Below are 65170 nucleotides of genomic sequence, written 5' to 3' on the forward strand. Positions count from 1 at the left end.
CTTCCAAAGTCATGCATGTCCTTCTAAAGTCATGTAAAGGAATGTCGTGCCTCTGTGAATTAATGATATTCAGAGCTAACACTTACTGAGTGCTAACTCTGTGCCAGACAGTCACATGTGCTTTATATGTTTTACTAACTTAATCCCCACAACAATTGTGTGAGGTAGGTGGTATTTGTAAACTTACTTTATGAGGCTCAGAGTAATTAAGTGTATTCTCCAATATTACATAACTAGTAAGCAGTCATAGTGGGATTTGTACCCAAGAAGTCTAGCTCTAAAGCTTATGCTTGGGAACTGCTCTAGAATGTTGCCCCTTTACATGAAAAGAACTATGCAGAATATTCCTGATGCCAAATGCAAAGCAATAGTTGTATCTTGAAATTTTTATAGGTCATTTCAAACTGGGGATGCAGTCTTAGGTCATTGCTGCCACGATTCACCTGACAACTTAGGCTTCACAGACACATAATTTCCATGCAGAATGATTACTCTGCCATAGCGAAGGCTATTTTTGCATAAGCGTGGGCATATACAAATCAACGCAAGTGGTTCCGGGCTAAAGTATCTAAGCCACAAAGCAGGATTAAAAGAGCTGAGTTTTCTGGATTAATTTTTTGGATGAGAGAAAACATTTGAAAAGAGTTCAGGGAAAACACATTTTTTTTTTTTTTTTTTTAACATGAGAAAAGAAATGGTCTAACAGACTGAGGATATTAAAACACAATGAAATGAAGTTTTAATGAGGAACCTAAACATTAGTTGACAGTACTGTATACATAATTGTAAGTCTAAATGATAAACTCATTTGGAGGCAAAATGAAATTAATAAGAGATCTACTATAATCTGTTGAGTTCACATTAGTTCAATTATTTTTAGAGGAGGTTGGTGGATGTGTTGAAATGGGATAAAAGAAAAAATAAAACCATAAGCAGCTTAATTCAGTGAAGGTTTTCTTCCTTTGAAAAGACATATCCTCAAATTCTACTCACTAAGAGTTTGCACTGATAAGGGAAAAGCAGCCATGATGTCATAAACGGAGACATTTTAAGCATTAACCTGATATTAATCTCTGAAATATGCTCTGTATAATTCATGCCAGTCAGAAATAATTACTTTTTAAAAATTATAGCTGCAAAGACAGTGCTTCATAAACATCAGGTTGCATTTGGAATTTTTCTATGTGCATTTTGGAGCATTTTACGGCCCTAAGAGAACAATTTGTATGTTTTGTCTATTACTGTCAACCCTGCAATACATAGGGCTATTTTTCTTCTTCAAGAGACACGAGTTCAAAGGAAAATATTCAAAAAAGAGTATTCATAACCTTGGCATCTAAAAAAAATCATGAGCCTGTTATTGTAGCTTGAGGGTTGTGGCTGGAAGAGAAAAGACAGATCCTTCAAAATGGAGAAATGTTTTAGATGGCAAAGCAATTGTCGTTAAGAATAAAGCCCATGTTTTCAGCTCCAACTTCAAATGCTTAAGCAGTTTATTTCATGAAGCTTCTTTCTTCCATCAAAGAAATACATTCATTATGGTGCTGCAGCAAAATCATGTGAAAACTGAACGTTTCCTCAATCAACTTGGCCCAGCTGGAGGTGATTACTTTGTGTAAAGGAGGGACGATGGACACGATTCAAGACGCTTCCATTTCATTAATGTACAGACAGCCCTGCAGGAGGCTTGGTCACAGTATATTCTACGGAAAATCAAGGCTCAGTTTCTGTGCAAGACCTGAATCTGAGGAACGAAGGTGGGAGAGGGGAATAGAAGAAATAAAGAGAAGATGAGGGAGACTATTCAGGACAGCTGCAGTAATTTAAAGCAAAGCTAATGTAGAAAATTTGGGGAAAATTATTTAAATTTGCTATTCATCTTAAGTCATGGGGCTGTGCTTTCAGGGCCAGCCTCCCCCTAACTTTTGGCTTCAAAGATGAATGAACGAAAGATTGAGGTTTCACTCTCAGTTTCAGGGCCACTTTTTACGCAGCCTGAAATTCTAAAAGTGGTTTTGAAGTGGTTTAACTGCCTCCCCTTACTTCCCTTTCGTCTATTGCTTGTGTGTCTTTTATGGTACATCTTTTCCATCCCTCAAATAGTTACTGCTTTGTTGCAAGGGGCAGATAGCATAGTGTAAAGCTACTGCTGTGTTTCAAGGGGCTGAGGTGGAGAGAAAACGTTGTTAGCTGGCTGAGCCAGTAGGGTGGCATAGGATACCCCTCAAATGCTCGTACACATGAACATTGGCCCCAGGCTCTTGGCAATACATCCAGCAGCAATAATTTATGACAGTTTTATAGAGAGCTGGGATGAAAGGACTGGCTTGTGTCATGGCTGTATTCCTCAGCCGGAATTTGGTTGGCGTACACACGCAATGTGAAGTCATCTTATTGTGCTCATATTTCAAAGGCAACACATGGAACAGCGCCCACTCTCCTGACATATCTGAATCTGCCAGTGAAGAGTTTAGACCATTTGTTTGAGAATTAACATTAAGAGCACAAAATTGCCAAGAAGGGAAAATAGCATGGCTTAAAGCAAAAAAGCAAAAACAAAACAAAACAAAAACCCCAAATTCACAAAGGTTACAAAGGTAATATGAAAATAGATTTAAAAACTCATAAATTATAAACAGCACTGGAAACTTTATTCTCTTACATTTACTGAGCACTGTGTGGTACAGGAGGTCCTTGGCACTCATGGACTTAACATTTGTGGTTTTGGCTAACAAAGAACGACATGTAGTAAGTTACACGAGCTAAGAGATTGGCGTGGAGAAGTAAATGAGCATAGCTGACTACCAGCCATCAATTTCACTGTTGTTCTCTAGTCATCCTTGCAGTAACACTTGGGAAGTGATAAACCCCGTTTCTTTGTAAAAATGAACCCCTTCTCCAAGCCAACTGCTCTTGATGGAGATGTTATTGAGAGGTCTAGAAAAATGCTGGCTACAGTGAGTAGCTTTATAAGTGATTTTAATCCTTTACGAATAGATGAATTAATGTTAGGAAAAGATCACTTTAAAATTTCAGTTTTAAAACTTTATTTAATGAGGAAAATTATAAGCAACAATGGTATTCAAAAGCACTTAGGATATTTTCCTTGAGAATGTTAAAGCTCCATTTTAGGTTATGTTAGAATGATTCCATATCAAGTAACTGGTTGTGATCATCCTTTCACAGGTTTACCCATAGAGCTGTATATTAGTGTCCTCATTTTACAAATAAGTGAACACAGACTTTCAATTATTCTCAGCTGATGCTTAGACTAGACTCTAGGGAACTTAATTTTTGATACATGACATGGCTAATTTCAGCTCGATTAGAAGGGACCTTAGAGATTTTCTACTTCACTGGCTTACTGGTTTTCAGCTACCCCCTAGGGGGCATTTGAAAATATGTGTGTGTGTGTGTTTGTGTGTGTGTGTGCATTTCTGTGCTTATGTAGTGGAATGGGTGGTGAATGTTTGTCATGAAGACTGAGGGGTGCTTCAGGAATTTAGTTGTCAGGGGCAAAAAATGAATGTTCAGGACAGTTTGCACACTAGAGAATTGTCTCACCCCAAATGCCAATGGTGCCTCCACAGCACTGACTAGTTTTCAACATTCTCATTTTAAAGGTTTAGCTATCAAGATCCAGAGACGATGGATCACTTAAGATTCCCTTGGTTTGCAAGTGACAGAAAATTCAAAGTTACCTGAGCAAAAAATGAAATTTATTTCATGTCTCTGACTTCAGACACAGTTGACCCCAGAACCCTGTCTCTTATCTATTTGCTCTGCCCTCCTCTGGGTATGCATTAAACTTAGGTAAGTGCTTCCTTCTGGGGGAAGATGGCTGTTAGTAGCCCCAGGTTCATACCCCCATAACTCCAGTTTCAGTGCAAGAAGAGTACCTGTCCTCTGAGCAACAGTTCCACAAAGTCCTTGACCTGACTGCCATTGGCCCAAGTGGGGCTCTGGGACCTTTGCTGACTCAGTCTCTGGGCTGGTGGATGGAATGCATTGATTGACTTTGGCCTGTGGGCTCATGCCCCTCCCTAAAGCTGGGAGAAGTGTCAGCTTCACCAAACCACAGGAATGAAGGCAGGGAGGAGGTGGTTGTCCAAAGGAAGATCTAGAAAAAGAGTGCTGTACAAGCGAGAGCAACAAATGTCCATTACAGTAGGTAAGCGAGATGGGTGACTTATGTAAGATCCTAAGTCATGGTACCACATTGCCTTTCTTTTTTTATTTTTATTGTTTTTGAGATGGAGTCTCACTCTGTTGCCCAGGCTGGAGTGCAGTGGCGTGATCTCGGTTCTCTGCAACCTCTGCCTCCCAGGTTCAAGTGATTCTCCTGCCTCAGCCTCCCAAGTAGCTGGAATTACAGGCATGTGCCACCACCACCTGGCTAATTTTTATATTTTTGGTAGAGATGGGGTTTCACCATGTCGGCCAGGCTGGTCTTGAACTCCTGGCCTCAAGTGATCCCCCCACCTTGGCCTCTGAAAGTGCTGGATTTACAGGTGTGAGCCTTCATGACCGGCTTGCTTTTCTTTTATTTATATATTGTGTGGACATTATAATGTGCTGTTAGAATGGAGATGTACTTGGTCCTTCATCGCAGTTCATAAACTACAGGGTAAAGGTTTTGGAAGAAGAGCATAGGAGTTATAAGGTAGACTATGCTTCCTGCTTAAAAATATGAATTAGGCTGGGAATGGTGGCTTATGCCTATAATTCCAGCACTTTGGGAAGCCAAGGTGGGAGGATCGTTTAGGCCAGGAGTTGGAGACCAGTCTGGGCAACATAGCAAGATCCCATCTTAACAAAAATTTAAAAAGTAGCTGGGCATGGTGACTCTTGCCTGTAGTCCCAGCTACTTGGGAGGCTGAGGTGGGAGGATCACTTGAGACCAGGAGTTCGAGGCTGCAGTGAGCTATAATCACACCATTGCACTCCAGCCTGGGCCACAGGACAAGACTTTGTCTCAAAAACAAAAATAAAAAAATCAGAATTAGAAGATTTGTAAATTCAGCTGTTTATGCTTCATTTCCTTGCAGTTCGATTCTGGTGTTGGAAATGGGAGTTTGTCAAAGGAAAACAAAGTTGCTTCACATAAGCTCAGGTTTTCTTCAGGATCATTGTATTTCCCCAGACCTATAAACAAGTTGATAGAGCTTAGAAAGTTTCATCCAAGGAAGGAAGAGCATCTTCGGATATTTAAACTTGTTAACACTTCACCTTGATAGAAGGCAGGGGGATTACAATATGTAGGAAACCAAGAAAAATGTAGGTTACTTAGGAATTGACCAGGACAAGTAAGCTTCTCTGTTACCAGAGGCTGGCAGTCATGGACAAGACCTTGTCCAGACACGGCCTGAGGCCAGGCCCACCTTGAAGCGGATGAAGATGAGGTCGGCAGAAGGAAGGAAGGGTTTGTTGACTCACCGTGAACATTTCAGTCCAGCAGTTCTCTTCAAAGTCAGAGTTCAAGGCAGCACTTTGATCAAATATAAGCTTCTTACACCATTCCTCAGAGGCCGATAAATGTTATCAGGCCAATGTGACCTGATAAATGTTATCAGGCCAATATGACCTGCCAGGTCACTGGTCTCCATCAAGGTCATTATCAGACCACACCGTGGGGTGGAGTCTGAACTGAGATGGTTGTTCAGCGGCTGGGACCAAGAGAGTAGAATCCAAGTATTTTAAGGTTGAAACAGACCTTATAAACAATCTACTCCAGGGAAGTCCAATCTTTTGGCTTCCCTGGGCCACAATGGAAGATGAAGAGTTGTGTTGGGCCACACCTAAAATATGCAAATGCTAATGATAGCTGATGAACTTAAAGGAATTGCAAAAATGTCCCATGGTGTGTCTGTGTGTATGTGTTTTTTTTTTAAGATGTGGTCTTCCTCTGTTGCCTGTTGCTGAGGCAGGAGTGCAGTGGCACAATCTCAGCACACTGCAACCTCTGCCTCCCTGGTTCAAGTGATTCTCTTGCCTCAGCCTCCCGAGTAGCTGGGATTACAGGCGTGCACCACCCAGCTAATTTTTATATTTTTAGTAGAGATAGGATTTCGCCATATTGGCCATGCTGGTCTTGAAATCCTGACCTCAGGTGATCCGCCCATCTCAGCCTTCCAAAGTACTGGGATTACAGGTGTGAGCCACTGCAGCCAGCCCATTATGTTTTTTTTTTTTTTTTTTTTGATACGGAGTCTCGCTGTGTCCCCCAGGCTGGAGTGCAATGGCGTGATCTCGGCTCACTGCAAGCTCCGCCTCCCGGGATCCCGCCATTCTCCTGCCTCAGCCTCCTGAGTAGCTGGGACTACAGGCGCCCGCCATCGCGCCCGGCTAATTTTTTTTGTATTTTTAGTAGAGACGGGGTTTCACCGTGTTAGCCAGGATGGTCTCGATCTCCTGACCTTGTGATCCGCCCACCTCGGCCTCCCAAAGTGCTGGGATTACAGGCGTGAGCCACCGCGCCTGGCGCCCATTATGTTTTAAGAAAGTTCATGGTCTTGTGTTGGACGGTTTCAAAGCCGTCCTGGGTCGCATGCCACCTGTGGGCTGTGGGTTGGACAAGCTTGATCTACTCTATGGTTTTCACCCTCGGTTTTAGATTTTCCTTGGGGCTGCACTGCACAGATGGTCCCTGTCCACGTTTTTGTCTCTTTCCCAGTGGTAGAATGTACTCCAACAGTTTTCAAAGTTTTTGTATTTTAAGTAGTAGAGTCCTTTCTTTGAAGGATATCTCACATGAAAACTCCAAAGATAAAAGCAGTGCAGATCTGGTTGAAGAAAGGAGAGTGGCCTGGAACTTCATTGGCGAAACCTGATCCAAACCCCCAGCACACTCACCCTGACCCACTGCAGCTGGGACTCTTCAGCACCTCCCTGTAACCTGGTGCTCTGCAGACCTTAGCTTGGAGCTCCGATCTAATCTCCAGTCTCTTTTTACTCAGTTCTCAGAGGCAGTGACTTGGTGGATCACTCACTCCTTGGGTTCTAGGTTACCACTTTCAGCTGGTTCTCCTACTTTACAAGTCTCTCCTTCTGTCTCCCTTGCTGTGTCTTTTTTTGTCTTTCCGACTCTTAAAAATCAGAATATTCTGGGGTTTAGTTCTTGGACCTCTTCTCCAGCTGTACTCACTTCCCAGCTGATCGCATCCAGCCTCATGGTTCGAAGATTACTTGCAGGTAACTTCCAAATTAGTATCTCCAGTCTCAATCTCTCCCCAAACTCCAAACATCTCCACTGGGGTGTCCCGAAGACACCTTGAATGATGAAATGCAAAACTGAACTCACAGTTCCATGCATCCTCCCAAATCTTATTCTTCCTACATTAGTACATGGACACTTTTTAAGCCAGGTACTGACTCTTCTTTCTCAGCTCAGGACATTATCAAGTTCTATAGGCTCTCCTTTGTACCCTGAATCTGTCCCCTTTGAGCAATGCTCCCACTCTGGGTCAAGCCACCATCATATCTTCCTGGGTTCCCCTGCTCCACCTTGCTTCTGCAGTCTCCTCTCACAGGGGCTAGAACAATCCTTTAAAATTGGAATCAGGGGCTGGGTGTGGTGGCTCATGCCTGTAATCCCAGCACTTTGGGATGCATAGGTGGGCTGATCACCTGAGGTCAGGAGTTTGAGACCAGCTTGGCCAACATGGCAAAACGTTGTCTCTACTAATAATACAAAAATTAGCTGGGCATGGTGGTGCCACCTGTAATCCCAGCTACTCGGGAGGCTGAGGCAGGAGAATTGCTTGAACCCAGGAGGTGGAGGTTGCAGTGAGCTGAGATCACACCACTGTACTCCAGCCTGGGCAACACAGCAAGACTCTGTCTCAAAAAAACAAAATTGCAATCAGGTCATATTACAGCTCTGAAATGGCTTTTCTTTTCTCTCAGAATAGGATTCAGTGTCATTCCTATGGCTGACAAGGTCCCATGTGACCAGGCTCCTCCATCTTTCTGGTCCCACCTCCTATGGCTCTCTTCCTACGTCACTTCTCCTGGCCACACTGGCCTCCTGGCTTTTCCCAAACAAGCTGAGCACAGTCCTGAATCAGTGCCTTTCTATGCGCTGTTCCTCTGCCTGGAAGGCTTTCTCCTAGATATTTGCGTGGGATGTGCCCACATTCCATCTGAGGCTTTGCTCAACTAATACGTCATTGGAGGGGCCTTCCCTCATCCCCTTCATCCTGTCCCCTGGGCTTGCCCATTTTCCATCCTGGAGAGATCTTAGTGACAACTTATGCCGTAAAGCCACCACTGTCAATCACTTCATCCATACTGCCACAGATTGCTGCTTCTTCCCCCAGAAAGGAGGGTTAGACTTATCTTTGGTCGGAGCTGCAGGAGCTGCAGCACTGAGGTCTGACTCGACAAAGCTCTGCTTTCCCCAGCAGCTGTCCTGCAGCCAGTGGCACAACCCAGAAATACATACAGTTAATGTCCTGCACAGTAGACAAATCAATGAAAAGAGGGAGATAGGAAGAGACCGAGGGTTAATCGCTTACCTTTCCTCCCTCCAGTGGATTGTTTTGAGATGCAGTGATTTTATTTGACCTCTCTGGAAGAGATGGAGATGGAGAAACAAGTTGTATTTGTTGCAAAGCTAGCCATCTTGGTAACATACCCCTTTTATTTGCTATTCTTCCTTTCCTGTCTCACTTCCTACTTTCCTTCACTTTTACTCCCCCTAAATTGCACCTTCTCTCATAAAGTCTTAGCCATGAGCTTTTGTTTCAGGCTCTGATTTCTAGGGCACTGTTATCTGTTTGCTTATTTGTGTGTTATCTCTCTCTCCTCTCTAGAATGTGAGCCCAGAAGAAGAGTAGGGACATGGTTTCATCTACGGTTGTATCCTCAATGACCAGCCTAGTACTTGGAACATAGTAGATGCGTGTTAAATACTTGTCGAATAAACTTCGCGATGAGGAAGCTTGTCTTTCCTAATCCTGGACCTTAAGCCAGGATGATTCACTGAAGCCAGGATGATTCACTTGTAAGTCACCTGGTAAGTCCCACCCATCTGTGGCAATCCTTTGACACCTTGCTTTGAGTCTGCTCTTGATCTTGCTTCTGCTTCCTCCTCTCTCACCTGTGATATGCAACAGCCTCCCAATTGGACTCCCTGCAGCATTCCACCCTGCTCCATTCTAGACTTCATGCAATAGTCAGAGAAATGTTTTAAACACATTAATCAGGTCTCATTGCTATGCTGCGTAAAACACTCTGATGGTTTTTCACTGCAATGAGAGTTAATATGAAGTCCTTACTATGGCTTACTATGGCCTACAAGGCCCTTCCCACTCAGAAACTCAACAATTTTCTTCTTTTTTTTCTTTTTGAGACGGAGTCTCACCCTGTTGCCCAGACTGGGGTGCAGTGGCACGATCTCGGCTCACTGCAACCTCCACCACCCAGGTTCAAGCAATTCTCCTGTCTTAGCCTGCTGAATAGCTGGGATTACAGGTGTCAACCATCATGACCGGCTAATTTTTTCTAATTTTAGTAGAGACGGGGTTTCACCATGTTGGCCAGGCTGGTCTCAAACTTCTGACCTTGGTGATCCACCTGCCTCGGCCTCCCAAACTGCTGGGATTATAGGCGTGAGCCACCATACCTGGCCCAGAAACTCAACATTTCACCACTCTTTCCCTCCCTCTATGGGCTGCAACCCCATGGCCCTCTTTTGTTCCTTGAACTTACTAAGCTCTCCCCTGCCATAGGGAGGCTTCTGGACATCCTTATTCTCCACATGGGATTCTCCTTTAGTTCCGATGTTCATTGCTGTCTCTTTCTTGGCCTTCTCACAGAGGTTGTTCCTCACATCCCCTTATCCAAAATAGGTCCTTCCTGTATATTTCTATCTCAGCACTCTGCTCATTTCTTTCTTTATCCTTGTCACGACTTGTCATTATAATATTATTTTACTATGGGAGGGGCGGCCTGTTTTCATGATCAAATTGTAGGTTTCATGAGGGCAAGGACTATGTCTATGTTTTTCATCATTGTATTCCCAGCATCTTGGAGAGATATTTGCGTGTGGCAGAGGTTTAATACATATTTGGTGATTAAACAGATATTCAAGAATTGATCCAGCTTCTATTTCTTTGGCTTCAGGAGTTGCCTCAAATATCCCTTTGTCACAGGCCTTCTCCAACCACCCTATATAAAATATAACAGTGTATCTCCTGGCTTTTACTCATGCTTTTGGTGAGAGATTTGTTATCCTTGGTCTGGGCCTTTGTTGTTCTCTAAGAACCTGGTTTGCCCTCTGCCTCTTGGCTCTACTGGCTGCCATGAGCATCTATGCCTCCCAGCTCCAGCTCTCAGGGCCCCTGTCCTCATTCAAAGCCTGCCCTGCTTCATCCTGGAGGAGATGGGGCAAACTCAGATACAGAGAGCTTCAGCAACTTGTTCAAGTTTATACAATAATGAAGATTGGGCCAGAAGTCAGGATTTTGGATTTGCACCCAGTCTGACGTCTTTTCACTCTATTATGCTAATCCTGTATCTCTGTTTCAAATCAAAGTGACTTATTTTGAGTTTTCAGATGAGCACTTCAAGTGTTACGGAGTACCTGGTTATTTGAAGTAAAAAAAACAACAGGTATTGAAGCTTCTAGCTACACAAAGCTTGAAGCACCAGACAACTCTGAAGGACTAAATCTACCCACAGGACTGGAATTAGGCACCAAGGGAACAGATGCAGGGAGAGATCCAAGGTCACAGCCAGGAGCCAGATCCTGGGTGTAAGCTGTCTGTGCCTGTCCTTCTTTCCCAGGGCCCACCAAAGGAAGGCTCTGAGCTTCAGGATGGGGATCTAGACTTCAGTTATCAGTAGGTTCTGAAAGTGCTGCCCTCAGGGACATGGTGACTTAGAAACAGAACTTCAACAAGGTTCAGTTGAAGTCCAGGGAATTCCCTAGGTATGCCTCTTGCCTCCTCTCATCTCTCCCCTTCAAAAGAAGAACATTTGAGGAAGTCCCAGGGAAGAGAGATGAGAAATATGGATATGAAATAAAGTGAAATGAAGAACCACAGTATAGAGTACTTTTCTGCATTGGGTAAGACTTGTGGGTGAGACAGAGAATTGGGTGGAGGGCAGAAGGCCAGAAGGAGTAGGCAGAGGAAGGAGGGGGTGTTGAGCCTCCTTCAGGCATCGAGCGAGAAACCTGCCCTCGGAATAGTCACACTTGATCTCCTTTTGGCTTCTGTGTACCAGCAAAGCCTTTAGGTTTAGTCTATTTCCTCTGTGGCAGAAAAGGAAGCCCAAGGCAATTTGCATAGGCAGCTCTCAAGCAAAGCCTCCCTCAAAGAGTTTCTGACTCATCCCCATGACTTCCTCCCCCATCTGTCAACAGGGGAAACTCCAGGTGGGAGGTTACATTTCCTGCCTCCCTGTTATGGACTAGTTTCCTTCTTGGGAGGTGAGGCAGAAGTGGAGGGGACTTTCTCCCTCCTCATCATCCCATGCCTTCTCTCTTCTCCCCGCTCCTCTCTATCAAACTCTATGTTCCCATTTTGAGCTGAGAATAAGGAACAGCAGAGTTTATTAAAAACATTTTAAAATCAAGTGATTAAACTCTGATAATGGCAGAATTTCAAACATGAGTCAGTATGTAAATCCAACCGTAAAGATGAAGCTTTGAAGATATTTCTGTGTTCTCAGAACCTCAGAAGTTAATTCCTAGACATTGCTTCCTTCTAAGGGCAACTTCAGCACATGGTCCACAAGGATATAGGGCAGGATCCTCATAGAGGTAGTAGGCTACATGTCTCAAGTTGTAGGATGCTCTGGGCCCTCAAGTCTATCTATCCTCTTCCCCGAGTTCCACACATCATCTACGTGCTGCTGGACTCCTGAAAGTGGCACAACACCCTGACAGGGAGCTTGAGCATTCATTTTTGCTGCGTTTTGATAGTGTTTTCTAGGCTACCATCTGTGGGCTCTGTTTTGATCCACAGTTCTCCCTCTGGACATGGGATGTATCAAAGCAGGAAACAGCCTGCCCATCTGAGCTTTTCATGATGTCACGGCTACTGCTCTGGCTGTTACCAGAGCTACATGGGAACCCCAGGGAGACAGCTTGAAATGGTTGGGCATCAGGTATACAGAAAAAAGCCCTCAGAAGTATGGAATTTGTTTACATTGGTTCAGGGAACCAAAGAAAAAAGATTCGAGAATAGAATGTTCTGGCCTGTGTGCCCACTGAAATTAGAATTGTATGGGATTTTCCTCCAACACCGTGGTGGCTATTTTCCAGCCTCTTTTGCTGATTTCTCTTCATCTTCACACTTGTCAAGGTTGAAAGTCTCTAGGACTCAGTTCTTAGTTCTCTTCATTTCTCCATCTCAGTCCATTGTTGATCTCATCCAGCTTCAAGTCTTTAAATACCACGTGTATGTTGGCAACTCCTGGAGCTCTCAAATATTTTCTAGACTTGTATGTTCAACTGCCTACTGAACAGTTCTACTTGAAGGTCAGATTCAGCAAGTTCCCACTGAACTCCTGGTCTTCTCCCCACAAATCTGCTTCAGACATGGTTGGATGGCAGTAGCTCCAATCTTCCTGTAGCCCAAAACATTGGAGTCATGCTTTTTATTGAGACAGAATCTTGCTCTGTTGCTCAGACTGGAGTGCAGTGGCACCACTGCAGCTCACTGCAACCTCCGCTCCCTGTGTTCAAGCAATTCTCCTGTCTCAGCCTTCCCAGTAGCTGGGATTACAGGGGTGCGCCACCAAGCCCAGCTAATTTTTGCATGTTTAGTAGAGACAGAGTTTTGCCATGTTGGCAAGGCTGGTCTCGAACTTCTGACTTCAAGTGATCCACCGACCTCGGCCTCCCAAAGTCCTGGGATTATAGGCGTGAGCCACCGCGCCTGGCCTTGGAGTCATTCTTGACTCTTCTATTTCACATCCCACACCCAATCAGTCAGAAGATAGCCTGGCCAGGTCTATCTTCCAAATACATCCAGAATCCAATCGCCTTTTACCACCCCCATTGCGGCTGCACTGGTCCAAGCCACCATTTTCTCTTGCCTTGATTACTTTAACAGCCTCTTATCAAGCCTTCCTGGTTCTACCCTTGCCCCCTTCAGTCTATTCTTAATGCAGCAGGAAGAGTGGTTTTTTTAAGGAATTAGGTCGTATCACGTCACTCCTCTACTCAAAGGCCTGCAATAATTCCTTATCTTATTCAGCATAAATGCCCTTACAGTGGTCTGATTGGTCCTCTGTGATCTGTCCTTGAACACTATACTGACTTCATCTTTGACTAGTCTCCATTTCTCACTGTTCCCTAGCCACAGTGGCCTACTTGCTGTTTCTTGAACATGTTAGTCTTAATCCTATCTCAGGACCTTTGCACAGGCTGTTCTCTCTGCCTGGAATATTTTCTCCCCACGAACCTCCATGGCTATTTAAAAAATATATATTATTCCAGTCCTTGCTGAAGTGTAATTTTTCAATGATGTCTTCCTTGATCCCTCAGTTTACAGTTTTAATCTTGAGCTCTTTTACTCTGTTCTACTTATTTCTGTATCACCCTCTAACATATGGTAAAATTTACCTATTTAATATGTTTGCTTTTTGGCTGGGCTTGTTGGCTTACACCTGTCATCTCAGCACTTTGAGAGGCTGAGGTGGGGGGATCACTTGAGCCCAGGAGTTCAAGACCAGCCAGGGCAACATAGCGAGATCTCATCTCTACTAAATCAATAAATAAAGCCAGGTGTGGTAGTGTGTACCTGTAGTCCCAGCTACTCAGGAGACTGAGCCGAGAGGATTGCTTGAGCCCAGGAGTTCGAGGCTACAGCGAGTTATGATCATGCCACTGCACTCCAGTCTGGGCAACAGAGTGAGACCCTGTTTCCCCAAAAATATTTGTTTTTTATTATTTGCCTTCCCCTATTGAAATATAAGTGCCTTTGTTTTGTTTATTTGAACAGAGGCTGGCTATGATGAGTTTGTTAAATGAGTAGATAAATAGCAATGGAATCAGGGATAGTCTCACAAGAGAGGGCAAATGAAAGGTGGGCAAGCGTCCACAGAGCACCAGAGTTTAAGTTGTGGCTAGTTATGGTTGAGGACCAGAGAGATTCTAGGTTGCAACTGGAGGTGACACTGTGGGCCAGAAAATTGTCAATCCACATGTCCTCTGGGGTCTGTTTCACGGTCATTGAGAATAAGCCAGTCTGATTAAAAGAAAAATCAGGTATCCTATTAGTTAGACCCCATGAATAGGCATGACCTCTAGATTATTTTCTTTTACCTTGCCTTGGTTATTGGGAGGCTACATCATATTTCATGATCAAACGGGAATGGATACTTGATTCTGTTTTTCTTCTTTTATCCAGACATACAAAATGATAGGAAAAGTGAAAGGTTTCAGGGGGAAATGCTTTCTTCATAGAATTGCAGCTGGAGTGAGACGAGAGCTGGAGTGAGCTAAATAGAGAACATTTTTGTAGTGAATCTTATATCTATGCATACTCACTGGGTATGCTGACTTTTAAATTGTTTGTGATATTGGCATATACTAAAGCCACTGCTATCACTACCTGTGCTAAGGCACAGCACCAGAGAAGTGACACCTTGGTACTGATGAAAAGCGAATCATCTGACTGTTTCAGGACCACAACCTGAGGGATGCTCAAATCCAGCTTCATCGTTCTGCCTCTGGTCTCATAACCTTTGACTTAGGTTCTGGTACCTCTGTTTCTTGCTAGTTTCTCCTTCAAGGTGGTGCTTCTGACAAGAGCACCTTATGGAGATGGTGACTGTAATGATTAGTAGCATCCCCTTTCACTCTTAAGAGTTCAAGTTAAGATGATAAAATGTGGGGGGCACCCTATATCTAGGGCTTAGCTTGACTGGTGACCTTGGACTCCTCCAACTTGTGGGCTTTCTGCCTCCCACCCCTCTGCTCCCTCCCACTGACTTTGATGATGGTGAAAACTTGATTGTGTGGAAGTTCACTTTCCACAGAAGTTCAAAGCTTCGCCCAGTGCAGTTCCGAATATGTAATTTGACCATTGAATGACGGGGGATTCAAAAGTTTCTGGTTACCAGCAAGGGAGAAGTGGTGCTAAATGAGAACAGAAACCCCAGGCCACTCCCTGAGGTTTGAGTGACCAGGAACTACATTGACAGGAAGACAATGCCATGGATCTTAGTGTCCTGTGAAGAGACATTTGTGGTGTTTCTTGTTAATTGTAACAGCAAGTCATGTTCTCCTTCTGGGCCCTAGTGTCCCCATCTGTAAACTACAGGGATTCAGCCTAATGAGTTTTCGGGTCCCTTTGAGCTCTAAGAGTCTATGGAGCAGTACAGCATGTTATTTAAGAGCCTTCCTGTTGGAGATAGAACTGAATTCAAATCCTAGCTCTGTGATGTAAAACCTGTTCAATTTTGATCGGGTTGTAAGTTCAACTTTCTCATGTGTAAAATGGAGATTATATTCACTCATAGGCTTTTTATGGTGATTAAATGAAATAATATGTAAGAAAACACCTTGTAAAGTGGCTGGCACCTAATCACTCAGTGAAAGATATTGGCTACTATGACCCTGCATGTGATTCCCATCATATATAACCCTAATATGATTTCAAAGCATATTATTTCATGTTAAGATTGCAACTGTGGGAGGTCAGTTGGGTGGCTATGAGAAATTTGAAAATTGAGAAAATCTCAAATTTCAATGAGAAAATTGAAGCTCAGAGAAGTCAAGTGATTTCCCTTTGGTTTCAGAGTTGGTGTGTGACAGAGCCAGGGCCTCGCCCGATGCTGTGGGAGAAATAAGAGGTACATCAATCAGACATTCATTGAAGAAACGGAAATGGTTGTATGCACTTAGCCAGCAGGGAAGACCTTTTAATCACAATAATTTATGTATGAAAATTCTCTAGAGATAAAAAGAGAGGCTATTGTAAGAGTCTGATGATTAGGCCAGGGAAAATAAAAAACTTTCTGCCTTTTAGATAATGACGCAGGTTTGCATTTTTGTTCTTTTGTTCCACTGTCCTGCAAAGTAGCCGTATCTGATTCTGCTAACGTCATCGCATAGATCAGACTGTTTCTCATTGCCCTCTCTGATCGTAGCCCTGAGATCTGAGTCTTTACTGTTCACCTCTGATATTCACCACTACACTGTCAGTGTCTGTTTTGGGGTTCTGGTTCTGCCTTACAATGTCATTGAAATTCTTTTTCTTTATTAAGAATTTAGTTTTTATTCTTTTGCTTTATATTCCCTATACATGTCTATTGCAGAAGCATTGAAAAATACTGTAATGTGTAAAGAAAACACTAATCTTACAGATGATCACTTTCTACATTTCATTCTAGATTTCTATCAGCATATATATACAACTATTTTACTTAATGATTATCTTATTTGTGTTGTTCTATAACCTGCTTTTTGCCCTTATTTTAATATGAATATTTCTTCATGTTATTACAATGATTTAAAAACAAGCTTTTAATGGTTGCTTGTGTACATCCATTGTATGAATGTACTAAAATTTATTTAACCTGTTTCCTACTGTTGAACACTAAAGATTCTTTCCAATATTTCACTTTGATAAATAACACTTGATGTAAACTTTTTGCTTGTAAAGTTTTGCTAGGTCTCTGCTTGTTTCCTTACTGATAGCATTTTGCCTGTGAGGGCAGCGAGATGAGTACTTCGAGGATTAATCCCCACTGAGGCGACTGAGCAACAGGAAGGTCTCTGCAGGGCCCTTGCGCTGCCAGTAGGTGTCACCTTCGCCTCATGATTTCTCCTACTTTTTTTTTTGTTTGTCTTTTTCCAGGATCTTTTTTGAAGACCAAGAATAGAATACATTTGTGAGTCAGTAAGATTCAGCTCCAAATATTAAAAGTCTCTTACAAGGGATACAAATTGGCAGTGCCTGGGGGCTGTGGGCCTGGTTATTTTGCTTTTTGTGTTGGTTTGATTTCTTCCAGCCCAGCAGTGTTTGCAGCTGAGCTGATTCTGAGAAAAAGCAGTCAATCTGGACTGCTGGCAAAACTCCATTCTCTCAGGCTGTCTAGGAAACACACACACACACACACACACATACAGACATGTAAAAAAAGCTACTGCGTACTGAGGGCTTTCTCAAAGCATCTAGTAATAAACAATTCACAGCAATTTTAAAAGATAGTTATTATCAACACTCTTTTCTAGATAAGGGGATTAAGGCTCAGAGACACTAAATACTAAAGTGCCAATGGCTTAAGGCAGTATTCCGACTTGAGTACACTGATCAGTGAAGCCTGTGATTTTAACTGTTTTCCTATGTTTGTTAAAAATGCTGATTCTGGCAGGGCATGGTGGCTCACACCTGTAATCCCAGCACTTCGGGAGGCTGAGGTGGGAGGATGGCTGAGCTCAGGAGTTCCAGACCAGCCTGGGCAACATGGTAAACCCCATCTCTACCAAAAATACAAAAAGTTAGCCGGGCATGGTGGTGCATGCCCGTGGTCCCAGCTACTTGGGAGGCTGAGGTGAAAGGATCGTTTGAGCCTGGGAGACAGAGGTTGCAGTGAGCTGTGATTGCACCACTGCACTCCAGCCTGAGTGACAGAGTGAGACCCTCTCTCAATTAAAAAAAAAAAAAGCCAGTTCTGAGGCTCCACTCCAGGCCTACTGGACCAGAATATCTCAGCATGGGACCCTAGAATTTCCATTTAAATGGTCATCTTAGGAGATTTGTATTTGCACTAAACAAAGGTACCCATTTCATTTGTTCTGCGACCAGCCGAACCAACCAGAAATCATGGCTGGGAGAGGCTGAGTAGACTTTGGGTGGTCTGAGTCTTTAAGTCACTTGTCCAGTTTTCATTTTAGGTCAGCAACAAAGGTCTTGAAATAAATCATCTAGAACTGGCTTTGAGAGAGCATGTGATATGTTTTGAAATAAGGAGTTTTGTGGCCTCAGTAACCACTCTTCTTTCTTTCGCTAAAAAAAGATTCTTTGAAACCCTTTTCACTCCTTAGCAGAGCAGCAGTGTGGCTTAGGGAATAGGCCTGTGCTTTAAAGTCAGACAGGCCTGAGTTTGAATTCTAGCCCTGCTACTTACCATCTCTCTGATCCTGGCCAGGTTGCCAAAGCTCTAAGGCTCAGTAACTTCCTCTGAAAAATGGGAATAAATATAGTGACTTCATAGGATTGAGGTGAATATAAATACAGTACTAACAGTGAAAATGTACTATCTGGCTCCTCTCTCGTAAGTGTTCAGGAAATGACAAAAACAATAGTTATTTTAAAAAAATTAAGTAATAGGGATAAAAAAATGCTATTTTAAACCTAGGTAACTGTCTTTTTTCTAGTTACTTAAAAACAACTTTATTGAGGTCTATTTATTATATATGCATACCATAAAAATCACCCATTGCGAGTGTGCAGTTTGATAATTTTCAGTATATTTATTACTTGTGCAGCATCACCACCCACAATCTAGTTTTGGAACACTTCCATCACACCAGAGGCTTCCTCTTGCCTGTTTGCAGTCAATCATTATTTACTCCTAGCCCCAGGCAGCCACTGATCTGCTTTCATCTCTATAGATGTTCCATTTCTGGACAGTTCATATAAATGGGATCATAAAGCTGGGCACAGTAGCTCATGCCTGTAATCCCAGCACTTTGGGAGGCCTAGGTGGGCAGATCACGAGGTCAGGAGATTGAGACCATCCTGGCTAACACGGTGAAACCCCGTCTCTACTAAAATACAAAAAATTAGCCAGGCGTAGTGGCGGGCGCCTGTGGTCCCAGCTACTCTGGAGGCTGAGGCAGGAGAGTGGCTTGAACCTGGGAGGTGGAGCTTACAGTGAGCCGAGATCGTGCCACTGCACTCCAGCCTGGGTGATGGAGCAAGATTCCGTCTCAAAAAAAAAAAAAAAATAATAATAAATAAATAAATAAATAAATGGGATCATAAAATATGTAATATTTAATGTCTGGCTTCTTTCCTTAGCATAATATTTTTGAGGTTCATCGATGTTGTAGCATATATCAGTAGTTTTTTCCTTTTTTGCTAAATAATATTCCATTGTATGGATACATTGGGAGGTATCCGCACTACATGTTGTTTATCCATTCACCCGTTGATGGCCATTTTGATTGTTTCTACTTTTTGCCTATTACAAATAACGCTATTATGAACATTCAAGTACACTTTTTTTTTTTTTTTAAATCTCCTGTGGTAGTCTGGGATTACAGGCTGGGATTACCAGCGTGAGCCACCGTGCCCGGCCTCAAGTACAAGTTTTTATGTGAGTTTATTGTTTCAGTTCTCTTAGGTATATATATAGGAATAGCATTGCTGGGTAATATAACTCTATATAACTTTTTGAGAAATAACCAAACTATTTTCTAAAGCAGCTGTACTATTTTACATTCCTACCAGAAAGGTATGAGAGTTCCAGTTTCTCCATATTCTTACAAACACTTGTCAGTGCCTGTCTTTTTGATAATAGCCATCCTAATAGGTGAGAAATAGAATCTCATTGTGGTTTTGATTGGCATTTTACTAATGACTAATGATATTGAGCATCTTCATGTACTTACTGACCATTTATATGTAACTTCTTTGGAAAAATGCCCATTCAGCTTTTTGGCCTACTTTTTCATTGCATTATGTGGCTTCTTATTATCGAGTTAACAAGAGATCCTTACATATTCTGAGTACAAGACCTATAACTGATACATGACTTGCAAGCATTTTCCCCCATTTCATGAGTTGTCTTTTCACCTTCTTGATGGTATTTTTTGAACCAGAAAAGTTCTTAATTTTGATGAAGTTCAATTTATCTGTTTTTTCTTTTGTTGCTTGTGAATTTTAGTGTCATATCTCCAAGAATCTATTGCCAACCCAAATTCGTGAGGGTTATTTCTATATTTTCTTCTAAGAGTTTTATTGTTTTTAGCTCTTACTAAAACATAACTGGATTAAGTGGACTTTAATCCATTTGGAATTAATTTATATATGTGGTATGATGTTAGAGGGTCCAGCTTCATTCTTTTACATGTGGATGTCAGTTGGTCCAGTACCATTTGTTGAAAAGACTGTTTTTTCTCTGTTGAATTGTTTGGGAAACCTTGTTGAAAATAAACTGACCATGATGTAAGGATTTGTTTTCAAACTCTTAATTCTGATCCATTGCCTATGTATCTCCCTATGCTAGACTACACTCTCTTTATTATTATAGCTTTCTAATAAAATTTAAAATGAGGAAGTATAAGTTATCTAATTTTTTGTTTTTTCAAGATTTCTTTGGCTGTTTTGGATCCCTTAGATTTCCATATAAAGTTTAGGATCAGCTTGTCAATTTCTGTAAAAAGGCCTGGTGAGATATTGATGGGGGTATGTTGAGTCTGTACATCAATTTATGGACTATGTCCATCTTTACAATATTACATCTTCCAATCCATGAATGTGGGATATCTTTCTATTGGTTAAGCCTTCTTAATTTCTTTCAGCAATGTCTGGTAGTTTTCAATGTTGTTAAATTTATTCCTAAGTATTTTATTATTTTTGATGCTATTTCAAATAAAATTGTTTTCAAAATTTTGTTTTTGGATTGTTCATTGTTTATGTATGCAATTGACTTTTGTAAATTGATCTTGTATCCTGCAACATTGCCGAATTCGTTTACTAGTTTGAATAGTTTTTTAAGTGAATTCCTTAGGATTTTCTACAAATAAGACAGAGATAGTTTTACTTATTCCTTTCCAATATGGATGTTTTCTATTCTTTTTCTTGTCTAAATTGGCCAGACTAGAACCTCCAGTACAATGCTGAATAAAAGTCTTGAGAGCAGACACCATTTATTGTCTTTTTCTCAATATTAGGGGGTAAATATTCAGTTTTTTGCTTTTAAGTATCATGTTAGCTGTAGATTTTTCCCGGATACCCTTTATCAGGTTGAGAAAGTTCCTTTCTGTTCCTAGTTTATTGAGTATATATTTAAATCATGAAAGGATATTGTATTTTATTAAATGCTTTTATTCATTTATTGAGATTTTTTTGTGTCATATCCTTTTTAATTAATATTTTTAATTTTGTTGAAAGCAAAGACTTGGAAGCCACATATCCTGCAAAATGATGCTTATTCAGTCATTAGATAATTCATTTTCTAAATTTCTGTGAAGTAATAAAAAATCATTTCCAAGGCTTATCAAATGACTATGAATTATACTTATTATTCTTTCACCATGTTTAATCGAATATACTCAGAAGTGGTTGGGAAAATATAAATATTGCTAGTATCAATGCACTTTTGCCAATATAACATTTTCATAAAATGCTCTAAATTTTTTGTCAAAATCTTTGCACTGCACAGAGAATTCATTCAACCTTTAGAAAATGCCTACCATATAACCCAAGTGACAAAGCCAGCCATAAGTTTCAGATTCATCTAACAAACTTTTTTTTCTTTCAGAAAAAAGTCTGTTTTCACTTTTATATTAACGACAACAGCATTTTAACACATAGCCCCGTGGCAATGGTCACTTCTGAGGGAACAATCACAAAATATGAGTTGATTGCACTTCCTCACACATAGCAGTTTTTAAAAACATGAGCTTAATATCCTGGATTCAATACTATTTACAATTTAACGGTAACAGGTAATGCCATGCGAATATCGGGATTCATTTTTTGACAACTAAAGCATTTATGAATAAGATAGTAGTATAAATTAATGTTTAAAGCGAGAATATGAGTAATAAAGTTGCTGTCTCTTTTCAGTAGCTCCATCTGGAGAGATGTTTCTGCACAATTTGAAACCTAAACTCGAATAAACTCAGAATAAAAAGTTTGAAAATCTATTTCAAGTTGTATTCCTAAACAGGAACACATTGCGTGCCATAATCATGTCCTTGCATGCCATAATCTTACCAGTAATGTGATTTTCTTTTCTGTAATAGTAGACAAATTATTGGATATGATTGGCAAGATCTGTCAATCTGTTAGGTATATCTCTTATCTACCACAATTTTTTGTCTCTTGCAGTATGAAAAATGCCTCCTGCTATTTCTTTTCTTTTTTTTTTTTTTGAGACGGAGTCTCGCTCTGTCGCCCAGGCTGGAGTGCAGTGGCCGGATCTCAGCTCACTGCAAGCTCCGCCTCCTGGGTTTACGCCATTCTCCTGCCTCAGCCTCCCGAGTAGCTGGGACTACAGGCGCCCGCCACCTCGCCCGGCTAGTTTTTTGTATTTTTAGTAGAGACGGGGTTTCACCGTGTTAGCCAGGATGGTCTCGATCTCCTGACCTCGTGATCCGCCCGTCTCGGCCTCCCAAAGTGCTGGGATTACAGGCTTGAGCCACCGCGCCCGGCCAACCTCCTGCTATTTCAAGCACCCTATGAAATAAAGTAGTTTCTGCTATAATGTGGCATATATACGTCTGAAAACCTTGCATACTATACAAGTTACACATTAAAGTGATAGGTTTATTGGACAAGTAGATTTGGGGCATAGCCCTCAAAACCTAGGCAACTTTCTAAGCAGTGCATTCACAAAAACGATAAGTGGCTCCTGAAGAAATAATTTTGTCTGTCCAAGCAGACTGCCACAGGAGACATAAAAATGCATTCTAAAAAGGATGAAAATATTGGCAACCCTTTAATTAAAGCAGGGCTGGCTCCAGATATAAGCAGAGCTTGGGTCAGTGGGGTTGAGGTTGCAGTATTGGCGAGGCTTAGGTGGCAGTGAAACCTTCCACAAACCGAGAATCACAGAAGCCTGGGGTTGTACTTCTCAGCAGAGGTGACCCTTGAAAAAGGCACTTGTTTGAAAATGTCTTAAAATATAGCACTGCCAATACCACAGTGTAACTGAGGGCTTTTTCTTTGTTACTGTAGGTTACAATTTTACTCCTACTATTGTAACTTCCCTTGCTTAGGAGAAAACCCATACACAAGGCTAATATATGTTAAGAACAGTTACTTGAAACTTAGAAATAAGACAAAGGGATGGTAATACATTCTTGTGATATCAGATTGGAGCATTGTTTAACTGGCCAAGGATCATCTAGTTATTTAGACTAGTGCACCTTTATTTCACTTGCTATTCACTCTTGAACAAAAGCCCAGATATTGTAAAGTTACAGGTTAGTTTGTAGATTTTTATCTGTAAGGAAGAAAACTTTAAAAATTATGGTTTTATTGCCCTATAGGTCACTAAGTGGTTTTGTATCTAATCTAGAAATCTTTAAAAAAATTTTTTTTTTAATTTTTGAGACAGAGTCTCACTCTGTTGCCCAGGCTAGAGTGCAGTGGCATGATCTTGGCTCACTGCAACCTCTGCCTCCTGGATTCAAGTAATTCTCCTGTCTCAGCCTCCTGAGTAGCTGGAATTACAGGCACATGCCACCATGCCTGGCTAATTTTTGTGTTTTTAGTAGAGACAGGGTTTTATTATGTTGGCCAGGCTGGTCTCAAACTCCTGACCTCAGGTGATCTGCCCGCCTTGGCCTCCCAAAGTGGTAATCCAGCAATCTTATTGTAACATTCTTTTTTCAAAATGATTATAAATACACAGTTTCTCAAATAAGTTTTGAAGCAACTTCACCATTTTACAAGTTGCCTCTTCAGCACATGTTCATTCTGTATTTTTATGAGTCATGTTTTTTAATTTTTAAAAAATTATACTTTGATACATTGAAGTCAGAGAATATGTACTGAAACTTTGCAATTTGTTAAGGCTTGCTTTATATAGTACATAGTCAGTTCAGTTCTCAAATGTTTAAAATTAATGAGTATTCTTTGATTGTTGCTGGCATAGTTTTTTATATTGTTTATGTCAAGTTGCTTATTGTGTATTTTAAATTTTCTATGACCCTATTGATTTTTCAATGTGTATTTCATTTATTAGTTACTAATGGAAGTGTGTTAAAATTTCCCACTATACTGTGAATTGATCTTCTCTTTTTAGTTATATCAACTTTTACTTTGTACATTTTCATCCTTTTATTCTCAGTAACTTTTTGCTCTTATACTTTAGGTATGCCTCTAGTAAAGGGCATATAAGGAGATTTTGTTTTTGCAGCCAATTTGATGATCTTTGTCCTTTAACTGGGGTGTAGCGACCATTTGTATTTATTGTGGTAACTTCTGTGTTTGGGTTTATTTCCACCATCTTATTTTGTCACTTCTATTTGTCTGCTGTTGATTGCTCCTTGCCCCTATCTTGTTTTAGATTGACTATTCTCATTTCTTCACCCTGCCTTCCCATGTTAGTTAGGAACTTGTATACTCTATTTCTAATATTTTTACAGATTGCCAAAAGAACTTTCAATATGTATATTTTTACTTATATATTATTTTTAGTCTGGTATTTTAGTTCTCCCTCATTTTTTAACACAATAAATTAGATGCTAGTTTTAGCTTTTGATTAAGTCCATTTATTTAGATTTTTCTTTGGACCTCACACATTTTTCCTTGGACCACAACATTTTTCCTTGGACCTCAGACCCTACTTCAGACCTGACTTCTGGAATCTTTTTTCTTCTTTCTGAAGTACATCCTTTAGAAATTCCTTTAGATTTGTTGGTAGAAAACTCATTTGTCTTAAATGTTTTCATATAGTTTTGCTGGATATAAATATCTAGGTTGACAGTTGTTTTCTTCAGCCTTTTGAAAATATATTCTGCTGTCTTCCAGCTTCCATTGTTACAGATTCCACTGAGAAGCTTGTCTGTTTGTCATTCCTTTATTAGTAATGTCTTTCTTTTTAAGTTCCTCTTTTTCTTTGACTTTCTGTAATTTTGCTACAGCATACCCAGGTATAAATTTCCTTGTCTTTCATAAATTCGAATATTAATACATTTTTTAAATGAATTTACTTGTCTTGTTTGCTAATCATTGGCATCTTTGATTCTAAAGATTTGTGTTTTCTCATAATTTTGAAAAATTTCCAGCTAATATATTTTCTAATTTTGTATTTTTCTCCATTTTCTTTTGTCTTCTTTCCTAGCATTTTTTCTTTTTTTTGAAGTCTTGCGCTGTTGCCCAGGCTAGAGTGCAGTGGTTTGATCTCAGCTAACTGCAACTTCTGCCTTCCAGGTTCAAGCAATTCTCCTGTCTCAGCCTCCCGAGCAACTGGGACCACAGGTGTGTGACATCATGCCCGGCTAATTTTTTTGTATTTTTAATGGAGATGGGGTTTCACCATCTTGGCCAGGCTGGTCTAGAACTCTCGTCCTCAGGTGATCTGCCCACCTCAGCCCCCTAAAGTGCTGGAATTACAGGTGTGAGCCACCACGCCCGGGCCTTTCCTGGATTTTTGATCAGACACATATTGGCTACTTGCTAACCAACTGTGGTCTGTGAACTAAAAATATTGGCTTGCTCTGGAAGTCTGTTTAAAGTGCAGAATCTCAGATCCCATTCCAGACTACTGTGCAATGAGAATCTGCACTTTAAGAAGATCTCCAGGAGATTAATGTACACATTAAAATTTGACAAGCACTGCATTATACCTCCTTATGCTATCCTTCATATCTTTTAACCTTTTATATTGTACATCTTTTGGTCTTTCTGTGATTTATTATGAGTAAATTATTCAGATTTTATGGTACATGACTCTTCTTTTTATGTTTAATCTGATGTGCTTATGTTTAATCATGAGTTTCTAATTTGGATTATTATATTTTTAATTTTAAAATATTATATTAACAAACTTAAGCCTGCTTGAACTCTTTTTTACATTATCATAATTTCAAACTTGTTAATTCCATTAAACATATTTAACCTAATTTATGTTTTATATCTGATAATTTCCATACCTATATTAATGATGAATATTATTCAATTTTTTTGGGGACAGGGTTTCACTTTGTTATCCAGGCTAGAGTGCAGTGGTGCAATCTTGGTTCACTGCAGCCTTGACCTCCTGGGCTCAAATGATCCTCCTGCCTCAGCCTCCAAAGTAGCTGGGACCACAGGTACATGCCACCATGCCCAGCTAATTTTTGTGTTTTTTGTAGAGATGGGGTTTCATCATGTTGCTCAGCATACTGGTCTTGAACTTCTGAGAGCTCAAGCAATCCACCCACTTTGGCCTTCCAAAGTGCTGGAATTACAGGAGTGCATCATCGTGCCTGGCCCAATTTTTTAATATGGTTTGTTTTTCTGTCAACTCTCAGTTATATTGGCTTAATTTTTGGTTTCATTTTTATGCTTATTTTTGTGATTTTAAAGTATGAGCTCATGCCCCTGAGAAATTTTATCTGTGAAAATTCTCTCAGGACTGGATTATATTGCATTCCTTCAGAGATAACTTATATTTGGTTCTTTGATGTGACTAGTGGCACTACCAATCTGGGACTACTTTAAAATAAATATTCAACATGAAGGTTTTTCTGGCCATATGCTTACTATAAATCCAGTACCAGACCCAACTGGAGATCAGTTTATGGATATTAATGCTCAGAAAATATGCTTTCTCCCTGTTGATCCATAAGAAGGAGTCAAGTTTCTTTATGGTTTATCTTTATGAGGTTATTGCTTTTTCTTTCTCTGAGGGTACTATCTTTTGGGGATCCAGGCTCTATCAGGGGTCTTTAATCTGGCATCTCACCTTCCTCAGGATATAAGCTTTGTTGCTTACAGCTCATTGAAACCCAAGGTCTAGGCAACCAGAGATCAGTATGTCTCTGGGGGTAGCTGTTGGCTTCAATGTTTAGTTATCTTGCTGGATTTTTATTTCTTAAATAACATTTGACCATAAAGGATTTCTGGTACTCTCTTGCCAGCTCTGCTGCTAGGCATTTAAAGAAATACTTTGTATATTATTTTCAGCATTATTAAGTGTCCTTTAGTAGGAGAGGTTTTCATAATGCTTATTCAGCTCTATTGCCAGAAAGAGAGCTTTGAAGGGTTTCTTTGGATTTTTAATATATAAGGGAAAGTGAATTTGATTTTAGATTAAAATCCCTTTGGAATTTTCCCTTTTTAAGACTTAAATTTGTAAAGATATTTAATTTGAGTGTTTTAATTTCTTTCTAGGAACTTCATAGTGAGTGGGCTTAAATTTATACATAGGGCATCAGATACTTCATTAGAGTGTTTTTATGATGTTTGCTTCTTGCAGAACTGTTGATAGTTTAGACAATGTGATGAGGCTAATTTGAAGTGGCAAATAGAAGAGGGAGTGAATTTTCAATCTTGGGTGAAGGGTGGCATTGGAATATATTTAATTGATGAACTCTTATAGACTATTTAGAGCTTTTTGGAGACAAAGTTTTCACCATACAATACAACCTTTATCAAAAATAGAGGTGCTAATCTGTTGTCCATCTGCTTTACTCCTTTATCTCTTTCAATAAATTAAGAACTCTGGTCTGGTGCGGTGGCTCATGTCTGTAATCCTAGAACTTTGGGAGGCCAAGGCAGGCAGATTGCCTGAGCTCAGAGTTCAAGACCAGTCTGGCCACATGGTGAAACCCCGTCTCTACTAAAATACAAAACTTAGCCAGGCATGGTGGTGCACACCTGTAATCCCAGCTACTTGGGAGATAGAGACACAAGAGTCACTTGAACCTGGAAGGTGAAGGTTGCAGTGAGTTGAGGTCACGCCACTGCACTCCAGGCTGAGGGACAGAGCAAGACTCTGTCTCAAAAGAAAAAAAAAAAAAAAGAAAAGAAAAAAAAATAAGTAAGTAAGTAAATGAATAAATAAATTTAGAACTTTGGCAGAGGAGGGACTATGATTTATTGGGTCCTCCCAAACTCCAATAATAAACAACTGAGGCTATGAAGGAAAAAAACAGCAAGAATGAGATAACTCATTGCTTAGTGCTTTCCCCCCTCTCTCTGATTTGCTGAGTGGGAAAGAAGATCCAGTGGAGTAACGAGGATTGTTGAAAGGGCAAGTTGATGTCATGTCTCTGATCAAGTGTAACGAAGAGGTCTTTATTCCTGACCATTAGTATAGCAGTGGTGAACCCATGGAAGTTTGACTGCCCTGGCCCAGAATCCTGTCTCTGGCAACTAATTCCTGTGTGATCCTGGATGAGTTACTTGATCATAATAACCATACCGTGGGGGCAGTGATTGTAATTACTGTTCATAGATGAGGACACATGACCCTGCGAAGTTGGGTGAGATAATGTCTACAAGGTACTTATCAAGCAGTCAGTAAGTGGCAGCTGCAGTAAAGACTTAAAACTCTAGGATATAATATCTAATCAAGTAAGTCCCTAATCAATGGTCTTACTGGCATCTGGAAAAGGCCCATACCAAATCCAGAAAGATGGGCAGAGAGGTATTTTTATAGGGTTTGCATGGCATATTCTAAATCATATGAACCCCCTGTTTGTGTCTTTTTATTAAGAAATGACCCAACACTCTTTTTTTTTTTTTTTTTACAGAGTCTGGCTCTGTAGCCAGGCTGGAGTGTAGTGGTGAGATCCCGGCTCACTGCTACCTCTGCCTCCTGGGTTCAGGAGATTCTCCTGCCTCAGCCTTCCAAGTAGCTGGGACTACAGGTGCACACCACCGCACCCAGCTAATTTTTGTATTTTTAGTAGAGACAGGGTTTCACCATGTTGGCCAGGATGGTCTCGATCTCTTGATCTCGTGATCTACCCGCCTTGGCCTCCCAAAGTGCTGGGATTACGGGCGTGAGCCACTGCGCCCGGCCAAAATGACCCAACACTCTTGACTCACTCCTCTTCTCTCAGCCTGGCCTCACATCAGAGCCTTAACAATTATATGATGTTTCCTCTCAATGTATGGCTATTTTACTATTTCTATTTGTGAAGCTCAATACTATTCTGAAATTGAGGTTTTCTCTTCTGTATATCATTGGCTGTAACTATTTATTGTTGATCTTTTGGTGAGATCTCTGTTCTGTCCATTTTTATACTTTGCTAATGTGCTAACATGAGCAGTGGTGGCAGAAAGAGTTTTGAATAAATGAAAGAAGAGTCATAGGGCCTGAGATGAATTCCTCATAGCCCAGTTCTGTGATTCTTCTTGAATACCTCCAATCATCCTTGTTAACTGCTGAAGTAACTAAGGATTTTACTCTTTACTTATCAGATTCACTAATATGTAAGCCAGTGGTCTCCAAAGTGGGCTTCTCAAGAGGTCTATGTAAAAGACAAAATAATTATTTTTTATACTTAGATTCAATTTCATCCTTTAAAATTCTAAGCTTAGTGCATTTTAATGGGCAGTATACAGGTATGCATTCTATAAACATACATATACAGTGAGTATATGCACATAATTTTTTATGATGGGAGAGTAATTAAAACAATTTGGACATCACTGATACATGCCATATTTGCAGATTTAGAAATTATCAGTTCTACAATAGATGTTGGCATGGATATGGTGGAAAGAGAATGCTTATACACTACCAGTAGGAATGTAAATTACTACAATTTCTATGGAAAGCAGTATGAAGATTTCTCAAAAAACTAAAAGTAGATTTACGATTCAATCCAGCAAGACCATTACTGGGTATCTATGCCAAGGAAAAGAAGTCATTTTGTCAAAAAGATAACAGCACAATTCACAATTGCAAAGACATCAAACCAGCATAAGTGCCCATCAATTGATGACTGGGTAAATAAAATATGGTATATATACACCATGGAATAATACTCAGCCATAAAAAAGAAAAAAATAATATCTTTCACAGCAACTTGGATGGAGCTGAAGGCCATTGTTCTAAGTGAATTAACTCGGGAATGGAAAACCAAATACCATATAGTCTCCCTTATAAGTGGGAGCTAAGCTATGGGCACACAAAGGTATACAGAGTGGTATAATGGACCTTGGGTGGAGGGTAGGAGAGGGTGGAGGATAGGAGGGGGATGAGGCGTAAAAAATCTACATATTGGGTACGATATACACTACTTGGGTGACAGGCTCACTACAATCTCAGATTTCACCATGTAAACAAAACCCACCTGTACTCCAAAAGCTACTGGAATAAGAAGTATGTATATTATAAAAAAAATCAGTTCTAGTATATTTTTAATAAAGGCAGAAGCTAACTGTAAGTAATAAGGTTTTCCAAAGTTTATTTATCATTTTTAGCCAGTAATAGATTTTAAGTGAACTTCTACTACTTAAATTTTTTAATTTTGTTTTTTGTAAAATTATGTCCAGGACATGTCTAAATTGTACGGTGGAAATATTGAACAAAACACGAGTGGAAATGAGACAGGACTAAATCTCTTCAGAAGCGTTAGTCAGTGTTGAGTTTCTAAGGTAGAATTATATAGCATTTGGCTGGTTCAAACTTGCTCCCTCAAATAAAGTATCGCAATGCGGGATAAAGGGTGTTCCTAAGAGGTTCACATAGAATTCCCAAATATGTCATTTAATTCAAAAATAGATTTTCATATTTAAGTCTATCTTGGTTTTCAAAATGCAAGAGAGAAATTCTCTCAGGTAGCTCTTAGGTGGGGAAGAGGCCACCGGGGAGACTGGAGGTGACTCCCTGCAGAGAGAGAAGGTAATACAATAGTATTGGGAAGGAGAAGTTGGCCACGAAAGAAAGAAAAAGATGTAAGGTTCAACCTTTCTTTTGAAATCTTGAAGTGCTCTGCAAGTGAGCTGAGGTGAGTGACAGAATTCAAGATGGCTGTTGTATTAGCTTCCTAGGGCTGCTATGACAAAGTACCACCAACTGGATGGCTTAAAACGACAGGAACTTAGTCTCTCACAGTTCTGGAGGCTGGAAGTCCAAAATCAGAGTGTGGGCAGGGCCACACACCCTCTGAACACGGAGGGAGGTATCCTTCCTTGCCTCTTGCAGCTTTGGTAGCCCCAGATATTCTTGGCTTATAGCAGCATCACTCCAGCCCTCTTTCTCCCTGCAGCCATCTTCCATCTGTGTCTCTGTCCAGATTTCCTCTTCTTTAGGAACCAGTCATATTGGTTTAGGGGCCCACCCTATTCCACTATGACCTATCTTAACTACATCTGCAGCAACCCTATTGCCAAATAAAGCCATATTCTGAGGCACTTGGCATTAGCGCTTCAGAAAATCTTTTTGGAGGCCATAATTCAACCTATCCACAGCTCCTTAGTGGTCTGAGGTTTCTTAGGATAGAGATGGAGGGAGCCAGCAGTGAGCTGGATTTCAGGGCTCTGAGTGGGAGCCATGAGAATGGTGTGGGGATTCCTATCCTTAGACATTCTAAGTCAGGTCAAGAACTTGAAGACCTGGAAAAATACCAGTGGGGCATTAGGGAAAAGACAGTGTGCCAGTATTTTATACTAGCCACCATGCTAGTATTATATTGAGTGTTTTTTTTTTTTTTTTTTTTGACGGAGTCTCGCTCTGTCGCCCAGGCTGGAGTGCAGTGGCCAGATCTCAGCTCACTGCAAGCTCCGCCTCCCGGGTTTACGCCATTCTCCGGCCTCAGCCTCCCGAGTAGCTGGGACTACAGGCGCCCGCCACCTCGCCCGGCTAGTTTTTTGTACTTTTTAAAGTAGAGACGGGGTTTCACCGTGTTAGCCAGGATGGTCTCGATCTCCTGACCTCGTGATCCGCCCGTCTCGGCCTCCCAAAGTGCTGGGATTACAGGCTTGAGCCACCGCGCCCGGCCTATATTGAATGTTTTTGTTTAACCTTGTAGAATGGGTGAGTATGGGCTTTTGTTCACTTGTGCCTCCCCAACCCCCGGCACTGCCACACTGGCTCTCCGTGGCTGCTGCTGGTCTGTTTCATGGGTGCTCCATTTTGATTGATGCCATTTCAGTTGTTAAGTCTTGTGAATCCCACCCCTGGGAATAGCTATTTAAAGGAATCATAGGTCTAAGTAGTGAAGAAGAGGAGTCAGCTAGACACACATTTTTGAAAACCTTGGTGGTAAAAGGAATTGTTATAGTAGCCTGATGGGAGGGCAAGGTTAAGGGAAGGCATTTATTTTATTTTATTTTTAATGTAGAGTTGATGTTCATTGTCAAACAGGAGGAAGCCCTGCTATGGGCAGGAGAATTTGGGATCAGGCCCATTGGTGCTGGGTTAACATCAGAAGGGAGCTAAGTGTTCTGACTGGGAAATTATTTTACTCCAGGTCTGACCTTTCTAGAATTGTCCTCTAGGCTCTGAGTCAAGGTAGCTGGGATGAGCACCCTAACTCATGGATGCTTTCTTAGTTTAGAATCCATCCTGGCCATCTGGCAGGCAAGGATATAGCTGTTTTCTCCTCATGGGGACCATGGTGCCTGGGCACACACACACATGCCATTGCCACAGGCAAGTGACTTAGGAGAGGCCAAAGCCATCTTTGATTTCCTCCTTTTTTTTTCTATTGTTTAGTGGCCAACTGACCTAATTTCCTATGAGAATAAAGACCTATTGGTTTTTGAAAACATTTTTTTTTTACCAGTATAATTTCATTGAAGATTCTTGTGCTTGTGAGTGAATATAATTTATTTTAAAATTATGCCTGTAAAAGAGTAACGAGTGGGACAAATGTATAAGTGCTGACAGAGGTGTTGGAACTTTTAAGAAAGCACTTGTATCTTACAGGCATCTTAAAAACCCAATGGAGGCTGGCTGCAGTGGTTCACACCTGGAATCCCAGCACTTTGGGAGGCCAAGGCTGGCGGATCGCTTGAGGTCAGGAGTTCTAGACTACCCTGGCCAACATGGTGAAACTCCGTCTCTACTAAAAATACAAAAATTAGCTGGTGCCTGTAATCCCATCTACTTGGTAGGCTGAGGCAGGGGAATCACTTGAACCCAAGAAGCGAAGGTTGCAGTGAGCAGAGATCACACCAGGGCACTCCAGCCTGGGTGACAGAGCAACACTCTGTATCAAAACAAAAACAAAAACCCCACAGTGGAATGACCTGGGTTAAACAACCTTATCATGAAAGCATATTATTGAACTTCTGTGAGATGGTAACCTTGTTCTGGGGTCTTGCCATCATCTATCCAGCCATTATAAAGAGTAGACTAGATATTCAAAGAGAAGTTTGTGAAGCAGGATAGTTTATTGGAGAGTCAGTTGTAGTCATAGGGGGAGTACCATGACTTCTCTCTTCTCCTCCGATAATCTCCTGTCCTGACCCCAAGCCACATGATGGTTGGAGAGCCACTCTAGAGTTGGGATGCCAATGAGAAAGTAGGGCTGATACCTTATCACTCAGTTGGATTTCCCTGTTATAGCAAATTCGTGTTCCTCACTTGGCTCCTGTTTGAACTGGAGGAGAATGAGTTGAAGAGACTGGGGGTGAAGAGAGATGAGCGATAGTAGGGCAGCGTGGATTCCTACTCTATATTGGATCAATGATTCTTGGAGTTCCTGCAGGCCAAGTGGGTGCTGAGCTTGAGCTTGTGCCTTCTTACGGATAACCCACTCAGGAGGGCCTGATGCAGGCCAGAGGGCGCCAGGAGTAAAAAGACATGGGGGACTGGGCCTGGAGCAGGAGCCCAGGGGAGACCAGGGGGGCGCGTCTCACATGTAGGAGCCTGTGCTCTGCTAAGGGAGGCAGCTTGGAGACACTTGCTTCCAGGAAAGCACAGCCAGCCAAAGCAGCTGGGAGAGCTGAGCAAAACAAACCTCCACCTCTCCTTCCTCCCCACTGTGGAGAGGCAAAGCAGAAATGCAGGGAGGAAAAGGGAGTGGATGATACTCCTGCCCTTGGGATCCCTTGTAGGATAAGTCCTCTGGGTCAGGGATTAGGCCTGAGCTGGGGCAAAGGAAAGTTCTTGAATAGGACATAAAGGTTGATGTTTTATACTAAACTAGATTAAACTTTTTAATATCTCAAAGAGTTGGAAAAGCTGAAGAATGTGCCTAAGGTGTCATCGAGGGATAGAACATGGATAAAGGCAGTAAGTGGAGGGAAAAAAAAAGGGATTTTAGGCTTGTGTTCCAGTGGGTACAGAGCTTGTGGTTTTCTGGTTCCATCTGAGAGAGAGTGAGCTGCGAAGCACAGTTGACCTTGTGGTTGGAGGACCAGCTGTGACAGTGTCTGTGTGGATCAATGACTCCTGCTGGATGGCAATGGGGTATCTCAGGGACACCAGCTGGGCTGTTTAAGGGCAGTTGATGGTAGATCCGTCCCCTGTCCCTGCCTCTGCACCCCTCCTCTGCCTTCAAACACTGCTTTGTCACTACGTAAGCTTCCTGTAATTGAGATGACATTTGAAAGAAAAGGTGTGAAGGGAACTTGAATTGACAAAGATCTAGTTTCTACCATCTGGCATAATTAGGAAGTAATTTGAATTAGAAATTAAATTATTGTAGAGAAATAACATAAGTTTTATTCCTTGCACAGTTACCAGTGGATCACTTTTGAGTGCTTCTGCTTTCCAGGCACGTCATATTCTCCAATAAGCTGTTAGTATAAATTTTTTCCACTCAAATAGCCATTAAAAGGGTTGAAAAATTACACATTGGGTACAATGTTTGCTATTTGGGTAATGGGTACATTAGAAGCCCAATCCCTACCACATGCAATATACCCATGTAATAAACAGGCACAGGTACCCCTGAATCTAAAATAAAATAAAATTAAACAAGCAAGCGAGCAAGCAAGCAAGCAAACAAACACATAGCCATTATGGTTTACTAGATCTGCCCAATCCCTCTTGCCTCACATCACTGGTCCTGTTAATTCAGCAAGGAATTGAAAATCCCAACACATTTTATTTTCTTATTTTTGATTCTGAAATTAATATATGGCAATTAGAGAAAATTTTGAAAATGTAAAATATATAGAAAAAATTTAATCCAAATATTACCACCTAGAGAATTCTACAGTTAATAGCGTCTTGTATTTCTTGCCAGACTCCTCTCTTTGCATAGTTAACATAGTTGTCATTATACTGTATGTGCAGGATTTTCCTCTGCTTTTTGAACTCTGTTATAGCACAAACACTTTCCATGTTATAGCAAGTTCTTTACAAACATTTCAATGGCTGCATAACAGTCTATCATATGAGTTTATGGTAATTTATATAATCACTTACCTATTATTGCTATCAAACCAAATTGCTAGCACTGCTAAGGACATTTTTATGCAGTGTGGACGGGTTAGTTAGAGACCAGAAGGCACTACATGGATCTCTGTTTAGAGATAGTGCCCTCTTAGGAAATGCCACCTGCAGGGGCCCCATATTGTAGGCTAGTTTCTTAGCTCTTTCAGAGTTGATGTCTTACACGGCTCTGATCAAGCCTGGAAAGGGGTCTGGGGATGGAACATATGGGCTGAGGGCCTGTTATGTCCCTGACACACGGTTAGGTACTTTTGTGACTATTCTTTACAACTGCCCTACAAAGTGGATAGCATCTCCATTTTGGAGGAGGATCCTGAGGCTTAGAAATGTTAAACGACTTTCCCAAGGTCACAGTCAGGGAGTGGCAGGGTCCGGCTGATTCCACAGTCCAGGGTCTTCGTGTGGCCCTCATTTTATTCTGCAGCCTTTGGTACCTTGTGGGACACACTTAAAAGGCCAAGGAGTCCCCGGGTTTGGGGAGGTGTGGGGTAGATACAGCCCTGTCGGCTGCTGCTTTGTCTTGGGGCTGGAGATGGGGTGGATTAGGGCAGGAGACAGCAAAAGGGCAAACTAGCAAAACTAGAGATTTGCTAGTTAATGATGTTTTCTTACAGTTTTTTGGGGGGAGCACACAAAACATGCGTCTTGTGGCTCTTGTACTTGGAAGGCTGGAGGTAAGAGTTCGCTGGCTCTTGGCCAGGTGTGGTGCCTCACATATATAATCCCAGCACTTTGGGAGGCCAAGGTGGGTGGATCACTTGAGGCCAGGAATTTGAGAACAACCTGGCCAACATGGCAAAACCCCATCTCTACTAAAAGTACAAAAAATAGCCAGGCATGGTGGTACACGCTTGTAGTCCCAGCTACTAGGGAAGCTGAGGCATGAGAATCGCTCCAACCCAGGAGGTGGAGGCTGCAGTGAACTGAGATTGTGCCATTGCACTCCAGCCTGGGCAATAAAGAGAGTCTGCCTTAAAAAAAAAAAAAAAAAAAAAGAGTTCCCTGGCCCTCAATTTCGCAGATGCTTCTTTGGAGAGAAGTGAGACTTACTCTCTGTCCCTTTGATAGTGAAATGTCTTGGTGTGTTGGGCCCAGACCACCCTGGAAGTCTCAATAACTCCTCCACAGTTTCTTCCTTACTGGGTCAGTAACTCTGAATGGGTTATTTCGAAAGATCACCACTAGGAGATGCACAAGATTCAAAGAAGTTAGAACAGTGCTTGGTGATTTTTCTTTCACGTTTATCTGAGCTTTGCAGGTTTCTTTTGTTCTAAATTCATTGAGAATTGAGGGCGAAAATGTCAGTTTCTCAGATCCTATTAATTCTCCGAAGTGAAAAAAATCTATCCTTGCCCTTAGTCACACCTAGTGAAATAGGCTGAAGGAACTGACAAACCAGATGCCATGTGTTAGGGATAATAATATGCATAGTGCCTGATTGCTTTCAGGGAGATGTCAACATTGTTTTGTCACTTTGGTAGAGGACAGTGATGATGGCAGTGCAAATGGTTAACATTTATTGTGATTTCACTTCGCACCAGGTGCCGTGCTAATGCCTTTACGTTCTCCTATCACATTTAACCCTCTCGTACACTGTCTCACTTCATGGACACAACAGTTTTGTTACCCTCATTTTGCAGAAGAGGAAATTGAAGCATAGGGAGGTCGAGAAAGTTATCCACGGTTACCCACCTAGGAAGCAGCTGAGCTGCCATTTAGTCTCAAGTTATCTGACCCCAGAGCTGCTCAATTAACCAGTTAACTATTCTGCTTCCTGGTTTTTATTCCAGCTTGACAGATGAGGAGCCATTTGATGGAGGTCAGAGTAGTTAAGGAACTTGTTCTGGTTCTCAGCTGATTAGGGAGGAAGTTTAGAGTAGGTGTTCCCTCTCCCGGTCAAGAGCGTTTCCCTTCTTTATCTTGTAGGTGCAGCATCTGCTAGAGGCCACAAGAAAGAAAGAGGAAAGGTGGGGGCTCATTGGTGAGTCAAAGGGATCTCAGCACAGAAGAAACAGTGGTAGGCTGCGGGGTGGCAGATTCTGCTACCACTGGGCCCTTGTGCGATGCGGCCACCTTAACCCCGGCTTAGATCATGGGCTGATTGGATATGGTCTATCTCCGAGCGCTGGGTAGAATAAGCTGAAGTGGTTGGAGCAGTTTGAACAAAAACACTCTGCAACCCTCTTTGAGTCTTCTTGGCTTTGGAACTCCCTGGTCAGCTCTGTCAACATGGGGTGGCAGCCATCCCTTCCTGGAGAGGGGAGGTGCTTTGAGCTCCTTTTTTCCACCTTTGCTTAGCTCCATGACAGTGTTGGAACACATAGCTGAATGATCTTACAGTCTTATTCCTGTGCTTGTATGGATGTATGGGTTTGCTTTTTTTTTTTTTTTCCCCCAGATTTCTATCTCTTAGACACTTGTCTTCAAGAGAGGCTCACAGTTGTCACTCATGCAACATTTATACTTATTCACACCCCACTCTATTCTTCTGACCATCAGCAGCTTCCTTTTCTTGGAGACTTCACCCTTGCAATGATCCAGGACTTCAAAGCTTTTCATGGCATTGGAGGTCTTCTCCTGTTGTGGGTAAAGACACTGTCCTTAGGAGTTCCTTTCTGCAATACACGGTGCTGAACTACATGGAGGGATGGCACATTGACCTCTCCAGAAGAGAGTGAGGCACCAGACCAGCTAGTTAAAATCCTTGGAAATTAGGGATGAATGAATGTAATAGATAGAATGTGATTTGATAGAGTGGAGAGGGTGGTCCTGGGAGGTGGAGGGAGACCCACCCTTCCCAGCACTGCTATCCAAATGACATACTATAAATCAGGGGTCTCCAACCCTTGGACCATAAACTGGTACTGATTTGTGGCCTGTTAGGAACACATCAGGAGGTGAGTGGCAGGTAGGTGAGGATTACCACCTGAGCTCCACTTCCTGTCAGATCAGCGGCGGCATTAGATTCTCATAGGAGCGGGAACCTTATCGTGAACTGCGCATGCGAGGGACCTAGATTATGCGCTCCTTATGAGAATCCAGTGCCTGGTGATTTGAGATGGAACAGTTTCATCCTAAAACCATACCCCCCCTCCCTTTGTGGAAAAATTGTCTTCTGCAAAACCAGTCCCTGGTGCCAAAAAGGTTGGGGACCACTGCTATAAATGATGAATGAGAAAATCAGGCTTTAAGTCTTTCCCTCTCTCCCTTCCTTCTTTCTTCCTTTGTTTCTTTTTCCTTTTTCTGATGGGCTTGTGAGCACACAGGTATGTGCTTCAGTTGCAGTCAGCAGTTTTGCTGATTTCCTATTGTAACCTAGGCTAAAAAAATATTGGGCAGTGAGTTGATAGTTGATTAAAAGTAATTGCAAAGACTGCAATTACTTTTGCACCAACCTAATAGAATTGGAATGAAGCTGGCTCAACTAGTGAGTATAAACTATGCTGATGCTTGTTTCCTCTTCTAAAAATTAGAGATTTGGATAAGAAGAGTTTTTGGAAGTCTTGAGAGTCTCATTCATTCTAATATTTTATTTTTGGGAAAAAATGGGAATTTCAAACTGATATCTTGAGTAAGACAATGATACAAACCTTTAAAAACAAAATGTGGATAAGGGTGTTGGGGTGGGTTCTAAGTCTCCAGGGTTGTTATGGACGCAAAGAGTGAGACCCTTGCCAAGGCCACCTACATGGTGTGACCCACCATACGTTTTTTAAATGGTATCCACATAGAATACTCTTTAGATTTGTGTGGTTATTGCACAAAGCTGACCATTGATAGCCTGCCGGGCTTTGCTTGTGTGTCTTAAACACTCTTAAGACAAATAAATTGTCCAGTGGTCTATATTTGGTGCTTCTTTTTTTTTTCATCTCTGGGTACAGAGCTGAACTGAGCTGGCTGCTTGCTCTTGGTCCAAATATAATGGCCCAATTGTCCCCTTATGTCAGGGGGTCAGGCTACGGAGCAGACCCAGTGCCCTGTGGGAACCCACAGAAGGGAGGTGGCTATTTGGACATATAGTCTGTAGTGGAGACAAGTTAACGACCCTGCCTGGGGCATTCCAGAGTTTATTTAATGATAAAACTGGCCCCAGATTCTCCACTGGGGCTTGTAAGTCCTGTGCAGCACACGATGGGGTGAGAATGCAGTTAAACACACATCCTAAAGGCATTTTAGCTTGTGAGGAAATGGTAAATCCCCTCTGTGATTGGAAAATACCATTTAAAAAATTGTGCCAAAACAGTATTTTTTTTTCCCCTAACCCAGCTCTTATAAAGCAGAAAAACAGAATGGTAGTTTAATCTGTGACTATATGTATCAAAGCAACTGATTGAGGAGTAAAAAAATTCATCACTAGTGTCATGTTAATAAAAAAATGCAGTTATCTGATTGAATTATATGCACATATACTATTCTGAATCCAGTCAAACTGATTCATATTGATGTGGCCTAAATGTGCCATTGGCCTGAAACTCACAGTCAGTAAATTGGATATGAAAGTCTTTAATAAAGCAATAAGCATTCCCCAAATATCAGCTTCCTAACATTATGACTCTGGCAGGCACTGAATTTCTATTTTTGTTGGAGTTGGTGACAAACCCTAGTCAAGGTGTTGCCAAGGGAATGGGTCATTGCTAGGAGGACGTCTCTGAGCCTGAGGATAGACTCCTGGGGTGTTAATAGCATAGGTGACAAGGACATTGAGAAGAATGGGAAGGTCAACTTCTGAAGACAGAACCACCACTAACACCTTGCCTTGATGGGCCTTTCATTCCAAACCTACTGGGTTTTGCAGATGTTCTCTCATTAACTAATTTGTTAAGCTACTTAAGGAGGGTCTGGGAAGGAAGGAAGGTGGAGGGGGGGGTCACAGGCTCTTGATATTCATTGTATTTTCTGTTCCTTTGGTCTGACGAAGACAGGAGTGATACTGAATGAGTGGGGAGAGCGAGCACCTTTCAGGAAAGGTTGAGAAAAGGAGTGGATTGTGCTCTTCCCGTGGATTCTTCCCTCTGCTAGACATGTGCAAAAGCATGTGTAGGCTTGATAAATCCCAGGGGAGTTTTCAGAAGGAAGACTCACTCTAAGAGGGAAGACAGTATTGGTCTTGGAAGGAAGGCTTGTGTTAAATGTACATATGGGGACTTAACTATTTAAAAATGTGGAGGCTGGGTATGGTCAATCGTGCTTGTAATCCCAGCACATTCAGAGGCCGAAGTGGGAAGATCCCCTGAGGCCAGAACTTTGAGACCAGCCTGGGCAATGTAGTAAGAACCCATCTCTACAAAAATAAAATAAAATAAAATAAAATAAAAATACAAACATTAGCCAGGTGTGATGGCATGTGCCTGTAGTCCCAGTTACTCAGGAGGCTGAAGTGGGAGAATTGCTTCAGCTCAGGAGGTCGAGGTTGCAGTGAGCTAGGATTGTGTCACTGCATTCCAACCTGGGTGACAGAGTGAGACTCTGTCTCTAAAATAATAAATAAATTTAAAAAATTGGAGATTGGTTTGAACACATAGATTTTACTTTGAAGCTAGGGAGGAATTATGCAAAGGCACTAATGACTTGGATATAGCTCGGCCAAATGATGGAGCAAGGCAGGATGTTCCAATAAAAGCGGGGTTTGTACAGGAAGTAGAGAGATCCATGGAAAGAATGGACAAGAAAAAGATGAGTCAAGAGAGAACAACGCAAACACTGAGCCGTAATATAAACTATGGGCTTTAGTTAATAATAATACATCAATATTGGCTTATCAGTTATAACAGATGGACTACACTAATCTAAGAGGTTAATTGTTGGAGAAACTGGGAAGCCAGGTTCGGGAGATACATAGAAACTCTCTCTACTTTCTGCTCAAGTTTTTTTGTAAGCCTAAAACTGCCTCCATGCAATAAAGTCTATGAATTAAACAAATTAAAGAAAGAGGTGAGAGAATGTTGTGAGAAAGCTGAGCAAAGAGCCCTGGTCCTAAAGCTAACCCTCTAGTTGAATTAAATGTAGAAAGAAAAAGAGAAATTTCAGAATGCATTGAAGAGAGAGTAGGACCTACCCTTAAAGTTAGGAGAAAAATTGCAACATGTCAGAATTTCCTCTGGATCAAGGAAGGTGGGAGTGCAACATTGTCAGTGTCCTTGGAGATGAGAACTTGCATGGCACGGGGAAGGACCATAATGCTCCGTAATGAGATGGGAGCTAAACCACGGGAGAAGACTAAGGGGTAGGCTTGGGAAGGTCCAGTTAATAGCGATAATGACACTAATAACCATCACTCATAATAAGCAGTTACTCTATCAGGCGTTGTGCCGAGTAAGCTGTTTACGGGCATTATTTTATTTACTCTTCATAACAACCACTATAGCAAGCCCCAGTTTTATCTCCACTTCTGAGATAAAGAAGCTGAGACTCAGAGAGGTTAAGTAACTTGTCCAGGGTCACACAGCTCACAAGTGTCAGGGCCAGGATTTGGAATCAAGATGTCTAATGCCATAGGCTGGCACTTAACCATTGATCTTTATTCCTTGGGAGTTGCTCTCTTAATAATTTCTTGCTTCGGAAGTAGTACTTTAAAACTCTTAGTTAAGATGACTAAATATCATGCAATTGTCTTTTAAATAGTTTGCCTCTGTTTCTACCACACCACACATCCCCTTGCTCTATACAAAACTTGTACAATGACATTTGTTAGCTGGACTGGAGAGAAACAGAGGCGGAGCTGTGCTGTCAGAGAAGGCCCTGAGTCAGAGAAAGGCAGGGACAATGAATTTCCTTTTTTTTCCTCCTTAGTAAAAAATTAATCCCTGTTTATTGTAACTAATTTAGAAATGATAAGCACAAAGAAAATGCACACGGTTACTATGCCTAATTTGAAAGGGGGAACAAGAATCCTTTTGAGAGCTACATGTAGGTCAGTGTAGTGTGACAGATTTACTGAGCAATGCCATGTGTTAGACACCACACCAGGTGCTGGGGAGGGAAAGATAAATCAGACCCGATCCCTATTCTAAATCACGGCGTATGAGAAAACAAAGAGCCCCACTTTGTATGATAAATAAATTTGAAACTCTGTTCAATACACACATTCCATCCAGACCACATCACCTCTGACTCCAGAGAACTCCCAAGGCTGGAGGTAATGCCCCTTCTAGAACAGGGGTCCCCAAGCCCTGGGCTGTGGACTGGTACTGATCAGTGGCCTGTTAGGAACCGGGCTACACAGCACTACCACCTGAGTGCTGCCTCCAGTCAGATCAGCCATGGCATTAGATTCTCATAGAAGCACAAATCTATTATGTACTGTGCATGCGACGGATCTGGGTTGTGTGCTCTTTATGAGAATCCAACTAATGCCTGATGATCTGAGGTGGAATAGTTTCATCCGGAAATCATCCTTCCACCCCGCAAACCCCAGGCCACCGTCTGTGGTTTTGTCTTCCACAAAACTGGTCCCTGACGCCAAAAAGTTTGGGGACCGCTGTTCTGGGAGACATTGTAATGATGAATCTCAGCTGCTGAAACTTCAGTCTGAGCCAATATCCTGTTGGTGTTAACACGCTGTGTGAAGATGGCCCAGATGAGGAAATCAAAGCTGCATGCAAAACCAAACCCACACACACTCCCAGCATCACGCAAAGCTTTCACTACATTCATGGCTGCCTCCAGTCTTGGTGAGACATGGAGAAAGCAAACATTAGCCAGGCATGATGGCATGTGCCTGTAGTCCCAGCTACTCAGGAGGCTGAAGTGGGAGAATTGCTTCAGATCAGGAGGTTGAGGTTTCAGTGAGCTAGGATCGTGTCACCGTATTCCAGCCTGGGTGACAAAGTGAGACTCTGTCTCTAAAATAATACATAAATTTAAAAAAATGTGGAGATTGTTTTGAAAACATAGATTTTACTTTGAAGCTAGGGAGGAATTATGAATTTTACTTTATGAACTTTACTTTGAAGCTAGGGAGGATAGATACACTGAATCTATCAATAACTGATAGATTCAACAAGTTCCTCTGGCCCCAGAGACCCTGTTATGTGCCACATATGAGGGTATCAGGCTGGGTCCTTGGGAACCAACAAGACTTGACTTACCCAGCTATGGAATTCCCAGATGAGCTGGGCTTGGCTTATCTCCTGTGGAGGTCCAAGTGCATTACCGTAGACCCATAGTGACTCAAGGAGTAGTATACTTCACAAACTTTGAAAGTATAAAAGTAACTCCTCCTTCAGAGTTCACAGGTACCTCTGACTGGGCAGATCGGCTATGGGCAATCTATGATAATACACCTAGCTGCCAGCCATGTGGATATGCATGCAAGAAGACAATGTAGGTACACTGGATATGCAGACTGGAAGTCTTAGGTGGTTGCTAACTTCTCCCAACTACTCACATACAATTTGGGGTGTGCCGTTCATCTTGAATAATCCATTGGTTCACTCATTTAGCAAATATTATGTATCCAGTATGTGTCAGGCACAGTTCTAGTAAATGGAGATAATAGCAATGAGCAAACATTTAAGACCTGTTACTGAAATGCCAGGGATTTGGCCTTGATTCTGTTGCTTGCTGCACAGAATGCCAGCCGGGGAGAATGGGAGATAAAGTCGCAAATCCGTCTTCCTGACCGACTAAACTTGAGGGGGTGGTTTATACAGCAGGGGAGGTGGGAAAAACAGGAATTGGGGAGGGGTAAGGAAGCAAAAATGATAGATGAGGGGTCTGGTGCCTCATCTGGATGTGGTGATCTGGTAAGTTTTAGTTCCTTGCCTGAGGGTCAGTTTCCTGAGGCAGGAACTTGGGTAAGACAAATGTAAGTTTCAAGTTTTAAGACCAGGGAGGGTCAATTTCAAGGTTTATTCAAAAAACTGTAAATATTAGTTCTACGGGACAATTGGGCCGGTTTCACCGTCATGGAGCTTACCTTCGTATGTTTGTGTATTTGTGTATGTAAGACAATAAATAAATTTAAAAGACAATATACATAAATAAATAAAATGTGTAATATGTCAGATGATAAGGGTGATGGAGAAAATTGAGGGCAAGAGAGGAAGAGGACTGCTGGGACCGGGGAAGAATTACAATTTTCAGAGCACTCCTGGCAGAGAAAAGAGTGACTGCGGCCGGGCGCTGTGGCTCAAGCCTGTAATCCCAGCACTTTGGGAGGCCAAGACGGGTGGATCACGAGGTCAGGGGATCGAGACCATCCTGGCCAACACGGTGAAACCCCTTCTCTACTAAAAAATGCAAAAAACTAGCCGAGCGAGGTGGCAGGCGCCTGTAGTTCCAGCTACTCGGGAGGCTGAGGCGGGAGAACGGCGTAAACCCGGGAGGCGGAGCTTGCAGTGAGCTGAGATCGGGCCACTGCACTCCAGCCTGGGCGACAGAGCAAGACTCCGTCTCAAAAAAAAAAAAAGAGTGACTGCAAAGGCCTTGAGACAAGGCATATTTAGCATGTTCAAGAAACATCCAGGAGGGCACTGCCTAGGGGCAGAGTGGGGCAGGGAAGAGGGGGCAATGGAGGGAGAGGAGGTCAGAGGTGATGCAAGGTCAGATTGGCCTTAGCTTTTCCTCTGAAGGAGAAAGGGAGCAACCACAGGTTTGGTCAGGGGAAAGGCATGATCTGACTTTTAAGAGTGTAATTCTGGCTGCTCTACTGAGAAAAGACTCCAGGGGGATGAGGTAAGAAGTAAGGAGATCGATTAGAGGCTATTGCAACAGCCAGGATGACAGATGACGGTGGCTGGGGCTAAGGTGATAGCAGTGGTGCCATCAGCATTGAATCCGTGTCCATATGGGCCTGCAGCAATCTCAGATCTTGCCTCCTCAGAAGAAAGAATTGGACTGAGTGGCATAAGGCAGGAGAGACTGAGGCAAGTTTTAGAGCAGGAGTCGAAGCTTATTAAATAGCTTTAGAACAGGAATGAAAGGAAGTGAAGTGTACTTGGAAAAGGGTCAGGCGGGTGAGTTGGGAGATCAAGTGCACGGTTTGACCTTCTGACTTGGGATTTTATACACTGGCATACCTCTGGGGTCTTGCGTTACTTCTCCCCTGATTTTTCGCTTGGGGTGGGCTGTGCGCATGTGCAGTGGCCTACTGGCGCTTGGGAGGGGAGTGTGTGCAGTGCGTTCACCAGAGTTGTATGCGTACTCACTTGAGGCGTTCTTCCCTTATCAGTCTAGCATTCCTAGAACAAGGTCATATACCAGTTAAACTCTGCCATTTTGCCTCTTAATGCGCATGCTGTAGCCCACTGGCCCAACCCCTGAGATCATACTGGGAAGCTGCTAACCACCAGTTTCAGGTGTTTTCTATCTACTAGAAGACTGCTTTCACCTGGCATTGGCTGTGACCAATTATTATTTTAGAGAGACACTTAACAACTACCTGACCATCACCTGATGGTCCTGGTGTGCGTGTGTTGATGGAGCCCTCTCCTGCCCTGCTCATGCCTGACTAGCTACCTACTGTAACAGTGGAAGTGGTGACAAATAATTGAATTCTGGCTGGGCGCAGTGGCTCACGCCTGTAATCCCAGCACTTTGGGAGGCCGAGGAGGGCAGGTCACAAGGTCAGGAGTTCAAGACCAGCCTGGCCAACATGGTGAAACTAAAAATACAAAAATTAGCTGGGCATGATTGTGCGCACCTGTAATCTCAGCTACTCAAGAGGCTAAGGCAGGAGAATTGCTTGAACTGGGACCCAGGAGGAGGAGGTTGCAGTGAGCTGAGATTGTGCTACTGTACTCCAGCTTGGGCTACAGAGCGAGATTCCGTTTCAGAAAAAAAAAAAAAAAAAAGTTGAATTCTGGATACATGTCGTTAAGTAGTGTCCACAGGATTTCACAAGAGATTGAATGTAGAATATTACAGAAAGAGAGGAGTCAAGCGTCTGAGCCACAGGAAGGGTGTAGTTGCCATTAACTGAGATGGGGAAGAATGGGGAGGCACAGATTTGAGGGCAAATATCAGAAGCTTAGTTTAAGACATGTAAGTCTGAGATGGCTATTAGACATCCAAGTGGAGATGGCTATTAATGCAAGCCTGGAGTTCAGGGGACAGGTCTGGGCTAGAGATAAATTATGCTTTGCCAGCGATAGGGGCTATTTACAGTCACAAACTTGGGTGAGATCACCAAGGCAGTGAGTGTAAATAGAGAGAAGAGACCAGGGCAGGGTTCTGGGCTCTCTCTTCACTGCAGTCAATGGAGGCATGTGAGTGGATATATACGTATATATGTATATGTGTAGTTGTTCACAGGAGTAAGCCCAACCTTTGTTATCTACTTGAAAGAATGGATATTTCAGCACAGAATGTCAGAATTGGCTGGGATGTTATAAATCATTTCAAGTAGGATCACCTTGTTTTAAAGCTGAGAAAAGAAGAGAAAGGAATTGTTTCCTGCAGATAAGCTGCTTCGTGTCTCCTAGCTGTAGAAGGGTGTGTGTGTGTGTGTGTGTGTGTGTGTGTGTATGTGTATGTGTGTGTGTGTTTGTGTGTATGTGTTGTGGTAGGGATGGAGGTGCTACTCATACAGTGGGTGCCATTTCTCATTTACTAAGCCAACAAGTGTCCCTGCCTTTTCTCAGATATGGACGTCTCCAGAGCCATAGGATCTGAAGATGGAGGTTAGAATGGAGCTGAGATGTAATCAAACCATACAATTTGTTTTCATCCCTTCTCCTTCCTTTGAGGTCCTAGTGCTCTTAGTTTCAATTCAAGTTTCCCTTCAGGGTTTAGATCTTATATCTTAAACACTCTAGTGTGAAATTATTGTATTTTCTATGTTGGCTTTCCCAGGAGTATTTGCACTTGAGGCCTTATATCTTCCATAGTAGGATGAAAGGCTTTGTGATGGTGGGGCTGCGGTGAGAGTGGGGGTGGTAGAGCTGTAAAAAGCAGTCAGCTCATGATCTTTCCTCCATGCTTCTCTGAGATATAGAAGGCAAAGAAGCATGAGAATTGGGGGTCTTCTTAAGCACAGCCTGAACCAGACTACAGAGATTCTGGGGACCCAGGACTGGAAGGTGGGAGCTTGAGTCAAGAAGAAAAACAACGATAAAATTTGTGACCAAGACTACATATTTTTAACATGCATTAAATCATTTAAACTTTGTAATAGTCCATGGAAGAAGGCACATTATCTTTATTTTACAGATAGGGAAATTGAGGTTCAGAGGACAAGTAACAAAGAGGGGAAGAAGCAGGCTTTGAATGTTGCTCTCTAAGACTCCAAAGCCACACTGAGGAACAGTTTTCAAGGGATTAAATCTATTAGATACCATGGAGATTAGGAGCATTGGCTTTGGAAACAACTTAGTTGATTTTAAATCCTGGATCTGCCGTTTACTAGCTGTGAAAACTTGTTCAAATTGTATAACCTTGAACTTGTGTTTCCTGGGAAGGACTGCTGGGAAGATTTAATGAAGTAATGTATTTTCAAGACATAGCACAGTGCCTGGTGAATTATTGTGATTAATTAGTGGTGAAAATTACTCAGGTTCTAGCTGCTGAGAGGCTGGCATGCAGCACTATAGACACACTATAGTTGAGAGTTGGCACCTATTGGGACTGATTGTCTCATGCTGTACCAGTTGTTGAATATTCTGACTATCTTTCCTGATCTGGGGGACCAGGGAAGACTCCCAGATCCCTATAGGGCAGGTCACAAGGGCTGAAAGCCCAACCAACTGCTGAGGGTAGGGGATTCAGAGTTAGAGTGGGAGCAGCAGTAAGAGGATGCAATACCAAGGCAAAGATCAGGACACTATCCAATCTGTATGCCACAATGGGTATGTAAACCAAAAATAAATTCTAAGACCCCCATTCATCTGAATGAACCTGTCCTCTTGGCAAAGGGCATTCCAAAATTAACCTGAAAAACTGGTCCAGGACATGATGAGAAGAGGAGCTCAGACATGCCTCATTATACCCTCCTCCCTTTTGGAATTATTATTACTGATAGAACAGACTCTTTAAGTCTGATAAGAAACATTTACCATCTATTCTTTCTAAAGCCTGCTATCTGGAGGCTTCACCAGCATGAGAAAACCCTGGTCTCTACTACTTGTTATCTTAACCCAGATATTCCTTTCTAAGTCTTTAGGCAATAACTTAACTCTTTCAACAAATTGCCAATCAGAAAATCTTTGAATCTTTGAATGACCTGGAAGCCCCCACTTTCAGTTGTCCCACCTTTCCAGACTGAACCAATGTGCATCCCACATGTCTGGGTTGATATCCTATGTCTCCATAAAATGTATAAAACCAAGTTGTGGCTCAACCACCTTGGGCATATGTTCTCAGGTCTCTTGAGGGCTCTATCTTGGGCCATTGGTCACTCATATTTGACTCAGAATAAATCTCTTCAAATATTTCGTAGAGTTTGACTCTTTTTGTCAACAGGTGCTTGGACTATACGAACCTGGAGGGTTCTTCAAGTCAGGCTCCTTGAATTTGGCCAGGGCTATGTCTATTTTTCAAGCATAAAATGAGACTGAATCCAGAGGTGCACCAGAGATGAAGGTGCATCTGGATGAGTTAGAAGGATGCAGGCATGGGAGTACAGGCAACCTCTACCTCTTGTTCCTGACTATTGGTCAGCACTGAGGGTGAAACGTTCATCAAGGAGCCCAAATTACACATTTAGAGGTTGTTTGATAGTTAAGGAGTCCCAGGGAATTTTACTCTCAAATATGGAACATTGGTATGTTTGTTTGTTTGTTTATTTATTTATTTATTTATTTTTGAGACAGGGTCTCACTCTGTCACCTGGACTGGAGTGTAATGCTGTGATTTCAGCTCACTGCAATCTCTGCCTCCCAGTCTCAAGCAATTCTCCTGCCTCAGCCTCCTGAGTATGTGGGATTACAGGCATGCACCACTACCGCCCAGCTAATTTTTGTATTTTTTAGTGGAGACGGAGTTTCACCCTGTTGGCCAGGCTGGTCTTGAACTCCTGACCTCAAATGATCCACCCGCCTCAGCCTCCCATGTTGATTATTTTAAATTGAAGTTCACTGAAGGTCAACAGATGCTAGGAGAGAATTTACTCTAATATCTCTTATCTACCTTAAGATTGGAGCCACCAGACAGAACACCATTACCTTTCACCCTCTCCCTTAAATCTCATTTTCTATACCAGAACAGAATGCAAAAGTTTCCCTCTCTTTTGCATTGAAATTCCAAAGAGAATCATTTACAAACCATTATCTGGTCTTTGGTTCCATTTACAGCACCCCCTACTTCCCTCTCCCCAATAAAAAAGGCATTTACCTGTCAACCATCTGATCTTTCTTTGAGTTTTCTTTCTTTCTTTTTTTAAATGTCTCCTGTGCTTACTAACATTAACAAATTTGTTATGCTTTTCTCATATTAACCTGTCTTTTGTTATAGGGGTGTCAGCTGTAACCCTTATGATGGGGAGGAAAAGGATCATTCCCTTTTCGTCCCTATAATAGCATGGAATTAGAGCAAAGAACATTAAATTTATTAAGGAGCATGTCCTTTGGGCTATGTCACTGTCAATCTCTATAACAAACAGAGGCTCTCTATAAGAAAGTGAACCCTGCCCTCTTTGTCAGAGTTCTCTTAATATTAGTGAATCCACTTAAATTTTCTTTTTTTGTTTCCCCAGGTTATTGGGGAACAGGTGGTGTTTGGTTACATGAGTATGTTCTTTAGTGGTGATTTGTGAGATTTTGGTGCACCCATCACTCGAGCAGTATACACTGCACCCTATTTGTAGTCTTTTATCCCTCACCCTCTTCCCACTGTTTCCCTCTGAGTCCCCAAAGTTCATCATGTCATTCTTATGCCTTTGCATCCTCATAGCTTAGCTCCCACTTAAGAGTGAGAACATATGATGTTTGGTTTTCCACTCCTGAGTTACTTCGCCTAGAATAATAGTCTCCAATCTTATCCAGGTCACTACAAATGCCATTAATTCATTCCTTTTTATGGCTGAGTAGTATTCCATCATATGTATACATCACAGTTTCTTTATCCACTCGTTGATTGATGGGCATTTGTGTTGGTTCCACATTTTTGCAATCGTGAATTGTGCTGCTATACACATACATGTAGAAATATCTTTTTTTTTTTTTTTTTTTTTTTTTTTTTTTTTTTTTATGATGACTTCTTTTCCTCTGGGTAGATCCCAAGAAGTGGGATTGCTGGATCAAATGGTAGTTCTACTTTTAATTCTTTAAGGAATCTCCACACTGTTTTCCATAGTGGTTGTACTAGTTTACATTCCCACCAGCAGTGTAGAAGTGTTCCCTGTTCACTGCATCCACTCCAACATTTAATATTTTTTGATTTTTTGATTATGGCCATTCTTGCAGGAGTAAGGTATCCTATTGTGGGTTTGATTTGCATTTCCCTGATCATTAGTGATGTTGAGCATTTTTTTCATATGTTTGTTGGCCATTTGTATATCTTCTTTTGAGAATTGTCTATTCATGTCTTTAGCTCACTTTTTGATGGGATTGTTTTTTTCTTGCTGATTTGAGTTTTTTGTAGATTCTGGATATTACTCCTATGTCAGATGTATAGATTGTGAAGATTTTCTCCCAATTGGGTTGTCTGTTTATTCTGCTGACTCTTCCTTTTGCCATGCGAAAGCTCTTTAGTTTAATTAAGTCCTAGCTATTTATCTTTGTTTTTATTGCATTTGCTTTTGGGTTCTTGGTCATGAAATCCTTGTGTAATCCAATGTCCAGAGGGGTTTTTCCAATGTTATTATCTTCCAGAAATTTTATAGTTTCTGGTCTTAGATTTAAGTCCTTGATTCATGTTTCTTTTCTTTTCTTTTCTTTTTTTTTTGATGGAGTTTTGCTCTCATTGCCCAGACTGGAGTGCAATGGTGCGATCCCGGCTCACCTCCTGTGTTCAAGTGAGTCTCCTGCCTCAGCTTCCCAACTAGCTGGGATTACAGGCTCCTGCCACCATGCTCAGCTAACTTTTTTTTATTTTTAGTAGAGACAGGGTTTTGCCATGTTGGCCAGGCTGGTCTCGAACTCCTGGCCTCAGGTGATCAGCCTGCCTCGGCCTCCCAAAGTGCTGGGATTACAGGTGTGGGCCGCTGTGCCCGGCCCCCTTGATCCATCTTGAGTTGATTTTCATATAAGGTGAGAGATGAGGATCCAGTTTCATTCTCCTACATGTGGCTACCCAATTATCCCAGTACCATTTGTTGAAAAGGGTGTCCTTTCCCCACTTGATGTTTTTGTTTGCTTTGTCAAAGATCAGTTGGCTGTAAGTATTTGGGTTTATTTCTGGGTACTCTATTCTGTTCTTTTGGTCTATGTGCCTATTTTTATATAAGTACCATGCTGTTTTGGTGACTATGGCCTTATGTATAGGTTGAAATCAGGTACTGCGATGCCTCCAGATTTGTTCTTTCTGCTTAGTCTTGCTTTGGCTATGCAGGCTCTTTTTTAGTTCTACATGAACTTTAGGATCTTTTTTTCTAATTCTGTGAAGAATGATGGTGGTACTTTGATGGGAATTGCTTGAATTTGTAGGTTGCTTTTGGCAGTATTGTCATTTTCACAATATTAATTCTGCTCTTGCATGAGCATGGGATGTGTTTCCATTTGTTTATGTCATCTATGATTTCTTTCAGTAGTATTTTTCAGTTTTTCTTGTAGAGGTCTTTCACCTCCTTGATTACGAATATTCCTAATTATTATTATTATTATTTTTTGCATCTATTGTAAAAGGGGTTGAGTTCTTGATTTTATTCTCAGCTTGGTCACTGTTGGTGTGTAGAAAAGCTACTAATTTGTGTACATTAATTTTGTATCTGGAAACTTTGCTGAATTCTTTTATCCATTCTAGGAGCTTTCTGGAGGAGTCTTTAGGGTTTTCTGGGTAAACAATTATATCACCAGCAAACAGCGATGGTTTGACTTCCTCTTTACTGATTTGGCTGCACTTTATTTCCTTTTCTTGTCTGATTGCTCTGGGTAGGACTTCCAGTACTATGCTGAAGCAGAGTGGTGAGAGTGGGCATCCTTGTCTTGTTCCAGTTCTCAGAGGGAATACTTTCAACAGTTCTCCATTATGTTGGCTGTGGGTTTCCCATAAATAGCTTTTATTATGCTGAGGTATGTACTTTGTATGCCGATTTTGCTGAGAGTTTTATTCATACAGGGATGAATTTTTTTTTCTGCATCTATTGAGATGATCATGTGATTTTTGTTTTTAATTCTGTTTATGTGGTGTATCACATTTATTGACTTGTGTATGTTAAAACATCCCTGCATCCCTGGTGTGAAACTCACTTGACCATTTTGGATTATCTTTTCGATATGTTGTTGGATTCGGTTAGCTGGTTTTTTAAGGATTTTAGCATCTATGTTCAACAGGGATATTGGTCTGTAGTTTTCTTTTTTGGTTATATCCTTCCCTGGTTTTGGTATTAGAGTGATACTGGCTTCATAGAATGATTTAGGGAGGGTTCCCTCTTTCTCTATCTTGTGGAATAGTGTCAATAGGATTGGTACCAATTCTTGGAATGTCTGGTAGAATTCTGCTGTGTATCTGTCTGGTCCTGGACTGTTTTTTTTTGTTGGTAATTTTTAAATTACCATGTCAACTTCACTGCTTGTTATTGGTCTGTTCAGGGTGTCTAATTCTTCCGGATTTAAGCTGGGAGGATTGTATCTTTCCAGGAATATATCCATCTGGTCTAGGTTTTCTAGTTTATGTGTGTAAAGGTATTCATGGTAGCCTTGAATGATCTTTTGTACTTCTGTGGTGTCAGTTGTAATAGCTCCTGTTTCATTTCTAATTGAGCTTATTTGTATTTTCTCTATTCTTTTCTTGGTTAATCTTGTGAATGGTCTATCAATTTTATTTATCTTTTCAAAGAACTAGCTTTTTGTTTCATTTATCTTTTGTACTTTTTTTTTTTTTCAATTTCATTTAGTTCTGCTCCGATCTTGGGTATTTCCTTTCTTCTGCTGGGTTTGGGTTTGGTTTGTTCTTGTTTCTCTAGTTCCTTGATGTGTGACCTTATGTTGTCTGTCTGTGCTCTTTCAGACATTTTAGTGTAGGCATTTAGGGTTATGAACTTTCCTCTTAACCCTGCCTTTGCTGTATTCCAGAAATTTTGGTAGGTTGTGTCACTATTGTCATTCAGTTTGAAGAATTGTTTACTTTCCATCTTGATTTCATTTTTGACCCAGTGCTTGTTCAGGAGCAGGTTATTTAATTTCCATTGTATTTGCATGGTTTTAAAGGTTCCTTCTGGAGTTGGTTTCCAGTTTTATTCCACTGTGGTCTGAGAGAGTGCTTGACATAATTTCAATTTTCTTAAATTTATTGAGGCTCGTTTTGTGGCCTATCATATGGTCAATCTTGGAGAAAGTTCCATGAACTGTTGAATAGAATGTGTATTCTGTCATTGTTGGATGGAATGTTCTGTATATATCTGATAAGCCCATTTGTTGCAGGGTATAGTTTAAATCTATTGTTTCTTTGTTGACTTTCTGTCTTGATGACCTGTCTAGTGCTGTCAGTGGAGTATTGAAGTCCCCCACCATTATCGTGCTACTGTCTATCTCATTTCTTAGGTCTATTAGTAATTGTTTTATAAATTTGGGACCTCCAGTGTTAGGCACATATATGTTTAGGATTGTGATATTTTCCTGTTGGACATGCCTTGTATCATTACATAATGTCCCTTTTTGTCTTTTTACTGCTGTTGCTTTAAAGTTTGTTTTGTCTGATAAGAACAGCTACTCCTGCTTGCTTTTGGTGTCCGTTTGCATGAAATGTCTTTTTCTACCCCATTGCCTTAAGTTTATGAGTCCTTATGTGTTAGGTAAGTCCCTTGTAGGCAGAAGATAGTTGGTTGGTGAATTCTTATCCATTCTGCAATTGTGTATCTTTTAAGTGGAGCATTTAGGTCACTTATATTCAATATTAATATTGAGATGTGAGATACCATTCCATTCATCATGCTATTTGTTGCCTGTATACCTTGGTTTTTTGTTTTTGTTTTTTAAATTGTATTTTTGTTTTGTAGGTCCTGTGAGATTTATGCTTTAAAGAGGTTCTGATTTGATGTGTCTCTAATATTTGTTTCAAGATTTAGAGCTCCTTTTAGCAGTTCCTGTAGTGGTGTCTTGGTAATGGTGAATTCTCTCATCACTTGTTTTTGGAAAAAGACTGTATCTTTCCTTCATATATGAAGCTTAGTTTTGCTGGATACAAAATTCTTCACTGATAATTGTTTTGTTAGAGGAGGCTGAAAATAGGGCCCCAAACCCTTCTAGCTTCTAGGGTTTCTGCTGATAAATCTGCTGTTAATATGGTAGGTTTTCCTTTTTAGGTTACCTGGTGCTTTTGTCTCACAGCTCTTAAGATTCTTTCCTTATTAGATTAACTAATTAGAGCCTATTAACTTTAGATAACCCGATGACAATGTGCCTAGGCAATGATCTTTTTGTTATGAATTTCCCAGGTGTTCTTTGTGCTTCTCGTATTTGGACATCTATGTCTCTAGCAAGGCTGGGGAAGTTTTCCTTGATTATTCCCCCAAATATGTTGTCCAAACTTTTAGAATTGTCTTCTTCCTCAGGAACACCGATTATTCTTAGGACTGGTAATTTAACGTAATCCCAGACTTCTTGGAGGCTTTGTTCATATTTCCTTATTCTTTTTTCTTTGTCTTCATGGGCTGGGCTAATTTGAAGACCTTGTCTTCAAACTCTGAGTTTGTTTCTTCTACTTGTTTGATTCTATTGCTGAGACTTTCCATAGCATTTTGCATTTCTGTAAGTGTGTCGATTGTTTTTTAAAGTTTTGATTGTTTTTTATTTATGCTATTTATTTCATTGAATATTTCTCCCTTCACTTCTTGTATCATTTTTTTGATTTCCTTACATTGGACTTCACCTTTCTCTGGTGCCTCCCTGATTAGCTTGAAACCAACCTCCTGAATTCCTTTTCAGGTAAATCGGGGATTTCTTCTTGGGTTGGATCAATTTCTGGTAAGCTAGTGTGACTTTTGTGGAGGTGTTAAAGAGCATTGTTTAGTCATATTACCAGAGTCAGTTTTCTGGTTCCCTCTCATTTGGGTACCTCTATCAGAGGAAAGGTCTAGGGCTGAAGGCTGTTGTTCAGATTCTTTTGTCCCATTAAGTGTTCTCTTGATGTAATACTCTTCCCCCTTTTCCTAGGGATGTGGCTCCCTGAGTGCCGAGCTGTAGTGATTGTTATCTCTTTTCTAGATCTAGCCACCCAGCAAGTCTACCAGGCTCTAGGCTGGTACTGGGGGTTGTCTGCATAGAGTCCTGTGATGTGAACCATCTGTGGATCTCTCAGCCATGGATACCAGCACAGTATTTGGGGTGTCTCCTGGGTCTGGCAGGTGCAATCTGCTTCCTTCAGATGGTGTGTAGGTCCTTTTGGGTCTCCTGATTTATTCCTGCAGTCATTCTGGAGCAAAAATTCATGATGTGAGCCTCTACATGCCACTCTGTCCATCTGAGTTAGAACTGCAATCTAGTCCTGCCTCCATCTGCCATGATCCCTTCTGCCTCTAACCCCTGTCCTGAGGGAATGTGTGACTCCGCTTTGATTCTGACTACTTTTATATCACCTCGACAAGTTCATATTTGTATGTTGAAGGTATTCTGTCTGGGTAAGTGGCATTGGCCATTAAGAATCAGAGCTCCCTTACTCTTGGGAAGGAGACCTGCTGAGAAATTCACTCTATACAGGCAACTCCTACTGTTATCAGATATAATGTTGGGCAAAATACAATAACCATTTAAAAATTACTTTTAGACTAGATAACATTTGAGAGCTAACCTATATTCTTTCCTGAGAGTCATGGAAGATTTAATCAGTTTATTTGCTACCCATCTCTTACAGTAAATTATCAATGGTCAAGATTTACAGTCAAATATCTACATAGTATCAAAACAAGTGGAGTAGATAAAAAGCCACATAAAAGCTCCATGAAAGGGAATGGAATTATGGGCTAGAGAAATCTGGAGGGTTCAGGAAAGACATGAGTCTTTAAATTTTTATTTTATATTTTTAAATTTTTATTATATGTATTTTTTATATGGAACACTTCACAAATTTGTGCATCATCGTTGTGCAAGGGCCATGCTAATCGCTGTATCATTCCAATTTTAGTATATGTGCTGCTGAAGCGAGCATGAGAAGGCTCTAGTTAAGCACATGAGTCTTAACTAGAGCCTTTCATTATGGGTAGAACCCTTTTTTTACTGATTCTGAGAAACCCACCAAAAATCCTCTAAAAAATCATTCACTTCTTAGGAATCAATTTATTTTGAAAAATGCATATTAACAAGAAAATGAATTAGATATTTCTTGTTTAATTAGCTATGTTTTATGATGAATCTTTAAATAGAAAATTATCCCAGCATTTTGGGAGGCTGAGGTGGTGTACCTGGGAGATCGAGGCTATAGTGAGCCGTGATTGCACCACTGCACTCCAGGCTGGGCAACAGAGCAAGACCCTGTCTCAAAAAGCAAAACAAAACCCCCAAATAAATTACACAGCCTTAGGCAGGATTTGTATCCAGCACTAATAATCAGGAAGGGTCCTGCAAACCCAGGGCGGGAATTAGGCAGAGACCTAAGGGAGGAGCCAAAAAACTAGACAAAGAAAAAAGGCAGAGACTTAGGACAGAGGCAGGAACTTCAAAAAAGAGTCTGACATCATCAAAACCCAACACAGAGGCCAGGCACGGTGGCTCACGCCTGTAATCCCAGCACTTTGGGAGGCCAAGGGGGCAGATCACCTGAGGTCAAGAATTCGAGACCAGCCTGGCCAACTAAAAATACAAAATTAGCTGGGCGTGGTGGCAGGCACCTATAATCNAAAAAAAAAAAAAAAAAAAAAAAAAAAAGAAAGAAAGAAAGAAAATATTAATCTCACATTTTAAACAGAAGCTTTAAAAGTGTGAGCCATTAATTTATTTCCGACTTTCACTGGCAGGATTTCAGGAAAAGAGAACTTTGCTTGATGTATTGTTCTATATAACATTAGTTCAGGAATAAAAATGACTTTCGACCTTTTTACTGGTCTCTTTAGAATTTCTGGCTCAGAAATTTTTCATGGGGAATTTATTTCCCCAATTTTATCAATCAGTTATAAAACAAAAATATTTAAGTAGTGAAAGGGTTCCTGAACCCAGTAAACCCATCACGCTGATAGGGCTATGACCATGACATTGGAGTTCAATATGTCAAAACTGTTGCAACACGAAGTGAATTTTATCCTCTGGAGAGCTCACAGCTGGTTTATTTTGAGTTTACTAAGATTTTAAACATTCTGGTGAAGTCAATTGCAATCTCCCTTATTTTCTAAGTGTACATGCTCTGTGTTTGTCTTTGTGGTTGTTGTTAGTGCTAAGACTCATAGTTTATCCCTCAGCCAACATCACTGGAAGCTTTAATTCTCTTTCTCTGGGGTGACTCAATAGCTGAGTGCACATTTGCAATGTTAATGGACTAAACACACCAATTAAGAGGTAGGAATGGTCAGAATGGGTAAAAGTTGCTAGACCCAACTACATATGACTAGGAGAGAAATGTAGAGATACAGATAGCTTGAAAATAAATTGATGGAACAAATTATGTAAAAAAATTAGTAAGCATATGAAGGCTGAAGTAGGCTAAATTAACATCAGATAAAACCGACTTTAAGAAAAAGAGTATTGCCAGAGATAAAAAGGAATGACAAAATTATTAATTCATCCAAAGACAAAACAAACATAAATGTGTATGGGCCTAAAACAGAGCCTCAAAATATATGAAACAAAAATTGACAGAATTAGAGGGAGAAAATTCCAGAATTTTAGTGGAACATTTTTATTCACTGTTTCTCAGGATTTGAGAGGACAACTAGCCAAAAATCAATGTAAGACAGAGGATTTGAACACATTATCAACCGTCTTGATCTAAGTAATAATTATGGGATGGTTCATTCAACCACTGAAAAATGAACATCTTTCTGTGTAATACACATTTGTTTTAGTGAATATGGTATGTTCACCAATATACACCATATTTTGGGCCATAAAATAAACCTTAATATATTTACAAGATTGTAATAGCACAGACTATGTTCTCTGATCACAATGAAATTGATTAGAAACCAACACCAATAATATTTAGGTAAATCCCAAATATTTGGAAATTAAAAAGCATTTTAAAATCTTGATAGGCCAAAGGAGAAGACATGAATAAATTATATTTTTAACTCAATGATGATAAAAATAATTCAAAATTTGTGGGATTTACCTGAAGAAATGCTTAGAGAGAAGTTTGTAGCTTTAAATGCCTATTTAGAACAGAATAAAGAAAAGTGATGTAAGGTACCACCTCAAGACACTAGAAAAAGAAGAGCAAAGTAAATCCAAAGTAATTGGAAGGAAGAAAATCATAAAGACAAGAGAATATATCACTAAAACAGACACAAATGGAAAAGGACATAAATCACCAATATTGGGAAAAAAGAAGGCTAGTCACTACAGATCCTACAGAAATTAAAATAATAGTAAGATAATATTGTGAACAAATGTATGCCAAAAATAAGATAACTTTGATGAAATAGACAAATTTCTTGAAAAATGCAACTAAAATTGATGTAGGATGAAACAGGAAATCTGAATAGCATTCTGTCTAATAATGAGACTGGCCTGGGCAACATGGCAAAACCCCATCTGTATTAGTCAATTTCCATGCTGCTGATAAAGACATACCTGAGTCCGGGAAGAAAAATAGATTTAATTGACTTACAGTTCCACGTGGATGGGGAAGCCTCACAATCATGGCAGAAGGCAAAAGGCACTTCTTACATGGCAGTGGCAAGAAAGAATGAGAGAGAAGCAAAAGCAGAAACCCCTTATAAAACCATCAGATCTCATGAGACTTATTCATGACAGTATGGGGGAAACTGCCCTCATGATTCAATTATCTCCCACCAGTTCCCTCTCATAACACGTGGGAATTACGGGAGTACAGTTCAAGATGAGATTTGTGTACGGACACAGAGCCAAATAATATCACCATCGCTAGAAAAAATACAAAAATTGGCTGGGTGTGGTGGTGTGCATCTGTAGTCCCAGTTACTCAGGAGGCTGAGGTGGGAGGATCCCTTGAGCCCAGGAGGTTGGGATTGCAGTGAAACATGATTGTGCCACTGCACTCCAGCCTGGGTGACAGAGCAAGACATTGTCTCCAAAAAAATAAAAATTGAAAAGCTTAGTCTCAAATTTACACAGACTGCAAATGACCTAAGATAGCCAAGAAATTTTTAAAAAGATCCAAGTTCAAGAACTTACATTACTTGACTTTATGACTTACCATAAAGTTAGAGTAATTAAGACTGTAATATTTGTGAAAAGATAGGCATACAGATCAATACAAGTAATATAGATCAATAGAAGAGAGAATAGAGTTCAGAAATAATTTCATATGTATTATATGTGTATTATATGTATACATGTGTCCAACTGATTTTCAACAAATGGTGCTAGAATAACCAGGTGTTCACATGAAGAAAGAAAACATCAGCCCATATCTTACTCTGTACAGAAAATTAACACAAAATTAATTGTAGACTTAAATATAATAGCCAACATTATAAAAATTTTAAAAGAAAACATGGGAGAAAATGTAGCTTTGTGTAGTCAAGAATATCTTAGACATGACACATTAGACACAAACCACAAAAGAAAAAAAGATAAATTGAATTTTACTAAAATTTAAAACTTCTCATCCAGAGACACTGTTAAGAATATAAAAAGGTAAGCCACAGCATAGGGAAAAATGTTTGTAATGCATATATCTGATGCACACAAAGGACTCAATTTCAGAAAATATACAGAATTCTTCTTATAACTAATGAGACATACAACTCAGTTTTAAAAACGGGCAAAAGATTTGCACATATAAATGTAAATGGTTCTATTTGGAAGAGTGTAGCAGTTTCTTTAAAAATTAAACACATGCTTAATATACAAACCAGAATACCTCTCCTAGGTATTTACTAAAGAAAATTAAAAACTTACATCCACAAAAATATTTGTACACAAATGTTTTTAGTATAATTATTCGTGATAGGCCAAAGCTGCAAATGACCCAAATGTCCATCAATATTTGCTGAATTGACAAATAAAATGTGATTATATATCAGTATAATGAAAAATTACTCAGTAATTAAAATGAATGAACCACTGACAGATGTGGTAACGTGGAAGGATTTTAAAAACCATTATGCTGAGTGAAAGAAACCAGACACAAAAGAGTGCATACTGCATGATTCCATCTATATCAAATTCTAGAAAATGCAAGCAAATCTATAGTGGTGAAAAGTACATTAGTGGAGGCCGGGTCTGAGGTGGAGGAAAGGAAGAATCTTTTGGGAGGTGATGGAAATGTTTTGTATTTTGATTGTAGTGGTGTTTTCATGTGTGTTGTCAAACTCATCAATCTTACATTTGAGAAGATGCAGTTTATTATATTTTCATTATACTTCATTAAGGCTAATGTAAAAAAGAACTTCTTATAAGCAAGAAAAAGAACGTATTGACAAGAAGTGTAAATGGTGTTTTAATTAATTTATAAAAGAGTAAATAGGTGAGTCTTTGTAATGGTCTTAATGGTCTTTTAAATAATAATTCAGTTCCATTTACTACCATTAGTACTATAAAGTTCTGTGTTGCAACAGTCTATTAAACTAATGAATCACCATTTCTGCCAGTATTATAATAGAAAGCTTAGCATTAATTTAAAAACTCTACTATTAAAAAAATGTTGATAATTATAACCAATTGACTTTGTGTATATTTGGAATAAAGGTTAAAAACCCTGCAATGGATTATTTGCTGAGAAATGTTTCCAAATAGTTGAAAATCTTCTCTTTTATATGTTTTAAAAACAAAACATAAAATCATCAATATAAATTCTTTAAATTTTAAAAAACATAAAATATAAGAATCTTAAATATTGAGTCACATTTTGTGTGTGTGTGTGTGTGTGTGTGTGTGTGTGTTTATGTCAGGACACATAGTTAAATTTAGTCAATAGTTTCATAAATACTTAGACCCTAATTCACACATGATATATGGCATTAAAAAAATTGATTTGTTGGGAAATCATATTTTATGTTACGTAGTTAAGTTAAAATAAATTAAGCATTTAATGTTACTTGTTAAATAGTGAACAGATGGATGTTTTCTTTGATTAAAAATATTAAAGATGGTAATAAAATTATTTAATACAACTTCAGTAATAATAATAAGCTGTTCTAAATGAAATATGTGCAATAAATAATTTGGTTGGCCTTTGTTCCTGGTTCCTGGGAGGTAACTTCTAAACCTCTGGAATTTCCTGAGTAATAGGTGCATCTTTTTTATTCATGGTGGGCCCCTCAGATCACAACTAGTAGTTTATGCTAATGAGGTGACTCAAGATGGGGGCATGCCACTCCAGAAAGACCAACCACATGATTAGAGGGGGTTGGGGGTTTGAGCCACCTGATATCAGTCCAACTCCGTATCAGTCCACCTTCTGGGGAGGGAGGAGTTTGCATATTGAGTCACATGGACAATGGTTCACCAATCATGCTTATGTAATGAAACCTCAATAAAAACTCTGGACATTGAAGTGTGAGTAAGATTCCTTGATTAGCATTATTATTTTTCTTCTTTTTTCTCTGAGATGAGGTCTCACTCTGTCACCTGGGCTAGAGTGCAGTGGCATGATCTCTGTTTACTGCAACCTCTGCCTCCTGGGTTCAAACAATCCTTCCACCTCAGCCTTCCAAATAGCTGCAACTACAGGCACACACCATCATGCCCAGCTAACTTTTGTATTTTTGTAGAGAAGGGGTTTCATCATGTTGCCTAGGCTGCTCTTAAACTCCTGAGCTCAAGTGATTTGCCTGCCTCAACCTCCCAAAGTGCTGGGATTACAGATGTGAGCCACCATACCCAGCCGGCATTACTCTTTGGTTTTTGTAAGTCTTTGATGCCGGGAGAGTAATACATCTTTGAGGATGACAGAAACTTCCTATACTTATCCTTCCACATCTCTTCCTCTGGCTGGTTCTAGTTTGTTTCCTTTTGCTATAATAAAACTATAAACATTGCACTTCCTGAATTCAGTGTGTCATTCTAGTGAATTATTAAACCTGAGGGAGTCTGTGGAGATACTTGTATTGTATCCAGCTGGTCTGAAATGAGGGTGGCCATGGGGATCCCCCAACTTGAGACTGGTGTTTTAAATGAGGGCAGTCTTGTGGAGGACTGTGCCCTAAGACTTTGCAATTTAGAATACTCATTGTGAATATCTCAGTTTAAAATCTTTAACATTAAGTATAAAAATCATAAAATGATTATTGAAAATTCTTGGGGTGGGAGATCTCTTTAATGTACTGTGAAAAGGGTTTAAAAGTGAAAAGCTTTGTGCAATAGGCAAGTGTAACCACCACTTAGGGAAGAGCAGATTCTCAGCTCTGTAGCCCAAATGTGCAGCTACAGCATCTAGATGGCTGTTTATTGGTAGACATTCATATTATTTCATGACCGTGCTGGCCATTTGCTATTTTAGCTTATTTCTCCCTTCTTTTTTTGTAGTAGACTCTGATTTCTGTTTAGAATTTGCCCCTCTGCACTTTCCAAGCCTCTCATCCCATACATACTTCTGTTTCTTGAGCAGAAGACTACAACCGACTTTAAATCCAGTAATTATTTTGGTTTAAGCCCAATCAGCACATTTATTTCCTTTCTACAGAGTGGTTGACTTATGTGGCCCATTTTGGTTCAGTGAGCTATGGAGAGATATTTTCTAAGGGTTTCTGGGAAAGAGATTTTCTTGAAATTGCAAAAAACCTGCCTGACAAGACACTCTCTTTCTGCTGGATATTAGGGAGAAAATATGTAGTTACAGAAACCCTCAGTAGCCATCTTCCAACCATAAGATGAAACCTTAAGATGAAGAAGACGCTGCAGATGGCAGTCTGTGGTATCAATGTTGAACAGCTAATTTGAGCCAGCCCTGAGGTTCATATGACCTCTGAAATTTTCATGTACATGGGTAAATGCATTCCCTTTACTGTTCCAGTCACTTTGCATCAGTGCTTTCTGATTCTTGTATCCAATACCTTTCTGAGACAATAAGTTTAATAAGAAATATGATGATGGTTTTAACAGGGAATAAAAATCAAATGTAAAATAACGTTCTTACAAGAGAAAAAAGATGTGGTGCGCTGGATCTATATGTTGGTTTAGGCACATTTGACCACCTCTGGTCTTCTTCTAAATCCCTTGAAATAAAAGAAAATATATTTGTCAAAACTAGACCCACCACTTTTGTGGAAAACAAGAAAGGGCAACATCAACATATCAGAAATGGTGGGAAATTTCCTGGATGATGGAAAGTAATGGGGCTGACTTGATAAGGGTTGAAAAAACACACAGAGAAAACAGCTAGGTAGATAAGAGCAGATTTTGAGAAATTTCAAGAGAACAAAGAACAGAAAGGGTCATGTGACAACAGATGGGCCATTGTTACTGAATAGGGGCCAGTTAGGTTCATAAACCCTCTCACACTGAACCACAGGTCACAGAGGTGAGGGGTGGGTGAGTGTCCAGGTGAAGACACATTTGCACACTAGAGAGTCAATCAGAAGCGCTACCTGGGCAAGGCTTCTGGTTAGGATGTGGAACCTTCTAGAGAGCACACTGTCAGCCCCCCTCAATTCACACCGTTTGGGGTGGGGGTGAGGAAAGACCTTTGCAACTGCAAAGCTAACTAAAAAAAGCTTCCTAGGTCTCCATTCATAGAGATAAGTGGGAATTCTTAAAGCTTCTCAGGTCTTCATTCATAGAGATAAGTGGGAATAAAGCTTCCCAGGTCTTCATTCATAGAGATAAGTGGGAATTCTAAGAATCTCAGGTGCTGTGTAGAAAACCAATAGCTCGAAGGGGAAGGATCAAGCTGAACGAACAGATCACTGGACCACAGAAAGAGAATATTGAGAACAAAAAAGCTTATAAAAGAAGTTTATTTTCTGTCTTTGAATATAAACAACAACATTCAAAGAATCTATTATATTCATAAAATAAGAATTGGCAGCTATGAAAAAGTAACTCAGAATACAGAGGGGTTTTTGAAAATCGAAAATACGATTGTCAAAATAAAAAAAGTCTAATGGAAAGAATAAGTAATGGAATGAACTGAACTCAAGATTGCAATGGTGATAGGACTAAGAATAGGATTAGGTAGGCAGGAGGGATTTTTCATTTTATTCTATATTTTTCCATGTTGTTTGAATTTTTTTTAAAGTATTAGTGGAGTAAAAAAAGAAGAAAAATTTAAAAATGGAATTGACTCAATAATTCTACTTTTGGTAAGTACTTTTTAACATTAATTCTAAGGAAATAAACTCATATGCAGAAAAAAATATATGTGCCATATATTTAATACATCTTTCATATTCATAATGGCAAAACATTGCAAATAATCTAAATATTAAACGGAAAAGTGACTTAATAAATTATTGAGTATACATGTTATAATACATTATGTTACCATTAAAAATAATGTTTCAAAATATATCTAAATGTGACGAAAACATACAAGATATATTAAGTGATAAAACAGAATTAAAACTATACTTAGTATATTCAAAATAGAAAGTATGTAGAACCAAGTATTCATTGTGATTATCTCTGAATGATAATGGTTTTTACTTCTGTATTGTATAAACTGTTTATATTTAAAATCTATCACTAATTTATTTATTTATTTATTTATTTATTTTTATTATTATTATACTTTAAGTTCTAGGGTACATGTGCATAACGTGCAGGTGTGTTACATATGTATACTTGTGCCATGTTGCTGTGCTGCACCCATCAACTCGTCAGCACCCATCAACTCGTCATTTACATCAGGTATAACTCCCAGTGCGATCCCTCCCCCCTCCCCCCTCCCCACGATAGGCCCCGGTGTGTGATGTTCCCCTTCCCGAGTCCAAGTGATCTCATTGTTCAGTTCCCACCTATGAGTGAGAACATGCGGTGTTTGGTTTTCTGTTCTTGTGATAGTTTGCTAAGAATGATGGTTTCCAGCTGCATCCATGTCCCTACAAAGGACACAAACTCATCCTTTTTTATGGCTG

General features: G+C 40.6%; 1 non-coding gene across 1 annotated transcript; it reads right to left on the reverse strand.

Annotated features, from left to right (window-relative positions):
* Positions 1 to 56065: 56065 nt before the first annotated feature.
* Positions 56066 to 56169, reverse strand: LOC112605435. Its single transcript, XR_003115426.1, has one exon. It is a non-coding gene; the product is annotated as a U6 spliceosomal RNA (small nuclear RNA).
* Between the last annotated feature and the right edge of the window lie 9001 nt (positions 56170 to 65170).

The sequence above is a fragment of the Theropithecus gelada genome, chromosome 13 (genome assembly GCF_003255815.1).
Source record: "Theropithecus gelada isolate Dixy chromosome 13, Tgel_1.0, whole genome shotgun sequence".
NCBI classification, from domain to species: Eukaryota; Metazoa; Chordata; class Mammalia; order Primates; family Cercopithecidae; genus Theropithecus; species Theropithecus gelada.